At 37.6% G+C, this 60948-nt stretch overlaps 3 protein-coding genes, 1 long non-coding RNA gene and 1 pseudogene across 16 annotated transcripts in view; 2 read left to right on the forward strand and 3 right to left on the reverse strand.

Moving 5' to 3' along the window:
- LOC149048422 (uncharacterized) overlaps window positions 1-3384 on the reverse strand; it is a 4695-nt gene extending 1311 nt beyond the window's left edge. The window contains exons 1-4 of one of the 2 annotated variants that reach the window (XM_089201087.1): window positions 3225-3384; window positions 1949-2356; window positions 1599-1818; window positions 869-978 (exon numbers count right to left, since the gene is read on the reverse strand). In XM_089201087.1, coding sequence (XP_089057213.1) covers window positions 869-978; window positions 1599-1818; window positions 1949-2344 — 726 coding nt within the window. In that variant the 5' untranslated portion in view covers window positions 2345-2356; window positions 3225-3384. Of the gene's footprint in view, window positions 979-1598; window positions 1819-1948; window positions 2357-3224 lie in introns of both variants that reach the window. The other variant, XM_089201086.1, reaches the window with a different exon arrangement.
- A 7895-nt stretch (window positions 3385-11279) lies between these two features.
- On the forward strand, window positions 11280-12754 carry LOC149048423 (uncharacterized; annotated as a pseudogene).
- Window positions 12755-25777: 13023 nt separating this feature from the next.
- LOC149048424 (uncharacterized) lies at window positions 25778-36216 on the reverse strand. Of its 5 annotated transcripts, none has more exons than XM_089201116.1 (4): window positions 35760-36216; window positions 28437-28806; window positions 27443-27653; window positions 25778-26984 (listed from the first exon to the last, which is right to left on the reverse strand). In XM_089201116.1, the coding sequence occupies exons 2-4, from the start codon at window positions 28773-28775 to the stop codon at window positions 26719-26721; spliced, it is 816 nt and encodes a 271-aa protein (XP_089057242.1). In that variant the 5' UTR covers window positions 28776-28806; window positions 35760-36216; the 3' UTR covers window positions 25778-26718. The 5 variants fall into 5 exon arrangements, with proteins under 5 accessions (XP_089057242.1, XP_089057244.1, XP_089057245.1 ...); XM_089201118.1 differs by having other exon boundaries at window positions 28437-28809; XM_089201119.1 differs by lacking the exon at window positions 35760-36216 and adding an exon at window positions 31521-32169 and having other exon boundaries at window positions 28437-28809.
- On the forward strand, window positions 29874-39637 carry LOC149048425 (uncharacterized). Of its 2 annotated transcripts, XR_016185128.1 has the most exons (6): window positions 29880-30000; window positions 30566-30607; window positions 32211-32305; window positions 33048-33117; window positions 34686-34748; window positions 38024-39637. It is a non-coding gene; the product is annotated as an uncharacterized LOC149048425 (long non-coding RNA). The 2 variants fall into 2 exon arrangements; XR_016185127.1 differs by having other exon boundaries at window positions 29874-30000; window positions 32211-33117.
- A 251-nt stretch (window positions 39638-39888) lies between these two features.
- On the reverse strand, window positions 39889-54653 carry LOC113680413 (uncharacterized). 7 transcript variants are annotated; one of them, XM_089201124.1, is made up of 5 exons: window positions 54388-54652; window positions 54210-54272; window positions 46733-47435; window positions 40922-41291; window positions 39889-40394 (listed from the first exon to the last, which is right to left on the reverse strand). In XM_089201124.1, the coding sequence occupies exons 4-5, from the start codon at window positions 41279-41281 to the stop codon at window positions 40059-40061; spliced, it is 696 nt and encodes a 231-aa protein (XP_089057250.1). In that variant the 5' UTR covers window positions 41282-41291; window positions 46733-47435; window positions 54210-54272; window positions 54388-54652; the 3' UTR covers window positions 39889-40058. The 7 variants fall into 7 exon arrangements, with proteins under 7 accessions (XP_089057250.1, XP_089057252.1, XP_089057254.1 ...); XM_089201126.1 differs by having other exon boundaries at window positions 54210-54296; XM_089201128.1 differs by lacking the exon at window positions 46733-47435 and having other exon boundaries at window positions 54388-54653.
- Window positions 54654-60948: the final 6295 nt, after the last annotated feature.

Consider the following 60948-nt stretch of genomic DNA (forward strand, 5'->3'; position numbering starts at 1 on the left):
CATCGCATTATAAAACTTCCATGAAGGAAATACTGTCGAGAATCTTTATACAAAGTTCTCTTGCTGCCACTTTGTAATGTTTCAAAATGGTTCACCAGCCTATACCTGGTAGACAGATTTTCAACAAAGAGAAAAAATATGCAGTATAAACAATTGAAAGCTGGGCCACTGAGCAAATCACGAAAAGACCGAATGCTGCGAAACAGGAAAGCCGTGCGAGCGTTCAACTGAGTAATCGTTACTTTTGCAAAAACTGCTAACATAGAATTCCTAAATATATCTGATATCTAGTAAGGAGTACTCAATTACAAGTCAAACAACCGAAGCCATGGGCTCCAGTTTTTAACTTAACTTTATAGCCGGGCTGAAACATTATTAAAACCCCTTGTAATATGGCTGAAAAGTTAGTTTTCATCGCTTTGAGCTAAGGGATTAGATTTTTGCTGATATTTGAGTAACTTCGGGGAGCAATTGCCTTAATGCTCGAACAAAAGTCTTTTTGGATTTAGATTTACATTTGGGTGCTACACCATAGATGTCAATGAGAGATACTAAAATGTAAATTGTGGAGTTATTTTCCTAAGTCTTAAAGTTTTTATTACTTCTTTTGCTGATTTCCGAATGTCGAAATTGGCCTGGCTATTAAGGACTCATATCACTAAGCTTGACTAAAAATTTAATCCTGTAGTATCTTAGTTTTTTCCGAATACGTTTTACTCTTAATTGACATCTCTTCGAAATCGTGCTTGATTTCTTTAAGGTCAGTTTTGAATTTTTGAAAAATTTCGTGAAGCTTTTTCTCCTCTTTCCCATAGCGGAATGCGTTTTTCACTTTATTGCCAAGAAAAGAGGCAGATAACCCACTTACAGTAACACCACCACTAATTGTAGCCCCAGCAGCACTTGCTTTCAGTCCAATTCCCACTCCAAGTATTCCACCAAGACCATAACCGATTGCTGCAGCTCCACCAGTGACCCCTATGCAGACAGCAATGAAACAAAAAAGTTCAAATTCCAATTAGAATTTCAATTTAGAGCGGTTTTCATTTGCGGCACTTTTGACGGTGAGTCTGGGCGGGAGTTAAGAGCCTAGCTAAAGCAAACTTGAGCAAGCCTAGACGCCTTTAAAGCGCCCAAGATAACATATGTGATAATAAACCGTTAAAACTGCTACACTATTTGAACTGGTTCTGAACTCTCTAACGAATAATCTACGAATACGTCTTGGACCTCACATGGATATGCCTTGTTCTGTTTAATAAAAAGATTCGGTTCCATCACCTAAGAGGTAAGCTTCATACAAGCGCGTTTTGTCGAAAAGGTGAGAAGGTGAAGTTAAGTCAAGCCAAAGTTTGGAAATTATGGTGCGCTTGATTAATTAATTTGCCATGTAATCAATTATAGAGGTATTGTCCTATCCAGTATCTCAACGCAATATGCAAAACAGCGCTGTAAAGAAAAGCGAAACTACGAATAAAGCTTGAATCCGTGTAAATGACCCAAAAGTAATTCTTCTCCAGGATTTTTGTCTTCCATAACAAAAATTGACCGTTTCAATAGCAAACTGAGAAAAATATGGAAGAATGTTTTCCGCTTACCTATGAGGGCGCAAGCACAAGCTAATGTGAATCTAGTTCTTTTGCTTTCCCGTTCCTTGAAAGCTTTGATGTCTTTGTCAAAGTCACAAAGGACGTTTTCTGCCTGGTTTATGAGATTTCCCCATGTCTCCAGGGCTGCATCCAATTCAAGCTTTTTCATTTTGATTGGTTTAAGATCTCTCTCCGAACAAGATGCAAGTGATCCCATGCTTTCATTGATCTATAAGTGGAAAATAAAAAGTGGAAAGCTTGATTAGTTGTTAATGTATGTATGTATCATATATTATATAAAAACTACTTTCCTTCAAACTGGAATGTATCATGCGCATGACTGAAATCTGAAAGCTTACCATTTTATCTATGGCCTCCATTATCATGTGTACCTCTTGCTTCGCAAGACAGGTTCGATTGATGAAAAACTTTAATCGCTGGATTACTGGTTGCATTTCTCCTGGCAACCCTTTTGACAACTGATCAATTTCCAGATTGTCAGTCTGGCTCTTTAAGTGTGTCGTCTCCGCCAAGTTAGTAACATAACCATTTACAATCGCAGACACCATGTCACTGATCATTTCTACGACTCGACCTGTTCCATTTCCTTCTTTAACCAATTTTCTTAGATCATTTAATGTTTCATCTAGTTTGAAAACAGATTGTAGCTCCACGGTTATATCTGTGCCAGTTTTTAAGAACACGAGGTCCTGCACGGCCCTTACACACGTTTGAAATGTAGTTTCATCAAACATTGTGTGGATATCCTGCAATATAATAAAAAAAACTCTTAAATACCGACAAGTATTCGCTGTCATCAAACTTACCTTATACGGGGTAGGAGCGCGGGCTTATTTCCAGAATTACTCAACAAATGTGAAAAATTAACCTTTATTCTTAATCATTAACTGAGATTTATCGACTGCTGACCAAAATCGAAGATTTTTGCTGACTACCGACAAAGTAATGAAATTCTAATGAGGACCCCCCTCCCACCATTCATACCCCTTGGAAAAGCTGTTGGTGATGGATCATGTGATTCGTCAGCAGAGAATCTGATGACCTCATCATGACGGATCAATTCTCACGAATTCCTTGCTCATAAGTAATAAAACGGAAAAGTCGGCTTCTGCACACTGGATCTCGTCTCGTTCGTTTAATCATTTCATAAATGAAGGATCTTTAGAACGACTGCCGAAGCGCTGCGCGGTAAACCGGACATATAGTAAGCCGCTATTAAAAAAAGAGAAAGATCTTACGCTGCTAAATTGCATCCCATTGAGGATTTGCTTACCTTTTCCTAACTTGCATTTGAGCTACGAAAACGAAGTCACAGTTTGATAATACACGATTGTGTTATGCAAGGAATGCATCTTGTTGGGCATTGCGTCCATTTGGATTAAGCTGATCACTTTTTTTAAACTGATACACGGATGTTTAGTCTATGATTAAATAACAGCCGGTAAATTAAATAATTTATCATACGATCGAACACACGGAATTCAAATTCGGCGGAGAAATATCTTTGAAATTGCTATCACGACATTCCTTTCATACCGGCACTGGCCCACGGGCGCTGTCGGAAACCTGAATTACGTTCCAAACTATTCGATCAAATTGTATACGTGAACTCACCTTAACGCCAATCAGAGTTACTTCAAATAAATATGAATCTCTCAGTAATTTGTTGTTCTTCACTGCGATGAAGGCAAAACGATTCCTCGACTCTAGATTCGCGAGTGCGCCCCAACTTCGTTAGCCAACAAATGCGCTATGGACTCTGGAACTGCACCTTAATTATGGATAAACAACCAACCCTTTAGCCAATCAAAACAGAATGATCGGAACCTGTAAGACCGGTTTTTGGGCTATAAATATTTTTATGAAACAAGTGGGTTGGGCATGAGATAGTACCTCTATTATGGTATGCAAACAGCCCCCTCTAATTGATTGAGGCCATGACAACTTCAAAGTGTTCAAAATTGCATTAATAAGTCCCAGGAATTAAAATTAATTTGCGAAACATTGGCTTGTTTAGCTGCATTCCAATCGATGGCATTGTCTCATCCAGAAGATGCGTTTTTAGTTGTTATTAGGGACCTCAAGCGGTCACGACGCTAAAATGTTTTGGAAAAGGCCCGTTATAAGATGAACTTCAGTATTTTTATGAAATTACGCAAAGAGCTCGAAGTTTTCAACGTCTCGAGCTTTACCAAACCCTTTTTTTATTGTAACATGTTAGGCCAGTAGAGTTCCCACAAGAAAATTTACCTGCCCTCGGAGCTTTCTCTCTCTAAATACGCAAAATTTGATAAATCAAAGTAGTTGTTTGGAGAGTTGCAATCACGCTTTGTAAAGCATTGGTTAAATATCGTGGGTGACTGATTCGTTGTTTTGTGTTCGTCGAATTGCTTTATGTTCATGTTTAGACTAAGTCATAAATCTGATGCCGTGCTTTAATTTCCGAAGTAATATTGTTTTCGAATTAAGAGTGACTTATAGAAGCAAATACGACCTTAAATTCAGCTTTCAGTGTTTAATGTTTTTAAGAAATGGTACATAACGCACAACTTACGTTAACAGGGACGTTCCCATTTGATGTCATTTCAGTGACACTTTTGAGCAGCATCGCTGCTTAGCTGGGCTGTTTCGGAAGGCAGTGCGAACTTAGTGTAGCCTAGTATTTCAAAATAAATGATTTCAGTGCCTAAGTGTCTGATTTACGTTAAGTGGCATTTTGAGAAAATGAAAATGAAAATAGAGCGACGTCGGCTTCTGCTTCTTGTCGCTCGGACGCCATCGATTGTCGGCGTGTCTCTTAAGTTCAAGCCTTTTAGTAAGAAGTAAGGTATGGTGAATATTATTTCTCGATTAAACAAGTCAATACCATTGTTAACAAACTAAAGGCAAACGTGAAATGTGTGGATTTCGGATGGATACGATGATAGTTATGGTGAATTGCAAGCCAGCTTGATGGCAGAATCACAACTGTCCTTCCTCTACCAGTCGCAATAATTCATTTATTGCCTCGTAAAGCTCTTTAAAAGATAAAGACTAAACGAAAAAATCAAACTAAAACAAAAACAAAACAAACCATTCGACATCCGACACAAATTTTACGGTCCTTTTCTGTAAACTTATCAAAGAGAAATCTTTATCGCTGGTGTTTATCTCGCATTTTTTCCATTTCTTTAAATTTACTCTGTCTTCAGTACACTGACTAATGAGCCCTCCAAAAGACACTACAGTGATGTTATGCAATCAGAAAAAAGACAGCAATTTTGACTAGGACCTTAGTACTATTTAACTTTTAATTTTACGAAACTTAAACAGGAAAGAATTCTTTGATGCATTTGTTATGTACTATATAGCACAAACAGTTTTCGAAACATATGGTCAATATGCAGCACCATTTGCAACTTTTATGCTATGTACATCTGAGTGAAATTTCTGAGAATCAAGCTCGCGATAGTGCTAAAAAAATAAGCGAAAAGTCTTCTCGGGTTCAGCCATTTCAATGAAAATTCCTAGAAATACGAGGATACGTCAAAAGCTAGAGCACATAACAGAATCAATTTCATGGAATTCACCAAATCATCGTCAAGTTATCACGATTTATGGCTAAATTCCAATCAATGATTTTAAGGACCGAACAAGTTAAACGAAAGGGACTCACTGGTGTTTCCTCTAGCTGAGAACAAAGCTCATGATTAATTTTACAGAGGATTTGAACTGGGCTGTAAACCAACTCAGATGTTATTAGAATAACAATAAGAAATAGCTGTGTCTCCAAATGTGTTGTTGTTCGCTGCGATGCAGAGCTAGCAATTCATTATTTCAGCCAACGGTTTACTAATAAGATTGAAAAGTACAACTCTCGCCGAGAACATAGCTCCTGATTAATTTTTAAGTGGATTTGAACTGGCCATGGGTTGTGAAAGAGCAGAGTTGCGCACATATTAGAATGACAGTAAGAAATAGAAACGTCTGCAAATGATTTGTTGTTCGCTGTGATGCAGAGCAAACAATTCATTATTTAAGCCATTGGTTTACAAATAGGAATGAAAAGGACAACAAGCACCTTAATTTCTTACTTGGAAACTCTCATTATATGCGTGATATTTTTCCTTTAACAAGAAGAATAATGAAACGAAGAGAAAGCACGATCCTCAGAGACTAACGCCTCCTTCAACAAAGCCCAATATATTACAGAAGGTTAAGTTATTTTAAAGGAAAACGAATTGCAAAAATTTGTAAAGTAACAGTTCTATTGTTTTTCAGTTGTCGTGAATAGCGAAAACTCCTCGTGGCAAATGTGTTTATATCATTGAATCTATTAGGACCTTTCATCTCATGGTCAAATTCCAAAAATATAGTCTTCTTCAGATAATTAGGACAGATTTCATAATTATCTTTTGCTCACCTTATCAAATCGGTTCCCAATTTCAAGAAAAAGGTTGACAGACTCAGAAAATTTCACTAGATTAGGAGGAGCAGAGATGTTCTTTGAGGTCCTTCCTGCAACACATCTAGCCAAACCCATCTCGGCAGCTTCACGGCCTTTCCTCGAGGTAGTGTGGATCGGGTTTTTCTTTACCAGTTTAAATTTCCTATGTTCAGGAGAATGGTGGCCCTTTACAAGAAATTATGCTCTAAAGCAAGTTACTGTGCCCAAGGGTTGCGACAATTAAACGATTCAACGGCATAAATGCTAGGATGACTACTTCATTTATCTTCGACGTGAAAACCATCTTATGTCTTCAGACTTGTAAGTGAAAAGCAAGAACCAAGTTGAATTGATTAGAGATTCTCATTTATCCGTCATCTATCAATGGCAATAAATCATTTACACCTAGGTCCTTTAGAGCTCTTCAAAGGTAAAATACAAAAAAAAAACCAAACATATGATAACCGGCGCGTGCTTATTCTCTCCTGTAGACTGATTCTCCTCAATCAAGTCAACCCTGTATCTCTGATGTTTATCAAAGATTTGTTTCACTCCTTTAATCTGCCCTCTTTAAATTTAACAGTGAACTCTTCAAGTGGCATGACTGAGCTATAACACTCAAAAACTGAAGACAACAATAATTTAAACTTGCACATCAGATATACTAACTCTAATTTTGCAAAGCTCCAACAGGAAATAATTCCCACAAGTATTTAGGTATTTTATAACACAAATTTTCGAAACATATCATTAGCACATAACAATATTTGCAACTTTTATGCTGTCTAGATCTGAGTGGAATTTCTAAGAATCAAGCACGCGATGACATGAAAAAGAAATTAACCTTGAATCTCCTCGGTTCAGTCTTTGCAGAAGAAATTCCTAGAAACCCGAAAACATGTCATATGCAAGAGCACATGGGAGAATTAATTTCATGGAATTCAAAATCGTCAAAATTCCGATTCATGGCGAGATTCATGACATTTGACGATCAAGCGAGTGAGCTGAAGGGAAGTGACAATGGATTTAGTTAAGCTGGGTTTAAAATAAACTATGCGTACGAAATCTCTCAACTCGCGTACATTAAGTGTAAACTCGCCTCATTAAGAAGGTCCTTCACAACTAACTACTGCTGCTCACCATGATGTTGAGCAAATACATCGTTACTTAAGTTATCGGTTTATAAGTTCAATTAAGAGAAAAATTCACTTTAATTTACTTACTTGGCGAAGCTCAGAATAGGTGATATTTTTGCCCAAGCAATAACCCGAAATAAAACAGACAATCATCGGGGAGATACAGCAATCCACAGAGACCAAAGCCACCTTCAATAAGGATCAATGAGGCAAAATTATTGCGGACATTTGAGTTCTAACGAAAAGCGAATACAAAACACTTGTGAACTAATAATTCTTTTCCAGTGTAATTGTTGTGAATACTGAATATTCTTCATGGAAATCAACGATCTTTATTACCAGGTGATATATGACCTTTTAATCTCGTGTCTGAGTTCCTAGAAAACAGCCTGCTCCACAAGGTAATTCTTTTATGTATATCGTTTGTTCATTTCGAAGAATCAGTTCCATAGTATCAAGAAAAAGGCTGACAACTATTTCAGAGTATCTCACCGGTCTGAGAGTGGAAATGTACTTTGAATTCATTTCAGTTTCTGACATCAAAACAAAAAAATACATCAATTAGGAGATGCAACTGTGTAGTCTGCTTCATGAGAAGTGCTACTTTATTTGGCTTCGCCGCTTACTCTATCTTACACACTAAACTTTTAAAGCGAAAAGTAATACATTAAATTACATCCTTGGATTTCTGGCTCAGTTTAGGGTTAAAAAAATCCGAAATTGTTTACAATTAATATATTATGGACCAAAGATGACCTAAATCTGTGAGGTGAAGAAGGAGACGTCTTTCTTGACGGAAACGGTAATACTAGATCATTTGACCTCTGAATATTATTTCACTCGTTCGCTTTCCTAGAAAACGACATCCTTGGCAAGAATGGTCTGGTGCTTAGCATTTGTTTCATTAGAACAGCTCTGTGATAATTTAGAAACAAACATAATTTTTGTATGGCCTACAATACAATTTGTTTATTGCGAAATCAGTTCTTACCAGGGTTACAGGTACTGATTTCAGACCGAGACACAAAATTGAAAATTGATAAGTTGTGTAAAGTGTAACAGAGGGGTACGCTTCTTTGTGTCGAGCTTCTTGAAACTATAATTGCGAATTCCAAGACCTAAAAATTGATGAGTATAAATTTAACCTTGGTAAGGACTACATCTCCTAAAGCAATCTTTTGACATCTATTTGTAAAATGACTTGCTTCAGAATTTAATTCTCTCGAATAGGGTGACCCTAACGATAATCACGAGAATGGCTTTCCTTTGTGTAAAGAATGCTGTTTTCCAGGAATACAGACATGAGATTAAAAGGTCATACAGCCTGGTATAAAGATTGTGGATTTCCTTGGGTATTATTAACTATTCACGACTACAGAATGACAAAAGATCTGTAGGTTCGCTTGAATTCGTTACTCGTTACAACTCGACCTTCTCTGGTATATTTGCCTTTACCGAGGGCAGCTTTGGTCTCTGCGCTGGTCACTGTATCTCACGCGATTGTTATTTCGGGTTATATCGCGGTTACATAAAGCTTTGCCAAGTAAGTAAATTAAGGTATATGTATCTTGTACACCGCATGCTCAAGTAACGAAGTATTTGCTCTGTATTCCAGTGAACAACACACATTAGGAGACATTGATATTTCTTAATTGTTCTTCATGTGAAAGATCGCCTGTAGGTATAGAATATGTACACATGGTTCGTTTACAACCCAATTCAACATCCACTAGTTTCTTAAGCTTTATTCTCGGCAAAAAAGGAAACAATACTCAGTCAACTTCGTTTCGCTTTCGTGGTGCTTCAAATCGTTGACTGGAAGCTAAGCTCGCCATGAATGGCAGCAACTTGACGATCACCTTTTGAATTCCCTGAAATTGATTCAGTCACGTGCTTTAGCATTAGAAATATATTTTCGTATTTCAATGAAATCTCGTGAGCTTAATCACTTGCTTGATTCTCAGAAATTCCATCCGCACTTAGAATAGAAAGTTGCAAATGATGTTAGGCAGTAACGATAAATTTCAGTCGAAACTTTGAGTACTAAATAACACCAAAAAATGTTTGCAAGAAAAGAATTCCTTTTGAACAAGATAAAATTAGAAACCAAATCGATAAATCGTTGTCCAACGGATTAGTGCTGAAAAAATGTACTGCACTATCCATTGGATAGATGCTGTTTTGTAAGAAAGCGAACGAGTAAAGAGTATTTAAAGGCCAAAACGTTCAGCATTAATTCTCTCTATTTACTTGAAATATTCAGCTCATATTCGGTCCTGAACTTATTAAGTGTCAAGATTTTCGAATCGTTTGATGTATATTCTTAGACAGTCTTAAGTTTGGGACCGCACTTTAACTGCGCACCTGTGTCTTAACAGGAAGTCTGATGACTAATATGGTTTTCACGTCGAAGACAAATGAATTTATATTCACTACAAATATTTAGCTCGTATTAGATCCTGGAGTTGGTATCAATAAGTGACAAGATTTTCATGAAAAGTTTCATGTCTATGCTTTAGACAAAGTCATAGATATTGAGATTAAGCTTTTATTTCATGCCCTCCACCCATAAAATCTAAGGACACAATAACGTTTTCACAGCGAAGACAAATGACAAAATGACAAAAAATGACAAATGAAATAATCTCTTAGAATTATTCACCTGAAACTACTGAAGGACAAATCTTTGTGCACAATAACTTGCTTTAGAGAATAATTTTCGCGAAGGGGACGACGATGGAATTCTTTCGAGCAGGGAAAAGTTAACCGAGTAAAGAAACGCACTGATATGCAAGCTTTCTCGTGGAACGGCCCCGAAGCTGCGAGATCGGTTTGACGAGTTAATGAAATAAATTGAAAGTGTTCTTATATCCTAGTAAGATGATTTTATTTTGTCGATATTTTGACAATGGAACCGTTTCGCTGAAATGAACAAATAATCAGTCATGAGACGTATTTTGAATCGTATGAAAAAAGCTATTTTCTGTGAATTCGAAAACCCCACGAGCGTTACTTACTCATCCCAGAAGCAATATTACCACAAAAGCGGTAGTGATCGATTAAACAGTGGTATGATTTCAATTCACTTGCGCCAGGTATGAGCGGAGATACACTTTTTACCGCTCCTAAATTGAATTTGTGCTATTTTCCTCACGCTGCACTCGTCTGGAATCGTTAGGAAGGAAAAAAAACAAAAGAAAGCATCGTATAATTATCCCACAGTATATAACCATGGTTTACAACGCGTGACTTCAACTATCCTAACAAAAAGTGAAATATTGTGTATATTGTGTATTCCTGGACGACAAGATGTCATCGATTTGAATGCGGCCAAACTAATGGTTTGCTAATTTTTATTAACGAGGCCTCTCCAGTCAAAGTTTTCTAGATTCAATTTTTGGCGTGTTTCTAATAACCTTTTTGTGCAAAAAAATTTGATGCGATGCGGAGCCACAGCTTCAAGCAATTGGAGGGGGGGTGTCAGCATATCCTGATATGGTGATTACTCCATGCCCCCACCCACTTTTCAACCAAAATAACTCAAGAACCTGTTTGACGAGTTCAAGATTATTCCGTTTTGATTGTTTAGCGAGTTGTTTTTTTATCCGAAATAGAAGTGCATACAGAACATGTTCGCATATCTCGCAGCACAATGCAGGTGTCTTACAAAAGGAGCGTCATGATTGCAATTCCAAGACTGCAACATATCCGCAGAATTTGTATTCCGGCGGTTTGATCGCAAGAAAAAGTTCTACATACGCTACGAGTTTATCATTGACAGTCTTGTGTGAAGCTAAGCTTAATCGATTTTGACCAAATTAATGCAATACTTAACAAGCTGCCGACCTTAGGTATCTCAGCCATGGATCATCAAAGACAGCATTGTTTTCAAAGCCGCTCTCTCCTTGAAGAATTATCCAAGTTGTCAATTACACACTCTTTAAAAGGCAATTTTCTGGGGCAATGTTTTATAAGATGTTATTTGGCTAATAGATAACAGCAGACTACTTGCCCAGCGCATTGCGCAGAGCTTCGGCAGCAGTTTCTGCAGCCGTTTTCCTGAGTTACTGCCATCAAATGACTTTAAATTTATAAAATGATCAGAAGATGCGAAGAGAAAGAAAATTAAAAAGTATTAACTCGACGAGATCCAGAGTACAAGAGGGCTCCGTTATCTCCGAGGAGAAAAAACATCTATCATCTGTTCTGGTTTCTAATGGTTATCCTTTTTCTTTATTGCAGAAACTTACCAAGACCGGAAACCCAAACGACAGTGCCGAACCCGCCACCGAGTTCAAAGCCACTGCGGTTTTACTTTATGTTAAAGGTCTATCGGAACAGCTTCGCCATTGCCTACAACAACAAGGCGTACGCGCTGTTTTCAAGTCGGAGACTACGCTAAGATCTCAGTTAGTACGACCAAAAGACGCTGTCGACCCGGCTAAAAAAGATGGTGTAGTTTACAGGATTCCCTGTGAATGCGGCAAGGTATACATCAGAGAGACTGGAAGACCTATGCAAGACAGAATTAAAGAGCACGATCGAGACATTCGACTCGCCCGTACTGAGACCTCCGCCGTTTCAGAACATGCCCACAACAACGGACACAAGCCACTCTGGAACGAAGTAAAGTTTATTGATCGTGACCCTTATTACTACACGCGCAGGGTCAAAGAGGCTATTCATATAAGACTTCACCCTAACAACATCAACAGGGATAGTGGAATAGAAATTCCAGAAGCGTGGATGCCCAGGATCAAGAAACACAACAACAGGAGAGCCGTGCGACAGCGGACCGCCGAGGGAGCAAATCACTGAGTGAATAGCAAGGATCGAAATGCACCAATCAGAGCTGTTGAAAAAAAAACTAATCACAGCAGAGCATCATACTTTATCATGACCAGTCGACCTCATCGCCTGAAGAAGACTAGCAGTATGCAATCGAAACGTCGCGATCTACATCACACGTGACTACATAGTGAGACAAACGAAAAACTTAGCTTTTTATTGTTATTCGCCACGATGAATAACAACAACCTTTTCCACGAAAAGATATGAAATATTCGATAAACGGACCCGGGCAACATTAGCTGACGAAATTTCCCTGAAAATATCCTAGATGCGTCTTTGAAGTCATTGAGGTTTTCTGGTCAGCTATGGTCTATTGAGTAGAGGTCACTTTTATTCATATGAGAGATCGTGTGATACAGTCCTAAATAAATCTCTGAATGCCTGAAAGAAGGATATTTAGTATGATTTAAGGCAATTACTTGAGGATAACTGTGGCAAGTTTAGTTCGAGGACTAGGATTATACTTTACGATAACAAATGTAATCAGTAGTAGAGAGAAGTGCTTTTGACTTTAAGAACAAGTCTCTGTAAGAATCAAACATCTTGGGAAATGAAAATTTTCAACCCCCCTTTAAATTTTGAATGCAGTTAGGCACTCAGGGGGGATGCACAAAAATGCCCTTTTTAAGGGTCGTAGCACTCTTGTTGCCATGTTAACAACAACTGCTTGTTCGAGGCCTGGGGCCTCATTTTCAAACAAAAACGTCGCAAAAAAAAGAGTGAAATGTTTATTTCTCTATCTCAAGCTAAATACAACATTACAAATTGGCTACCTTACATAGTGACATCATTCGTCTTCACTTTGATCCATTCAATTTTCCCTGAGAGTGAATGTGAACACACCAAGAGATTATTCATCTCGGTATAGTTTCGGTCATTTTTGTTGTCGGGTAAAACAGGGAAAACGTTTATCTGACATGTCTGAATTTCTCCAAAAGTACACCGATCCTGGAACTGAAACTACCCATCTAGCTGGTTATAATATTCTAGTTTTTAAATATGTAAAAATCTCTGCGGGCCTGCCTCGACTTTTTATAGGGGCAATTCGCGAAAAAAGCTCAAAATCAGATATTGCATAATTTGGCGATGTTTACATCTAATGTTCTCAACAACAAATGTTTCAGACAAATGAAACATGCACGGCTTTGGAAGAATGTTATCTTATGAGCAATATCCAGAAGAGAAATCTCGCCTCTCGTTGTCATCTTTTAAAAAAAAATGGATCAAACTTAATGGAGGACTACTCGACGCAACTTTAAACATATACCTCAAATCGTGTGCATATCATCCAGATTCCGAGTGCTGCACCTTCTTTAATGGAATTTGAGCAACCCGAAGTCCTCTGAAGATACACTGATATACCTATATGTCATTTGAAACATGTTGAAGTCGGCTGATCTACACTGAAGTATCCTCACACCGATCAATTGTCATAAACATGTACGTTGTCACGATGGCGTGACGCTGTATTTCTCCATGAAGTTTCCATCGGTCGCTCCAAAGAAGACAGGAAATGGATATTTTTCATATATATTTCAGCAGATTTCCGCTTTCTGAAGTAAAAAAAAACAAAAAAAAAAAAAAAGAGGAAAACCGTGATTGAACGCTCGTAAACACTGAGAATCTAAGAGTATAAATCGTAACTTGTCAGCGGCAGTACTACATGTAAAACCCAGTTGCAACCAAATCAATTTGAACGACATAGGCATCTCCTTACAAAGAGCAGATACGGGCAGTTATCATTTCCTTGTGACAGGGATTAAGATATTTCAAATCATCTGAAAACTGTCAGAAAACTGTTAAAAAATTTGCATAAGATATTACGAGGAGAGACTTATCACCGCCGCAGTGCTATCGAGTCAATCAATGTTTCCTTCCATGTCTTGATAAAGAAAAAATCATAACAAAGTTCGAAATAAAAGATTTAATGAAATCATAATGTCATAATTCCACCTTTCAAACAACTTATTATCCACACGCAAATCGCAACTTGTCACTTGAACGAAACTCCCCATGGTTAATATGTAATCTGGATTGCTTCATGTCCTTCAGGAAAAATAACAGCGATTTCATCACCATTATTTTCCATACTTTTCCCCCGGATATCTTTTACAAGCTTAAAGAAAGATGAATATAACACAATCTCCCAGTGATTTACACGAGAGGAAGTCAAAGGTCTCTTTAATTTTCCCCTGAGGTGGCCGGCTCACCAGGAAGAAAAAGGAGATCCTTCGGTCTAATAACGTTAGTCTGTGGAGACTATCAAGCTAAAAGCTGAGAAGATTATGCCCTTTGGTTCATCAGTGACAGCATTAATTATTTCAAATCTGTATTTCTCGGTTCCTTTGTAATTTTGTAAGCACTTTCTATAGCATTTTATTGTCAAGGGAAATAAATCTCAAGGCTCAAAACCAATATAACGTTCGAGCACGTGAAAGACTCACTGAAAAAAGCTAAATTTTGGAAATTGATTGTGATGAAATCCCTTTTCCGTTTTCTGTACTGCAGGGATACTGAGTAGTTCAAAATCTCCACTTTGTGATGATTTTCGCGCGAGTAGTACAAATTGCTATTATGGCGACTGGGTTTTACATGTAGTACTGCCGCTGACAAGCTGCGATTTCTGCTCTTAAATTCTCAGTGTTTACGACCGTTCAATTGAGGTTTTCTTCTTTTTTTGGGGTTGTTTTTACTAAGAATGCGCGGAAATCTGCTGATATATCCAAAAATGTCCATTTCTCGTCTTCTTTGGGGCGATCGATGGAAACCGCTTCATAGAGAAATACAGCGTCACGCCATCGTGACAACGTACATGTTTATGACAAATGACCGGTGTGAGGATAGTTTCGTGTAGATCAGCCGACTTCAACTTTTTTCAAATGACATACAAGTATATCAGTGTATCTTCAGAGGATTTCGGATCGCTCAAATTCCCATGAAAGAAGGTGCAGCACTCGGAATCTGGATGTTATGCACACGATTTGAGGTATATGTTTGTAGTTATGTCGAGTAGTCCTCCAAGAAGTTTGATCAATTTTTTTTTAAAAGATGACAACCAGAGGCGAGATTTCTCTTCGGGATATTGCTCATAAGATAACATTCTTCCAAAGTCGTGCATGTTTCATTTGTCTGAAACATTTGTTGTTGAGAACATTAGACATCTCCAAATTATGCAATATCTGATTTTGAGCTTTTTTCGCGTAGTGCCCCTATAAAAAGTAGAGGCAGACCCGCGGAGATTTTTACATATTTAAAAACTAGAATATTATAACCAGCTAGGTGGGTAGTTTCAGTTCCAGAATCGGTGTACTTTTGGAGAAATTCAGATAAACGTTTTCCCTGTTTTACTCGACAACAAAAATGACCAAAACTATACCGAGATGAATAATCTATTGGTGTGTTCACATTCACTCCCAGGGAAAATTGAATGGATCAAAGTGAAGACGAATGATGTCACTATGTATGGTAGAAGTGCCAATTTGTAATGTTGTATTTAGCTTGAGATAGAGAAATAAACATTTCACTCTTTTTTTGCGACGTTTTTGTATGAAAATGAGGCTTCAAGCCTCGAACAAGCAGCCGTTGTTACCATGGCAACAAGAGTACTGCAACCTTTAAAAAGGGCATTTTTGTGCATCCCCCCTGAGTGCCTAACTGCATGCAAAATTTGAAGGGGGGTTGAAAATTTTCATTTCCCAAGATGTTTGATTCTTTCAGAGACTTAACTTCTTTCGGCTTTAATGGTTGTGTTTTGTCCCTAGTTTGCTACCCAGTTGGATACCTTGCTATGGGCTTAAATAAATCGTCGGGAGACATATCACCAATTAGAAGTAGTATTTACTGTGCCGCATTTTTCTCCAATATTTGAAAAGCTTTATTTGAAAGCAGAACATTCTCCAACTGCATTTGATCAGGGTAAAGCTTACAGCACATTTTATCACATTTAAAATTCGATGACTAGTACTCTGGAGCGCAAGGAAGTTAATCCTCATTGAGAAAAGACGTGCATTTTGTTTCTTTGGTTGACGGGAGTAAATAAATTCGTAGTGTTAAAGTCATGAACTTACGGATCTGATATCACAACAACTTTTCTGTCCTGGATACCAACTTCTAAATAGCTTGGAACCACAAATGCATGCTCAATTTGATAAAACGAGAAGTTTTACGGATTCTCTTTCAAGAAAAGTACGGCATCAGTTCGATTCCAGACTATGTCTTCGCAAAAATAAAAACACATTAAAGACCTAAGCTTCACAACTTATTTTCAAAACAAAGGGAACCTTGGAAAATCCAGATGTTTCCTTTTTTTCAGTACCTACCGTCAATCATTCTGGCTGCAAATGAAATTTGTTTGCATAGGACTTTGGGGGTAATCAAGAAGTTAATGTCGGAAGCAGGTGGTAAGATCTTGACCGAGGACCTGGAAATCGTTTCTCGGCTGCAAGAGTCGTTTCGTGAAGTGCTAAAGGCAAATTCCAGTAAAGGAAGTAACTTTATTGAGAAAGTATTGTGTCATTTAATCACTGCAACCAACTACATTTTTCTTATGACGAAAAGTGCAATCTTATAAAGCAAGGTCACAAAAATGAAGAAGTCAGAAGTTCTCCAAAAAGTGCCGAGATTACTTGAACCTATTCAAGAAGTGGTGGATCATCTAACTGCCGTTGAGAGAGCGAAGAATAAAGAAACCAAATCATCAGATCACAGATGAGATTCCATACATATGTTTTACTTTCACAGATCTGCAATGGGGCCCATTACGCAAGACATCCTTTTGTTTCTCAAACTGTGGGTGCAAATAGAAGAAATAGGCGCTAAGTCACGTTGGCCAATCATTGTGCGTTCTCTGCAGCTTGTGAACCGAATTATAAATTAAGATTAATTAGCAGTTCTAATTCCGTGCCATCCAGTTAAACTGTACTTCCCCTACTTCAGTCGCTGGAGCTAACCTCGCGTTTCGATCACAGTAACTGTTATGAAACCATTTAAAAATAATACCAACCCTTGAATTTTCAAAATCATACGAGAAAAAATTTAGGAAGTGCAGGTTTTTTTCTTTCTGCAGCCATTTCCAGTTGTGAGGGCATTTCATTTCAGTGATAACAGCAGAGCCTGCAGCGCACCGTTGCACGCGCGTAGACTGATTTGCACAAAAGCCTAGAAAGTTTGGAAACCCATGCCCATAAAATTTGGTCGCAGTGTCATACCGAGGTGGAAGTAATACTCGTAAAACCGACCCATAAGTATGAGTGCTGATTACCTCGCAATAAACTTGAAAGGGTCCCGATTTTGCTAAAATGAAAACTAGTCATAACGACAACGAAAGCTCAATTTCTGAGTAAGGCGCAGATGAATGACAATGACAATGACAATACTTTATTCAAGAGATGGAAAATGAAAAATTGTAAAAGTATCTCTCCAAAGGGGATATTCTAGAAGTTAACCCTATACAAAAGATTCCCCGAATAAAAAGACCAAAACATTATATACAGATAATTAAAAACTGTTTATCATCATCTCAATCAATATTCATTTAAATCTTTAGTCTGTTACGAAATAAAGTCAATGATCCTGCGTGTACAATATCTTTAGGCAAATTTTTCCACATATTAACGATCCGTACAAAAAGAGAAAATTTGTAGCAATTTACGATAGCTATTTTTACGTAGGGCTTATAATCGTGATTGGCTCTAGTGCGATTACATTTAGAAAGTTCGAAAAAGTCCGAAAAAGGAAGACTATCTATTGCCAGAACTATCTTGTAGTACTGGATCAGAGATAAAAACTCTCTTCGTTTCTCCAAAGTTTGCCAATTCAGCAGGCGGCAGCGGTCTTCATAGCTCATTTATCCGCGTTTTTGCTTTAACACCGACCGAGATGCCCATCTTTGGACTTTTTCCAAGGATTCGATATCCTTTTTTTGGTAGGGGCTCCAGACGGGGACAGCGTATTCCAGTATAGGTCGTACTAACGACTTAGAGAGGCAGTAAAACGCATGGCGATTATCGTTTCCAAGTGCTCGCCTAATTATACCTAACACTTTGTTCGCCTTGTTTACTATGTAGGAAACGTGTTTACCCCAAGATAGATCGTAGTTTATTGTGACCCCTAGGTCCTTGGCACGGTCGACAGATTTTAGTTGCTTACCAAGGGAATAACTTGGCTTGGATCTGTCTCTACTGTGCGTTACACGCATAACTTCACATTTTTCAGGATTAAAGCGCAACTGCCACTTGTTAGCCCAATCGCTTAATTTGTTCAAGTCCAGCTGTAAGGCTGGTATATCCTTATCAGGCTCCATGATCTTGCGATTGATTTTAGTATCATCAGCGTAGATTTTCACGGTTGATGTAATGTTTGCCGAAATATCATTTATATAAATAACGAATAGGATTGGGCCGAGTACTGTTCCTTGACGGGTGACTAGTCTGAACAATTGCCCCTTAACACGACACGCTGCCTTCTATTCGTCAAAAAATTTCTAATTCACAGTAGTAGAGAGCCGTCTATCCCATACCGTTGTAGTTTCAGTAGCAAACGCTCGTGTGGCACGCTGTCGAAAGCCTTAGAGAGATCTAAGAAGATGACATCCGTTTGTTGCGAGCAATTCCTAGCCTTTGCCCAGTCATTGTAACATGTAAGTAATTGTGCCAACGTCGATTTACCTCTTAGATACGCAAATTAGTCTGGATTAAAAAGATTGAGGTCTGACCAAAATTCGACCACACGGGACTTTACCACAGCTTCTGCAATCTTGCAAACAATACAAGTCAGTGATATTTGGCGGTAGTTCTCCTTGAGATTTTTGCTCCCTTCACCGCTTATGGACTAGAGTGATGTGGGCCGACTTCCATATACTTGGTAGTTGACCTTGTATTCAAAAATGAAGCCAATGAAGATGACAACATTTGAGCACATTCTCTTAGGATGCGAGGTGATATGTAGTCGGGCCCAGGGGACTTATAAATATTCAAATTTCTTAGCAATTTCTCAACTTACGTGGTAGAACAAAAGATGTTACATAATTTCTCATCGGTAATATATTCGAGGTCGGGAAAATTTTCATGACCCTCAACAGGAAACGCCGATGAGAAATAAGAATTCATACAATTGGCAGTGCTCAGGTCGTCGTTAAGATACGAATCGTTCACCTTTAAGGACGCTAAATCACATTTAACTTTTCTCTTTGATTGAACAAAGTTCCAAAAAGGCTTTGAACTGTTTCCGGTCTTTAGTTCATCTGCCAGATTGTTTACAAATTGCCTACGTGCAGAGTTGCACTCCTTCTTCACATAGTTGTTGAATTTACGATATTTGTTCCAATCAGACAGAGCACAGGTTTTTTTTAGCCCTTTTATAAAGCACTTTCTTTCTTCTTCACAACTTAATTAGATCCCCGCTTATCCATGGTGCATTTGAAGTTCTCTTCACTGTCCGCCTTGGGATACACTCGTTGACAGCAGATAAAAACATATCAGACCATGCAGCCCAAATACAATCAATGTTAGTATCCATAAAGGCACAATGCCATGGAGTGTAATATAAAAGATTCCTGAGGTGATTCCAATCCGCCTTCTTAAATGAATAGCTCATCTTCTGCGATTTCCTTCCAGAGATGATTTTCTCGATAATAACATAGAGATCGAGTTATGGTCAGAGAAGGGCAGGCCAACTTTTAGATCGTAGACTAGGTCAAGAGACGTGACGAATACTAAGTCTAAGATATTTCCGTTGCGAGTTGGGTCGTTGACCAGCTGGAATAGAAAATTGTCGTGTATGATATCCGACAAAAAAGTAGCGTTAGGTGAATTCACAGAGGTGCAGTCGGTGTTCCAGTCAAATTCGGGAATATCAAAGATTTGATATGACGGTCCTACGTTCCGATAGCGCTGAAGGCGGTCATTCCTACATAAATTTAATTATTTTCCTGCTCCTTTCAGTATTTACCGGTAGAGCTGGAGCAATCGCATCTAGCGTTGATGCAATTGCAGCAGCAGGAATTGGTGCTACTCCTTTGATGGGGGCCGGAGCCGCATGTGGGCTTCGTTCCTTCATTAACTGCTGGTGCGTTTTACCGCTACAACAAAGGGAAATCGAGTTACGAGTTGCACCAAATAAATTTCGAATTAAAGACCCGGCTCATGGTGCTTCAGACGGAGTTTGTGGCTAAAGAAAATCACAGCAAAACCTTGGATATTTCTATCAATGTCCTAAGGGAAAACTAAGCAAAAAGCTTTGGCGATATCTAACCAATATATCAAGGATAGTTCCCTTTTTATAGCATTTGCCATTTTTTATTTGCTACGCGACTAGTTATGTTTTGATTTCTTCATAGAGAGCTACAAAGTCATTTTTTTTTCAATTTGAAATTAGGATTAACTAGAATGAAGAGGTTTTCTTTTGGCGCATGTATAAGCATTATTGATTGATTTGGGTAATGACCATAGCGACTAGTACTGTGACTTGTAATTAAGGCTTTGAACGCACAGTACTCAGGATTAAAACGAGATTTTCCCAAGCTCAGCGTTTGTCAAACCATCGTCACCCAAGAGGATGTTGAATCCTTAAATTTAACTTTCAAGGCAATATGCAAGGGTAGTGAAAAGCAAGAATTATTTTTTCCATCGTTGTAACGGTCGGGTTTTGCTAAAACAGTGATCACATGCGACTCTTTAACTCAGTGTTGCTCGGTGCTTTGATTCATGATGAAAAATTGTCTGAATCTTTCATCAGTTGAATTGATTGATCAAAAGGGCACCAAAGGTGCATCGATACTTTACAAATATTTTTGTGCGCGGCTTTAGTAAAGTTTTTGCGAGAATACCGGGAGCATTGAGTTTGGTCGTGTGCTGATTGTACGCTATAATATTAGCAAATTTTAAGTTATCTTCTATCAGTGACAGTTATCATATAAAATTCTTACAGATTTTGGGTAAAATGTATTGTTTTCCAAAGTGTTTGTATTGCTGATAATATATTTATGGATAATGCACCTATAGCGCATGAGCCAAAAAATATTTATTGCTTTGTGTCTTTTCGATGTTATACAATCCATCGTCCACTTTCTACCGTCTGTCGTCTATCGTTGACCATTATTTGTCTCCCTTCTAGTCCATGCCATAAGTAGTTTTAAGCAAGTTTTTACAAATTTAGTAGCCCAAAAAATGTTTCTTTCTTATCCTTTTGTTTTCTTATTCTGTAAAATCAGTATTAAGCCGAGCTTTCTGTCACATTCACGAGATTGCGTGATAATTCGAATCTCGTTAACCTTCTTGCGATCAGGAGCTCTTCATTGACTCTCTGATTGGCCGAAAAACTTTTTGCAATCGGAAGCTCTTATCAGAGCTCATTGACTCCCTGATCCAGCAAAAACGTCTTGCGACCAGGAGCTCTTATGAGAACTCATTGACTCCCTCATCAACCAACAAACTCCTTGCGATCAGGAGCTCTTATTAGAGCTCATTGTCACCCCGATCGACAAACATTGAATCTCTGATTGACTAGCAAACTTCTTGCGATCAGGAGCTCTTATCAGAGCTCATTCAGTCTCTGATAAAGCATTGTCACCCCGATCGACAAACATTGAATCTCTGATTGACCAACAAACGTTTTGCAATCAGGAGCTCTTATCAGAGCTCATTCAGTCTCTGATAAAGCAATGCATGTCTTGCGATCGGAAGCTCTTATCAGAGCTCATTGACTCCCCGATCAATCAAAAACTTCTTGCGATCAGGAGCCCTTATGAGAACTCATTGACTCCCTGATCGACCAACAAACTTGTTGTTATTGAGGGCTCTTATCAGGGCTTATTAACTCCCCGATTGATCAGAATCTCCTTGCGATTACGAGCTCGTATCAGAGCTCAGTGACTCAAGAATTCATCAACAACCTTCTTGCGATCGGGAGCTTTTACCAGAGCTCATTGGCTATTTGAGGAGGTTACAGGAGAAGTTACTGACACCCAAATTGACAGTCAAGCTTCTTGCGATTGGGAGATCCTCTTAGAGCGCATTGTATCTCTGGTTCATCAAAGAATTCTTGCTATCAGGAGGTCATATCAGAGCTTATTGACTCCTTGATCGACCGTTGTGATCCGGAGCTCTTATCAGAGCTCATTGACACCCCGGTCAAAAAACATATCCTCTTGTTATTGGAAGCTCATTTAGTGGACATTTAATCTCTGGTTAATCAACAGACTTCTTGCGATCAGGAGCTCTTTTTTGAGCTTATTGAGTCCCTGATGGAGCAACAAACTTTTTTTGATTGGGAGCTCTTATCTGAGCTCATTGACTCCCTGATTGAACAACGAATTTGTTTGCGATCGTGAACCCTCATCAGAGCTCAGTGACTCAAGTAATGATCAACAACCTTCTTGCGATCGGGAGCTCTTATTGGAGCCCATTGACTCCTGCTTTACTTAATTCTTCTCCTACGTTAAGCATCTGTCTATGTCACATCACTCCTCCAAATATTATTTTATTGGGTTGAGTTGTTCCGGATGTATTGCTGAATGTTTACTGATCATATAAATGTTGGTACTTTCAGAACATGTGGCTATGACTGGCGTAGCGATGACCTTTAGGTACCAGGAGTTCATGATCCGACGTCAAACCTTTTGTGAAGTGGGAGTGACACTAGGTCGACTTTTTCAGGCCCCTCCCTATGGTCTTCCCCTCCATGTTACCTGAGATAACTGAAAAAATGTATTTTTGCTCGGCGGAACTACTGCAAGTATTAGCTGACAGGCACCTAGTGACAAAAGTTAATGATTTCCCGCTAACATAAATAAATTGGGAAATTTATGGCGCTAATTGACCTTATTTTGGCTGGGATACGAGGGTTTAATGACTGCAATATATCTCTTTCAGCTTTCAAACTTTCAACTTTTGTATTTACTGTAACTGTTTACCATGTATATTTCTTTGAACCCTAAGCCCTCAAAGTTGTAGCAGGCGAGTCTCTAAACCGACTACCTTTGTTTAGAATTGTGAGATTATAATTATTATGGTAGTTTTTCTGTAGTTATCATATTGTAATAAAAAATTATGTGCGGAAGACAGAGTGAATATTTTTTAGTAGTTTCCGGAACCGACGAAGTCGAGGTGATTATTCAACAGTGTTCACTGAGACTGAGGCTAGTGATTGTTTAAGTATAATTGCACAGGTTCTTTTGAATTCTGTTGTAAATTCTGTCAAGAAAGAAAGTATGCACATATTTTGTTACAATTCTGTTGATTACTCATATCAAGATAAACAGGCAGTTTGAACAGGTTTATTTATTTCAATCAGCAAAAGCTGACACTTTTTTAATTTCATTATTGGAAGGACGTTCCTTTATCTATATGCAAAAAGCCGACAAGGAAATCAAGCATCACTCAGTTGTATAACTAAAGAGTAAAGAGCACTATGTTAGTTTTATTTTGCTCAATATCAATGCTGTGTTATCCTATTTCCTTTTTTTCTCTAACTATTACGCAGGCATTTCAGGTTGTCCTTTAGTAGCATGTTGCTTTTAAGCAACATGCTATGGAAGGACAACTTAAAATGGACAATTTAAAAGGACAATCTAAAAATGGTCGGTTCGATTTAGGCCTTGAGCTACTGTATTTCTTTTTGAATCCAAGCTTTACCATCTTTATGGAAAGCAACTTTATCGTAAGAATGTTTTTTTTTTTATTTTTAATTGTTATAGTACGGTACTTTAAGTAAATAAAATAAGATGTAGGAAATAACAGTCTTTCTATGGAAATCAGATCTGGGTGGAGGTGGAGGTGGAGGTGGAGGTGGGGGTGGAGGTGGAGGTGGAGGTGGAGGTAAATAATAGTTAGGCCAAAATTCCCTCGGTATGAAATATATGCCTTTATCCATTGATATTAATTCACTCTTCAGTTATCTTTGAAGTCGATATTCCCTGAATATTGCACGATTGTGGGGTAAATTTACATTGGATTTTAAGCGTTCAGGCTGGCAGAACTGAGTTGTCTCACACGAGTAACAAAGAAAAGCCGACCGGTAAGTCACGGTGATTTAGAAGCGTAAAACCTGTTTGGTAAAGCTCGAAACAGAATGGTAAATAAACAGGATACTCGTACTCGAATAAGCATTTAGCTCGAAAAGTTTCGAGTTTTCTTTTTGACTACTTTGTTTCCTTTTACAGATTATTCGCTTGTTTTTGGGACAGCAGTTGCATTGTGGGCGGGAGGTTAGCGCGCGGGAAGTTAAAGCGCGAGCGGCCAAAATTGACCCCCTCGCGCATGCCGTTCATTTGCTGTGTTACCTGTTAAAGGCCAAATAGGTTTTTCAAAAAATGACTGACCATAATTCTTGATGATTAATGGACAATGACCTGTTTTCTACTGTATTTTCTGGAATACATAAAGACCCCAAGTCTCATTTCTCTGTTTGCCATCGTATATTGTGATCGTATTGTGTATCGTATTGTGATCGTTCGTCACTCTTACCGTCAGAGAAAGTAATAAGCTTTTCTCCCAGGTTTTCCTGTGAGACTTGAGATCTTGGGCGGGACACTTTCCACATAGTTCCTCTTTTCCACCAAGGATCATGAATAAGTTGCGGCCAACGTTTGGGGAAGTCTGACGAAATGCCAGAGAGTACCTTTGCTATGGACAAACATCTCATCCAGGGGGAGTGGCAAAACTCCCAGTCACTTCATCTGGACAAGGTCCGGCTGAATGGTCACTTGTCTAGTGCAGATTCTACCTTTTGCACTATTTACAATGTATCTCTGGGAAACCAGATAATTTGTGGTGCATTGAAGGAATTGAATCCTGGAGTAACAATCATTCGTGTCACTGTGATCTTACGGGTGATGATTTGCTTGAACAGTAAATTGTTGGGGTAACTAACGGACTTTTTCGGCATCCTGAGTGGAGGTCATCAGAATCAAGTAAAAGATTGTTTTCCTCTCTTATTTGATGGTGACTTTCGCTCATTTTGTCATAACAGTCGACTGAAAAGTAACACTTAATTTGCCTCTGATCATCTCTTCTGCTGAGGTTGTCAAAACATCAGTCAATTTCTTTGTTGCGTGTTCGTAGATGAAACCGGTCTATATGTGGGGTTAACGGTAAAAAACGAGAACAAGTTCACTTTAGAATGCAAAACTTCATATATCTTCGTTAAACTTAAAAAAAACTATAATGTTTTCCCTCTCACGTCTATGAACATCCCAGTTTTGAAAACATCACCAAACGAACTAGAAACTAATTACAATACAAAAGTGGAAATAAATTAATCACACATAACAATAAGAAGCATGTTCCAAAAATCTAAAAACAATTTTCGAAACAATAATCGACAATAACATTTTAAGAACGAACTTCAGTGCTTTGCAAATAAAATATCTCGGTGTGATATGTCATTTCTGAACACATTTCTAGCCCATTCTATAATCGAACCTTTAAACAGTGTTCGGTCGATGCCCCTTTCCTGCGAATAAATGTTCATTGTGCTTTTGCACCGGCTCGATATCTACACAAGCTGTTCCTAGACCCTTTCCAGCCGTTTATCAGACACGTCTTTTAAAGTCGTCGTCGCTGTCAAAAGGTATCAAACGGAGTATGCCTACGCCCATATGGCATGTACTCCTTCGCAACGTTGGCTCGTCCCAGGGAAAGCTTTTTTTTCTCCGTTTAAAGATTATGAACCGAATTGATAAGATTTCAAGGTCTCTTAGCTATATTAATAATGCACCAACGAAGCAGACTAAAAACTTCAATCAGATCCTTTAAATATACATTTCCCTTTATTTCCCAACACCAATTGAGTAAATTACAAAAAGATACCTAAACGACATACGGTATCCATCGTTAACGATTTTTATCGTTTAAAATTATTTACCTACATTTTAACCTAGAGAGTAATACTTACCTGTTAAACATGATTTAGATTTTACGACAATAAAAGGAACTTTGAAACAAATACATAAATCAATACAAAACTTAAAACAACAATGTTGTAAGCCTTCTGTGCCTCGTGTCTACCCATAAATATTAATATTAATCGAGTCATGTAGAAACAGCTCATCATAATAAAATAAGCTACACCACTGAAGATCAAAATGCTTTGTTTGAGTCTGACTTCAGTTGTTTGATACTCGTAATGGTCACTTCGTATTTTCACTTTGTTGCGCGAACAAAGGTGAGAGAAGGCAACTAACATTTTGTGGCTCTTTCATAAATTTTTTGTTCTTTCATCAAGCTATGTCACGTTCATGAGGCTAGAAACTTAACTCCTTATTAATTTCAAAGTCTGTGAATTAGCTATTTGGCTATAACCATGTGCTTCTACTCACCATCCCCGAATGAGAGTTATCTCAAGCTCTATAAGTTAAGAATTAACTTTATGACTTATGTTCTAGGTTTACTTGATTAAGTGTGATGATTCGAGTCCTTCATTTAGCTTCAAGAGGCCTTTTCGAGGTACTTGGGATAATTCTAATTGTTTTCGTTGACTGTGAACACTAAATTTAAATTGGAAGAACAACTACCTCATTGTTGGCAAAACAATCGTTGCGTATTATATGAGGAAGATTTCAAATCATTTTCTGTGACAAAACTGTAGTAGTCGACCAAGCTATTACTGCCAACAATTATTTCATTGTGCGACCACTTGTTTCGAATGAGGTTACCTATAATTCCCTGAATAAGCCTCTTGGAGCCTTTTGCAAATCTAATCATTCACTCTTAATCTTTGGTGAGAAAGACCCACCATCAAACTTATCAACCATCTCTTTTAAAGAGGGCAAGGTCTCCTCTAAGGTAATTTTGCACTTCATATAACGGCACCTGGACTCTTCCAATTCGCGTTTGACTTGTTTGCCCTCACGGAGCATCTGATTAATTATGTAATACTCTTGAGCCTTGCGCACGAGGAAAATCAGCACCAGGATCAAAGAACCACCTTCCCAAACGCCTGGCATGGAATCCCAATAATAGCAATCTAAAGAACGATCAAAATTGGGCAATGGAAAGAAGAGATGTAGTCACTCGCGGTGTGGATAACGACATTTCGACTTCGCACTCCTTCAGAATTTGATTTGATTGATAAAGCCGACAACGTTACACGTCACCTTATGAAGCATAATGCTTAGCTTTGATTGACTCGTTTTCATCGGCTGTTTTCCACTCGTTGGAGGAGGCTGTATCTTGCCTTTCCGACCTCGAACTCGAGTATTGAGAGGTATTTACGAGCTCACTATATTGCCTTGGGAATTATTTCCTTTTATGAATAAGGTTTGACTTCGTGCAGGGTCTTAAGGGAAAGCAGTCAAGCTAAACACACCCTTTCCCACTCGTATGAAATTTGTATCCTAATGCTGTCATTTTTATTTATTTAGGGGAAATGTCAGATGCAACTAAACAAACACGCTATTGAAAACAAAAGAAAGACCAACTTACGTCCAAACACTGCACTTGCGAGGAGAAGCCCTGTGATTACTCGGGAAATCGTCCACTTGATTGCAGTGTGCGCTTCTGATTCCAGTTTAGTCACCAATCCCTGTAAAATGTGTATGTCGACTCCACGTTTGGCTAAACGATCCCTTAGGATTCTCAAATCCCATTCCCATTTTTCCAAGCCGATGGTTGAATGATAAGGGAAGTTGCCAAACTGCAAAAAGATTTTGACACTTGAGATTTACTGTTAGTACTCGGTAACTTTGCTATTCCTTTAGTTTAATTGTTACAATCTGATTGGCTACGCTACTCGCCATCTATTCCCTGATAGAGAGCGGGTACGGTGATTATCCCAACAGTGTGCCGTTATAAACAAAATTTTATGAAACTCGAGCCTGTCCTGTTCGTAACTTTTTAGGTACTTGTACATTTCCACCAAAACATTCGGATAATCGCTCTCGATTTCTATGCATAATGGTTTTTCGAGCTTCTCCCTTATCAACTATCAAGCAATAGAAATCTCGAGCTCATGATTTCATTGTTGCGCTTTCGATGAGGCAGTTTAGGAGTTAGTTTTGCTGATGTTGGCAATTACTATTATAGTTGGCATTGGTTGCCGTGTAATGGTGCTGATGGTAGATGGGGTGTTGATAGTAGTAATAGTACATGAAGATCGTGGGGTGGGTGGAATCAGTGACATTCATAGCTGTTGTATCTGTTGTGTCACACTTTTGGGGTTTATTATTATGTTGTATATTATTATATTATATATTTATTGTTCTGGCGTTTGAAGTTCGTGATGCCATTTTTTTTCTGGGAATTTCGAAATATTTTTGATAAACAGCTCTACAGGATACATATCCTAGGATCTGCTCTTGATTAAGCATCTTTCTCAGAGAACACACTGAAGCAAATTTGGATAAAATGCAAATACAGCACGGTCGTTATTTAAGTTAAGTAAAATAAGGCTGTGAGTATCTTGAAAGTGGACATTTACCTTTTCCCACAATTTGCTTTCCTCATGGCATATTTCCTTCAGACTAACTTTAATTTGTTCTCCGTCATGTTTCATTTTGTCTCTTCCTTCGATGTCTATTGGTGGTGTTTGCATATATTGAACCACTGTACGCACTGTGGTGGGAACAATGGCTAAGAATCCCCTTGGCAAGTTATACAAAAGTACAAGCAGGGCTGCTATGAACTCAGCCAGCTTTTTTGTCACTGGTGAAATTTCAGCATCAGTTCCACTTGGGTGACGATGAAGGACCAGCTCCGAAACTTGTCTATCACCAGTTTCTTGAACGGACCCCTTTAAAGAATCTCCATTATCCGCCATTTTGGCTCGATTTCTTCAAAACAGGTAGGACCTGCTAGATGGAGCAGAGCTTTGAATAAGACCTACGTTCTAGTACACTGGTTCATGCATATTCTTTATAACTCGCGATTTTCAGCCAGAAATCTTTATTCAAAGTGCCTATAACACTTTATTTATTTATACTAGATCAACATTATTTAAGGTTAATAATAACTTAGGTGTTTTAGCGCCAGATTCCCTAAACTTACTTTTGCATTGCAAAGAAGATTCCAGATAAATAAACCGCGACAAATGGCATGTAAGTTAACAGAATTTTTTTTCTTTCTTTTAAGAATGATTGATAAGTAGAATCGTACGTTCCTGACTCGTGGGTAAGTTATCTAAAAAACACCTAGGACGTTGTTTTCAATTTTACCTCTCAATACTAAGAGAACTCAATTATCCTCGCCGAATGATAGCGTAATTGGATGACATTTCTTTGAAAAACCTGTCGAATGACATCGATCGCGAGCTACACTACTCGTTTAACTGATAACAACAGTCTTGTTAAATGCAATTCGTCAATCTTTCCGAACATTTCCTGAGCTATAGCATTGAGGTTTTTTTTTTCTTTAAGAGTGCCTTAAACTTGGTGAGCTATCTTTGTAATTCTTAGAACCCGACTAGTATCAACAAACTCACATCTGGATATATGCAAATGTGCAATCATATTCGTGATGCACTAGATAATTTACTTCGGGTTCAAGAACCAGGAGAATCAACCAAAAACTTCTCCTAGGGGCAAAAACCATTTGCGGTACCTTTTTGCTCTCAAGTTGGAATATATGGGGAAAGACAGAAACATACCTAGTCTCACTGTGTTTGAATAGCTTTCGTGACCCAACTCCATAGGAAACTTTTCATTCGCGTGACGGGTCCACTTTGAAAGAAATATTCTCGCTTCTCGTCCGACACTTTTTATGAAAATTTATTTGATCATTTCCACATATCCAAAAGAAAGCAAAAGGCAGGAAGAGGGATGAGTAGAAGTCTGACCACTTGACAAGAGAATGAAAAGCTGTGATGTGTGATAAAATTCTCGGAATCCTGAACAATCATGACACACATTTTCTAAGAAACGATGAATGTATTTTCTTGTCCGAGTTTGAAATCTCACGGTACATTTAAACACGAAAATATATACTCCTCCGTTGTTGGAACCAAAATGGCATAGAACTGAGGAATTTGTCGTCGCAAGTCAATGAAGGCGAGTTGTGAAGTCGAAATATCGTAGTTTTTCACTTGAGAGCAAATCGTAATCGAAATTTTCTTCGCTTTCTCGGACGGACGTAGCTACAATGTAAAACAAATTTCTTACCCTTTACAAAGTTGATATATGTTGAAGTTGAACCATATGACGCAGCAACTACATATAAATTTACAATAAAATTTATTTGATCGATCGAATCTGTTTTTAAAATATTCACAATTCTGGCGTATTACATGACTATTTTTTTCGGTTTCCACGAAAACATGCAGATGTATAAACCAAGTAAGCTGCTCTTGGAATGTGCTTGTAAAATTATTTATTTCCGATATTTTGTAATTTTTTTCACTTCAAATATATTAGTTTAAGTCTATGTTTTATCATTTTAAACCCGTTGTAAGATGTGAAAAATTACTTTGAGTCGATCGTAAGTGGAACGATCGATTGAATTTCTATCGAAGTGAATAATTGTCATTTAAGCCAAATTCAGTGTTCATTCCAAGAAAAAGAGATACGTGTTGAAGATCATGACAACCTGTTTTAACTTCCTCTGCAACCTTTACAGTGAACACCGCAAGTTTGAAGATAAAACCATTTAACGAAGAAGGTAAGAAAAGCTAACCGTTAAGGTAAAACCATTAAACTTTGAGTGATGTCGAAAAGGTCAGATTGAAGACTTATAGTTTCCTCGAAACAAGGAAAACCATAACTTGCTCAGAGTCTCTTCTGATCACAGGAATTATGCGAAACATCTTTTAATTTTTATTTCGTACTCAGTCTCACTAGTTTTAAACTCAGCATCCCGACTTATTGCATGCTTCAAGTCTTCGAGAAGGTTTTGTTAAGTACGTGATAATGATGTCAATTTGGCCTATGTTCACATGCTACGGCTTTTGGAAATATTCTCGCAATTTGGTCTCATCAGCTCATAATCAGTTTAACTCGCCCACACAGGTCGACATAGAAGAAAGAAACAACCAATGGGCAATGTTTTCTTGGAAGATTCTTACAGTTTAAAACGAAAATGTGCATGATACTAACGGGAATTCGATGAACAAAATCATAGCCACGATGTCTTGAAATTTTGTCATTTAAATTGCTTTTTAGCCGTTCTGATCTAACTGCATAGCGTCTCCTGACCGTAAAGGAAAGGATTTCTCTCAAATATTTATTTTTCTTGCCCTCTTATTTTTTTTTTATATTCTTATCCGTATATTTGTTTGTCGAGCGAAGAGGTATTACGGAAATCTTTCGGTTTGTTCAATGTTTTGTCCACTACCACTTCTCGATGGACAGCTAACAAAAACATTACGCCCAGGAAATCGATAGATCTTTCCCTCGTTTTCTATAAAGAAATAAGCTAAGTTAGGGAAATTAATCTTGTTTTTCATTTCTATTTGAAAGAATAGGAACTTTGGTAACCATAAGCGGATGATAAATGAGCCGCAGCGAAGCAAATCGGTCGCTTGGAACACTGACTTACAGAATAATGATTAACTAGTTCTCTCAACCTTTCTTACCTTTTTTGGTTGCACAGAATGAACTGTGAAAAACTATTTACCACAATGAGGAAGCTAGGGGTTAATGCCTAACTTTTATGTCTGCTTAAAAATGAAACTGAAAACACTTTGCTGGTTGTTTTGCCGATCGTTTCATGAGCCTGTCACGCGACCTAAACAGCCCACGCTAGTAGCCTTTGCCAGTCTTAGGTCGGTCAACGGCAGCTAAGAGCACTTTTTATCATTTAATAAAATGATCTTTAAATACTTCCAAACAGCTTGTGCTAAGGTACATTTCCTGAAATCAATACTTGTTCCCTTACACCTAAGTAAGTTCTTCTGTAACATGTTCATTCCCTGACCCCTTAAGAAAGAAGGAGTCGAGTTATATCACCGTTCTGACTTTTTTCTTAGAAAGACCGCTAAAAACATTTACATACCTCCACTGCGATATTTTCAGAGCTTTTTGATTGAGTTTATTTCACTGCAAACATATACAGGGATGAAGGAGAGAAAGACGCAAAACTTCTATTCTGGACGTATAACCTCCAATCTAAATCACAACTAAGGATCATGATTGAAAAAGCCGACAGGAACGAAAAAGTCGTTCGTAATTCTTCAAGAAAATTAGCATAAATTTGATGATTGAACCGTATTTATGCGTCTCCAATCCCAGCATTCTATAAATCATTCTATAAAATTATTTTTCAGTTTCCTCCCGAGATTACATGTACGTTCTAGTTCTGAATACGTACTAATTTCAAGTGACGATCCATACCTACGAGTCCCTCTCGGCATAGCATAACGTAAGTTTAACTTTCTTAAACCAACGCTTTTTAACAGAACCATTCATCTCATATTTCCGCACTTTTTAAAGCACTATTTTGATCGGTAGTTCGCAGAAATACAGGGGATTCCATAATTTTTTTCCCTTGAACGGCTGCCGAAAGTATGGGAGGCCGTAACGTGAAATCCAAACACAAGAACCTACTAAACTGGAACTGCTAAACGGAACCTGGCTAATCAAACGGCGGTATGAGGTCTTACAGGACCTTATAGCCGATGGTAGACCGCTAATAATCGGGCCTTTTACTGGAACCTCTGGAAATGCTCAGAAGTTTTAAGCAGCATTCTGATAAATGTTTTTTCGCATTTTAAGAAGTTTCCCGGAAAAACGAAACATAATCACAGTGTGCATGCTTAGCTACCGTGACAAGGAAGTATGGTAATGGTCGAGTACGTTTCGAAGAAAATCTTTGTTGTTATCTTAAAGGTTGCAATTTACATTTATGAATCAATCAAAGTATTTTGCAACTAAACTTTTCACGATATTGATCCAATATGTGCGAAAGGGTAACAACCGAATTCTACTTATAGTAAATATAGTATTTTGGGGTTGGAATTTTTGTTTCCGTATCTGATTACACCGGAAGTGTCGAAATCCTCAAACGATTGCATGAACATTTTCCTAGAAAATCCTGAATAAAGTTAATTCGTTGTCTATCTCAGTGTGATTATTTCAAAATTGTACCTTCTGAAAAAATTAAGGTTAAGGGGAACGAAAAGCGAAATGATTTCAGTCCACTCATTTACAATGCACTGGAAGGCAACAGGAAAGGTAAGAACACTTTAAAGTTTTGCACGTTGTAGTCACATTAATCTATAAAACGAGAGTCGCCATTTCCTTAATTGAGAAATCGAAGTGACTAAAATCTTCGATCGTCTTTGAAGATCGAGAGCTACAAATAAACTACTGTTGACTTGAGGCGATTCTTTTCAGTATTTCTAATTTTTCTCCATGGATGGAACTTTCAAGTCGATGCACTAACCACAATCACGCAGCTTGTTGCCGTGAACTGCGGCCTTTGTAAAGATTAGATTTCCTTCAGATGCATCCGAACTTCCCCTGAGCTAAAGCATTTTTTTTTATAAGAGAGTGTTGGTAATGTTTCGAAATCCCATACTTTAAAAGTGAGTTTTCTGTCTAATTCTTAGAAACTGATCAGTATCAACGAACACAACAAGATATCCAGTGTAACATGTGAATATATGCAAATTTGCAATCATGTTCGTGATACTTTGGGTCATTACTCTGAGATTTGATTCTCAAGGACAAAAAAGAAATATGCGATACCTTTTTTTTTTTTTAAATTGCAATAAATGGGGAAAGACAGAAACATACTTAGTCTCGTTTTGTTTGAATAGCTTTCGTGACCTAACTCTTCAGATAACTTTAACTCGCGTGACACGTCCACTTTGAATGAAATATTGTCACTCATCGGCCAAAGTTGTGTGTGACAATTTTTTTTAATCAATTTTGATAATTTCTACACATCGGAAAGAAAAATGAAATGAGCTAGAAGAATAATTAGTAGAAATCTGACCTCTTGACGAGAGAATGAAAAGTTGTGATGTGTGTTGAAATTCTTGGAAACCTGAATGATCGTGACATCCATTTTCCAAGAACGAAACGGTGAAAGGGTGAATGTATTTTCTTTTCCGTAATTAAAATTAAAGAATTCCATGATATATACAAACACAAAAATACTGCTCTGTTGTTGAAGTCAAAATGGCACTGAACTGAGGACTTTGTGGTTGTAAATGGAGAAGGTGAGTTGTAAAATCGAAATACCGCAGCTTATCATTTGAAAGCATATCATTTCCCCTATAATGCAATCGCAAATTTTTCGCTTTCCGCTTTCTTGGGTGAACGAAGCAACAATGATCACCAAATTGCTCACCTTTTACAAAGTTGGAAACTACAAAGATACTTATCATAACATCTAACTTCTTTGCTCAAGATTCCGCTTTTAAAATGTTTGCAATTCTCGTGTATTATATGATTATGTTTTGGTTTTTGCACGAAAAGATGCAGACGTGCAAACCAACTTAGCTGCCCTTAAATAATGCATTTATATGTTTTTTAATTTTTTTTCTAACATTTGAGAAAAATTTTAACTTCATATATATTAGACTTAGATCTCGGCTTTTGCTGTCTTGTGCGCATTGTTGAATGTGAACGATTATTTTCAGTCGGACGATTCATGGAATTGTTATCAGGATAAATAATAGTCATTTAGAGCTCATTTCCGTTTTCATTCCAGGAAAGAGAGATGCTTGTTGAAGGTCATAGCAATTTCCCTTGACCACTAAAGGCAAATCTGTTCCTTTTTTTGTTTTTTACAGCTAGTGCTGCGAGCTGAAAATGCAACGATTTACTGAGGAAAGGAAGTAAAGCTAACAGTTAAGGTAAAACTATTGGGTTAGTTTAAAATTATTAAAGGTTAGTTTAGAAACTTAGTTTCCCAGAAAAGAAACAGCAACCATCGCTTGTTGGTTTATAATATCTTATGATCACAGAAATGAAATGAAACACTTTTTCGTTTCTGGTTCGTGCTCAGTCACACTAATTTTACGCTCTGCGTTCCGACTCATTGTCAGGCTTCAAGTCTTTAAGCAGGTTTTGTCAAATACGTAAAGCCCCTGTCGATTTTGGACATCCCTACACGCTACGACTTTGAGAAATGTTCTTGTCACTTGGTTTCGCCAGCTCAAACCCAACTGAAGCGAAATGTAAACAACAATTCCTCCCCGAAGGAAAAGATAGCAGTTACCTGAACTCAGGTGAAAACTGTGAACTGAATTGTACCAAGAAGTAAAATAAAACTCCTCGATGTAGAAATTGAGAACAATTAACTGGACGCTGAGTGATTTCTGCGAAAGATTTTTTAAGATGGTGGTTACATTTGAAAACGAGAACGTAATGTTAAAGGAATTCGACGAACGAATGATACGCATAATGTCTTGAAATGTTGTCATTTTTAATTTTTTCCTCAGCCGTTCAGATCCAGCCACAGAGCATTCCCTGAACGTAAAGGAAAAAATTTCGTGTAAAAAGACGTTGCTATTGCCTCTTTTTTTCATATTTTAATCCGTATATTTATTTTTCGAGCTATGATTTTCGGAAAAGTTTCGGTTTGTTCGGTAATGTTATGTCAACTACCACTACTTCTCGAGTAGCAGCTCACGTAAACATTTCGCTCAGGGTATACAGTAGCTCTCTTCGTCATTTTTTATTTAGGTACTAGCTTAGTTCAATAGTAAATTTAATAATGTAATGATGTTTTCTCTTTATCCTCGAGAGAGAAGGAAGTGTAAGCCGTGAGCGAAAAACAAGCAAGTTTTACTTTAGCATACCGAAGCCTATCGGCACAATGACCTACAGAACAACTATCAAATAGTTCTCTCAACCTTACTTACCGTTTCTTGTTCGGCTGAATTAGCTGTGAAGAACTATTTAATAAACCGAGTGAACTAGGATTGAAAACTTAACCTATTTCCGCCTCAACGGACAACTGAAACTGAAAGTGCTTTAATTTGTGGGATGTTTTCTGTTGCTGATCGTCACATGACCACTAGAGCCTGTCTTTGGCCAATGAGAACTAAGGAGATTTGAAGAACATTTCACAGATCTGAAGAACAATAAATTTTTCCCAACAGATGGTACTGGTACATCTTCCCTTTCACCCAACTGACAAAATAGAATAACAGAAAACCAAATGCTAACTCATTAACCCCATAGAGAGAAAGAGTCTATTTACCATTTTCATCTACCTTTGAGTCAGAAGAACATGTTCTCTGATTGGACATATCCAAATCTTCCACCGACGACTATTTTTGTCGATTGCTCTTAACGTTATAGAGCCAGGCTGGAGATTTTATAAATTTCATCGCTAAAGAAAGGGAATAAATCTGAAGTGGCTGGACACTTATAACAAAAAATACTCATGTAGCATTAAAAAAGGAAGCAACGTTGGGCTCTTACTTTGTGTAGAGGAAACAGTATGCGTCACAATAGAATTTGATCACAACTGGGAATAAGAAAACAATGAAAACAATGTAGTGTAATGTAGACTCTGTTTAATACACCAAGTAAGAGCCCAACGTTGCTTTACTTATATTTCATTGAACACTTTAATATATTTCGGTGATAAATCACTTCATTACTTCTATTTCATGAGAAATGACAACTTTAAAAAAGCTAAACCAATTTTATTTTAAACAAGAAAAGTAAAAAATTAATTTACAAGACATGTTATATAAGAGCTTAGTATTTCAGCTTGTCCTATTTCTTAGAAAATTCCCGATAATTAACATACTTTTAAATCATCTAGTTTTTATCTTAATTACTGAGTTTATTTCCATGCTTACTGCGCTGAAAGTAAATACAGACCTTCTGAACCTAAACTTGCAACCCTCCAATCTAATCAAGACTTAATGCTGGGGTAACAAAGTCATCAGAGATGAGAAGATGAGAAAGTCGTTTGTTATGCATAAAAAAGTTGCATCAGTATCTTGTCCACGGTGTCATCAGTTGAATTTGACTGAAATTTCGAGCCCTTTTCTACCCTTAAACAACGTTTTCATTTAAAAGGTACTTTATATTTTCTCACTGTGGATCGAGTGTTGAGTATGAATACGCTAGATCATTTCCTCAGTGTCCCCTTTGGTATGATATGACTATAGATAAATTTTTCTCTTGCTAGCGTTTTACGGAATAGGAAAACGATCGAGTAATTTACAGAAAGGTCTAGAACTTTTAAACAGCATTATTTGAAATGTTTGGGCACATTTTAAAGAGTTTTCGGGAAACAAAAACAACTGCAGAGCATGCTTAGGTACCATAACTAGACAATAGACGTAACAAAACACGTTTTGCAAAAAACCACTGTCCTCATCGAAGAAACTGCGATTCTTTAATTGGTCAAAATGTTTTTCTGCCGAGTTGATTCCCCGACCATTCATTCAAAGTGTATAAAGGATAACTAAAAGTTACTTCATGGAGTAAACACAGTATTTGTATGGGCACGATGCCTTCCCCCTGCCGTATTTAGCGTAAGTCTTCATTGTGACAATGAATTTAGTGTTTGTCTCTTAGTATTTTTTCAAACCATTGCAAATGCCGCAAAATATTTAGTTCTTAATAGCCTCAGGCGAATAAAATGTTGAGGTTTTTTCCACTCGATCGCGATGTACTAAACGGCAACATAATCTTAAAACCTCTTGATAAGGTAAGAACATTTTAAAAAATGGCAGAAGGTTTGCATCGTAAAGATACATCAACTTAGGACGATGATACCCAGGATCTAAAACTTTTAATCCTTTAATGCATCCCTAATTCCCACACACTAGTCACAATAGTGCAGAAACGGAAAATGATAATCTTGGACACAACTGTAACGAAGTGTGCCTGTTGCAGCGAACTGCGACTCTGGTCCGTTAATGTTTTAGGTTCTTAAGACATCGAAAATCTACCTCTGTGATATTCGATCGCCAGTCCTTCAATAAATTGCTCGCTATCGTGATTTGTTGGCTGACGTCTCTGAAGTAGATTAATTTCCATTAGAACCACGCTCTTAAGAAAATTAACTGTCGAGTTCCTCGGTCAGTCCTCTTCGCCATTTCTTATTTAGAAATTAGCGCAGTTCAAGAACATAATTATTCTTGTTTTCTATTTCTTCTAGAGAGACGAAGGACTGTGAACCATGAGCGGAAGACAAGTAAGTTTTACTTTAGCATACCGAATCCTATCGGAACAAAGACCTACAGAACAATTATTAGTTCTACAGAACATCATCAAATGGTTCTCTAAACCTTATCTACCGTTTCTTGTCTCAGTTGTTTAAGCTACAATACAAAGTTTCCAGAATAAATATGAAGAGATTCTGTCCGACAATTGTTGATGCCACAATTGCAATGATATTCCTGTATCGATAAGGAAGAATCTTATGTATTACTTTTCCGAGCTATCCATTTATCTGATGTGATTTCTCTTTTCCTCTCTGAAATTTGTCTTGCTTTGTTGTAACCTTTAAACCGTAAGAGTGCATGACCAGCAACTAGTTTATTCTTAGAGTAATATTGCTGAATCATTCATTAAAATCATGAAAATAAGGGAAACGATTGCAAACCCAAAAGGTTTTATTGCAAAACAAATCCTCCCGGTCAGTACCAAAGGAAATGTTTCGAGGAGAGTGTTGAGAATATTAATACTGATCTTAGAGTGTAAAGAGTTGATATATGGAAAAAATTAATTTAAATTAAAGGGCATCTAATCAGCTAACTATAATTTGCTCCTCTCTAGCTTCTCCCCTCTTTGCAATCATTAGAAAGGTTTGTAATTGTTGAAATGAAGGAAACATAAAAAAAGACCAAAACTGGTTTACTCCTTTGTCTGTACATTATTGCACTGTTATTGTGAGGCTTTGGTCTCAAATCTACGGCTGATCCCTGATAAAACAGGGTCTAGTGCTTAATTAAGATTTATAGAAGTGAATCTGCATTCATGAATCTTACCCACATACCTGTTTAATATACTGTATCTCTAAGTTTATTTGCTCAGGAAAATGGAAAAAATTGGATGATAACACTTATTCTTCTGCAATTTATGAATCGAGGGTAAATTTCCACATCAAAGAGAAATATAAAATTAATACGAATAAACACGTTAAATTGAAAGACCGTCTTTGTCATTGCTTACTGAATGGAGTTTGTGCGACAATCAATTCTTAAGGTTTTGTTGGGGACATTTGATGACAACCACTTACAAGTTATGCGAAAATGTAAACGTGGTAGTTGCAATGATAATAGGAACAAGCAGAGTCCAATTCGCTCTGTAATCATACGAGTAATTAACAAAATGGTACTACCACGAATCGGGAGTCCTAATAGCCAATCATTAAGGACAAACAAAGAGAGACTTTTTAATGTTTAAATGCTTGTTAAATGCCATCTCTGTCTCTACCGCTTGATTTCGTTGCACTGTGAGGGGGTGGCAACTTTATGTTTCTTTGTTGGATGCCTCTCTGGTGTATATCCCCTCTTAATAAAAGTCAAATCAGCCCGCTTTGCTCCTTTTGTTTCAGGATATTTGCCATCCTTTTGTTCCTCTGTTTTCGTTGAATTGGTCATTTCATCATCGATAAAAGTTACTGGCACAAATCTGTTTTGATCATAATTGTTAGATTTTTCCCTCTTGAGAGCCACAGTGTAATTTTCAATGTTACAAAAGCTATTACAGGCGTTGTCGTAGTTTTGTTACAGTGCTGTAGCAGGAAATTTATCGAATCGGCTACGTTCATATTTGCAGGTATAGAGATGTTGCGATGGGGGAGAATTTCTGTGATTTTTTCAAGTTGCTTTGAGAGAAATTAACGTTATTTTTTCCATGTCTAATTTTGATGAAATAAAGAATGAGTATGGAAGTTTGGAAAGCTTGGGAAAGTGCAAGAAACAACCCCTAGTACAGCATGAAAAGACAAGGCAGTCATCTCAGAATGATAAATATAATGCCCTTGTGGACTGAAAAGCCAAGAAGTCAAAAAAGATATCATACAACAACAACAAGCCTGCTACAAAAAATGTACAAAGCATTGTAGTTTTATTAAGCATTATATGCAAGCCAATAAAAGGCAAACAACAGGACATAGCAGAAAAACAGTCAAATAACTTCATCTACTATTACATCATTTCCAAAAGCCAGGCAAGGTGTAAGGCATACTAAATCAAAATGCACCTCATCCATAAGTTCGACTGAATGAATGAAGGATCTCGTCGAATACCTTCCCATATGGCATTTATTCGCTCGTACTCGCGCTTTATTGCTTGAAGTTCATTATTATAGTCATCGTACCTAGCTAACAGCCCTCTCTCTTCATTTCCTATCACATCACTCCTATTGATGATTGCTGAAATCTGGGTAAGGATATCGTTTGCCTTATCAATGAAGGATTTCCACATCTCCAGCGCTTTATTCAATCCCATTGCTTGCTGTCTTATTCGTTCTGTATCCGTATCCAACAAAGATCCAAGCTGTTGCACCCTTGTTTCAGGGATCTACGAGAATAGTAATAAAAAATGAAGATTGCACGAAGATGAGTCTATTAGCTGGATGTATAACAATATGTGAGGATGACTGACAGAGCGAGATAAAGGTCTAAGCATGTTAGTAATTACCACGGGCTTACACTTAAAGCGATATCAACATTAGACCAATATGGACAAGTTTTTGAGAAATTGAAAGGCAGCGCGGTTTTCTCCCTAGGTTAAACTTAACACGTTCGGAAGACTGCCCTTTAATAAGGGGACGAAATCAGCCTTCGCACACCATCCCTTTATCCTTGAAAACTTGCTGAAATTTAGCGGCCTTGCACTTTTGATGTGTTGGACGGTCCTCAACAATAGTCTGTTTAAGTTCCCTAAATAGCGGTTGATGGATGGATAATGAGTGTCGAGGCTTTCAACAAGTGTAAAACTACCGCCGTTGTAATTAATATATACTGTTGCTATGGATTCATGGGAGTATTTGTGACATACTCAGACGTTTTAAGTTCTGTGAGGATAACTAAATGAACTTCCTGTACCTCGCGTCTCATTTGTTGGGCAATATTGATATAGAACTGAAACTGGCGGATAACTGACTCTAATTCCCCAGGCTCCTGTATTGAAGGCGTTACTTCCGCTCCCTCAGCCTCACCGGAAAGGAATGCGTTATGAAGGGAAATCATTTGACTGATTGATTCTATGTCTTCGTCGATTCCTGCTTCTCCTGGTAAACGTTCTCTATCGATTACATTTTCTCCTTCACCCGTGTTCGTACTACGCAAGTATGCCGTCAGTTGGGAAATCACTCGCAGGTCCTCTCTTCTGATGGTTATGCCGAATCTGCTGAGTTGTGCCACAATGCCGCTTATAATTTTTTGTAATAGGGTTTCTTCTGCCATTATATGCGTCCTACAACATATTTTAAAGAAACTTTTAATCAGGGCCATTCTGTTGAAATTAAGACTCATATAATTTGACCCAATAAATTAAATGTAGGCCCTTCGGGACCCTCTGAGGCGTACTTGCCGTGTGTAAAGCCTTAAATACAACTTCATTTTTTTTTCAAAGGGCGGGGGGGGGGGGGGTGGGTTCACACTGTGTCAAATAGAGGGTACTCAACAGATTATTTTTAATACAATTGTGTATCACAGGCGCAGAAACAGAATTAAGGACATTCTATGTCTGCGCAATGCACCGGACATATAGTCAGCTACTATTAAAAAAAAAAGAAAAAGATCTTAAATCGCAGCCGGCGAATAAAATCATTAGTCATGCGATCCACCACAGAATTCAAATTTGGCGGAGAAGTATCTTTGAAATTGCCATCATGACACTCCTTTCACACCAGCACTGGCCCACTGTAGGAAACCTGAACTGCGTTCCGAACTCTGCGATCAAATTGTAAACGCGAACTCACCTTAAGGCCAATCAGAGTTATTGCAAATGAGTATGAACCTCTCAGTAATTTGTTGTTGTTTACTGCAATGAAGGCAAAAGATGCCTCGTTTTTAGATTTTTGAGTGCGCCCCACCTTCGTTAGCCAACAAATGCGCTATGGACTTAATTATGGATAAACAACCAATCCAATGGCCAATCAACACAGAATTATCGGAACCTGTAAAACCGGTTTTTGGGCTATTCTTATGAAACAAGCAGGACAGGCATGAAATAATACCTCTATTATGGTATGCAAACAGCCCCCTCTAATTGATTGAGGCCATGACAAGTTGAAATATTCAAAATTTTGAAACCTGCTGTGGTTTAGCATCGGAAATTGGTTTCTTCTCGTATTAGAAAGGTTATAAGGAACACGCCAAATTTCGATCCCAGATATTTTAGCATGAACGTTAACGAGCCCCAGCAATTAAAAGTAATTGAGCGAAAGATTGGTTTGTTCAGCTGCATTAAATCGATGACTTCGCCTCGTCCAGAAAATGCATTTTAGTTGTTATTAAGGACCTTAAGCGGTCACGACGCTTAAAGAGTTTTGGAAAAGGCCCATTAGAAGATGAACTTCAGTATTTCTTCGAAATTACGCGAAACAAAAACGACTTTGAATTCAGCTTTCAGTGTTTTATGATGTTTTTAAGAAATAATATATGACGTACAACTTACGGGGATGTTCCCATTTGATGTTATCTCAGTGACACTTTTGAGCAGCCTCGCTGCTTAGCAGGGCTGTTTGGGAGGGCAGTGCGAACTTGGTTTTGCTTAGTATTTCAAAATAAAGGATTTCAATGCCTGAGTGTCTGATTCAAGTCAAGTGGCATTTTTAGATAATGAAAATGAAAATAGAGCAGCATTAGCTCTTAGTCGTTTGTACGCCATTGATTGTCGGCGTGTCTCTCATATTAAGGCCTTTCACCAAGAATCTATGCATGATAAATATTATTTTGGCGTTTGAACAAGTCAATACCACTAATAACAAACTAAAGGTAAACGTGAAATGTGTGGATTTCGGATCGATACGGTGATATTTATGGTAAATTGCGAGCCAGCTTGATGGCAGAATCACAATTGTCCCTCCTCTATCAGTCGCGTTATTTAATTTAACACTTGAGCCCTCAAAAGCTCTTCAAAAGTTGAAGACTAAACGAGAAAAGACAAAATGAAACAAAAACAAAAGAAAACATGCGACATCCGGCGCAAGCTTCATGGTCCTTTCCTGTAAACCGAATCTCTCGAATTAGACTAAGAGAAATCTTCATCGCTAATGTTTATCTTGGATTTTTTTCATTTTTTAAAATTTGGTCTGTCCTCACTGCACTGACTAGTGAACCCTCCAAAGGACATTACAGTGATGTTATGCAATGAGAATGAAGACAACAATTTTGACTTGCATCTTAGAATTAATTAACTTATAATTTTACGAAACTTCAACAGGAAAGAATTCTTTCATGCATTTGGTCTGTATTATATAGCAAAAAGTTTTCGAAACATGCAATCAATATGCAGCATCATTTGCAAATTTTATACTATGTACATCTAAGTGGAATTTCTGAGAATGATGCACGCGATAATGCTAAAAAAACTAAACCAAAAAGCTCCTCAGGCTCAGCCATTTCAGTGAGAATTCCTGGAAATACGAGCATACGTGAAATGCTAAAGCACATAAAAGAATCAATTTCAAAGAATTCATCAGATCATCGTCAAGTTGCCATGGTCCACGGCGAAATTCCAATAAAAAGATTTGAAGGACCGAGCGAGTGAAATGAAGGAGACTTGATAATGTTTCCTCTCGCCGAGAACAAAGCTCACGATTAATTTTTCAGAGGATTTGAAAATGGTAACGTCTCCAAATGTGTTGTTGTTGGCTGCGATGCAGAGCAAACAATTCAGGATGAATAATACAACTGTGCTCTAGTTTCTGATTTGGCAATTCTCAGTTTAAGCGTGATATTTTTCATTAACCAATAACCCGAAATAACACAGAAGAACGATGAAGCGAAGAGAAAGAGCGATCCGCAGACTAACTCCTCCTTCAACAAAGACCAATATAATATAGAGGGTTAAGTTCTTCTAAAGAGAAACGAACTGCAAAAATTTGTGAAGTAACAGTTCTATTGTTGTTCAATTGTCGTGAATAGTGAAAACTCATCGTGGAACAATGTGTTTATATCAGTCTATTTGGACCTTTTTATCACATGATTAAATTTCCAGAAAATAGTCTTCTCCAGACAATTAAAAAAGGTTTCATGAATATGTTTTGTTCACTTTATCAAATCGGTTCCCATTTGCAGGAAAAGGTTGACAGACTCAGATTATCCCATCAGACTAGAACGAGTAGAAATGCACTTTGAGGCCTTTTCTGCAACACATTGAACCAAACCCATCTCAGCAACTTCACGGCCGTTCCTCGAGGTAGCATGGATCTAAGTGTTTTCCTTTACTCGATTATAAATTTCCCATGTTCAAAGGAACTGTGGCCTTTTACAAGAGATTATACTCTAAAGCAAGTTATTGTGCCCAAAGGTTGCGACAATTAAACGATTCAACGGCATTAATGCTAAGTGACTACTTAGTTTGTCTTCGACGTGGGAACTATCTCGTCTTCAAACTTACAAGTGAAAAGCAAGAACCAAGTTGGATTGATTTGGGATTCTTATTTATCCTTAATCTACCAATCGCAATGAATCATTTACACTTAGGTCCTTTAGAGCTCTATAAAGGTAAAATACAAAACAAAAACAAACATATAATAACCGGCGCATGCTTATTCTTCCCTGTAGACAGATTCTTCTCAATCAAGTCGATCTCTGATGTTTATCAAAGATTTGTTTCATTCCTTTAGTCTGTCCTCATTTAATTTACTAGTGAACCCTTCAAGTGGCTTAACTAAGGTATAATACCTAAAGAATGAAGACAACAATAATTTCAACTTGTATATCAGATATACTAACTCTAATTTTTGCAAAGCTTCAACATGAACGAATTCCCACACGTATTTCTGTTAAGTATTTAATTAAAACGTAACAGTATTTGATACTTTTATGCTGTCTACATCTGAGTGGAATTTCTAAGAATCTTCTTTTAATCTCGTGTCTGAGTTCCTAGAAAACAGCATGCTCCACATAAACCAAGAAAATTCCTTTATGTTTATCATTTGTTGATTTCGAAGAATCTGTTCCAAAGTAACAAGAAAAAGGTCGACAAACTCAGGGCATCTCGGCAGTGTAAGGGTAGAAAAGCACTCTGAATTTATTCATTGTGACTGACTTCAAAACAAACCCATTTCAGCAGCTTCACGGCCGTTCCACGCGATAGAATGAATATCAGTATTTTCCTTTACTCGAGAGCCAGTACAATTATCAAAGCTACAAGAAATAGTCGGCACTCACGAGAAAATTGTAAAAATGTTAAGGCAATTCAATGTACACAAAAAATGCATCAATTAGGAGATGCAACCGCATAGTTGTTTGTCTTCGCCACTTATTCCATCTTACAATGTAGACTTTTTAAGCGAAAAGCGAGATATTAAAGTTCATCGTTAAGTTAATGGCTTAGAAATTAAGGACCAAGTATGAGCTAAATCCTCGAGGTGAAGAAGGAGAAGTCTTGACGGAAATGCTAATACTAAAGCATTTGACCTCTGAATATAATTTCACTCGTTCGCTTTCCTAAAAAACAACATCCTTGACAAGGATGGTCTGGTGCTTAGCGTTGGTCTTATTGGATTATTACAGACGTGTAATTTTAGAGCTGAACCACAGAGAAATCGGTAATCAACGTACTCCATTTCTTTTGAAGGGTACGACCTTTTACTATCGATTCTATTCAGCCGCAAAAGGAAGTTAATTGAACAATATTTTGCCGACTTTAATTCAAATAGTTATTTGTGATCAATTGATAGCCATTTGCAAACTTACTTGTTGAGTTTTGCGTCTGTTTGGGTGCTATCGTAATTGTAACTTTGTACTGGCATTAAGGTGAACCGACTAGCGACATGGTCTGACATCGACGATATTTGTATTCAGAAAGAAGAGCTTTCTAGCTTAAGAGGTAGCAATTAAAATTCAGTTAATTACAGAATCTCCTGTCATTAAGCTTACCTAGGAGCGCGGGCTCATTTTCAGAATTGCCTCACAAATCCGAATAATACCCTTTCATTTTAAATTAAGGTTTACCGACTGTCGACCAAAATCGAAGATTTTAATTGACTACCCACAAAGCCTGCGATGAAATTCTATCGAAAACCGTCAAAGCTTTAGTAAATGGATCATGCGATTCGTCCGCAGAGAATCTGGTGACCTCTTCATGACGGATCAATTATCACGAATTCTTGCTCATAAATAGTAGCACGGAAAAGTCGGTTTCTGCATAATGGATTTCGTCTCGTTCATGTCTCTTAATTTTCGTATGTTCGTATTCAACATTTCACGAATTGAGGATCTTTATATCGACTGGCGAAGCGTTGCGCGGTGTACCAGACATACAATCAGCCGCTGTTAAAAGAAGGAGAACGATCTTAAGCTGCCAAATTGTATTGTAAGATTTGCGTACCTTTTCCTAACTTGCATTTGATAACTTTGCAAGAAAAGAGCCACGAAAACGAAGTCACAGTTTGATGATCCATGATTGTGTTATGCAAGGAATGCATCTTGTTACGCACTGTGTCCGTTTGGATTAAACTGATCACTTTCGTTAAGGTGATATATGGATGTTTAGTCTGAAATCGCAGCCGGCGAATAAAATCATTTGTCATACGATCGAACATACAGAATTCAAAATCGGCGGAGAAGTATCTTTGACACTGCCATCACGACATCCCTTTGACACCAGCACTCACTAGCGCTGTTGGAAACCTGATTTGTGTTCTGAACTATACGATCAAATTGTACACGTGAACTCACCTGAAGGCCAAGCAGAGTTACTCCAAATGAATATGAATCTCTTAATAACTTGATGTTGTTCCTTGCGATGAAGGAAAAGCGATGCCTCGTCTCCAGATTTTCGAGCGCGCCCCACCTTCGCTAGCCAACAAATGCACTATCGACTCTGGAACCGCATCTTAATTATGGATAAAGAACCATCCCTTTAGCCAATCAAAACAGAATTATCGGAACCTGTAAAACCAGTTTTTGGGCTATTCTTATGAAACAAGTGGGTTGAGCATGAAATAATACCTCTATTATGGTATGCAAACAGCCCCTTCTTATTGATTGAAACTAAAACCGAAGATGTTAATTGACTACCGGCAAAGTAATAAGATTCTTATGAGGACCTTCCCCCTCCCCCACCGTTCAGACTCCTTGGCAAAGGTGTAGTAAATGGATCATGTGATTCGTCAGCAGAGAATCTGGTGACTTCTTCAAGACGAATCAATTATCACGAATTCCTGGCTCATAAATGGTTAAACGGAAAAGTCGACTTTTGCACTCTGGATCTCGTCTCGTTATTCGTTTTAATTATTGCACAAATTAAGTATCTTTCTATTAACTCAGTAGCGAAGCGCTGCGCGGTGTTGTAATTTTTTTGTTGTTCACCGGCAAAACGATTCCCCGTCTCTAGACTTTCGAGTAAGCCCTACGCACCACGGACTTTTTGGAACTGCACCTTAAGTATGGATAAAAAAAAAAACCAACCCATTAGTCAATCAAAACAGAATTATCGGAACCTGTCAAACCGGTTTTTGGGCTATTCTTACAAAGCAAGATGGTTGGGTATAAAATAATACTTCTATCATGGTATGCAATCAGCCCCCTCTAATTGATTGAGGCCATGACAAGTTGAAATATTAAAAATTTTGAAATCTGATGTGGTTTGGCATCGAAAATCGGTTTCTTCTTGTACTAGAAAGGTTATAAGAAACGCGCCAATTTTCGATCCCAGATATATTAGCATGAATGAACCCCAGCAATTAAAAGTAATTGAGCAAAACATTGGCTCGTTTAGCTGCATTCAGATCGACGACACTGTCTCGTCCAGAAAATGCGTTTTCAGTTGTTATTAGGGACCTCAAGCGATCACGACGCTTAAAAGTTTTCGAAAAGGCCCACGAAAAAAAAAACAGAAAAAACATCCGGCGCAAGCTTCAGGGTCCTTTCCTGTAAACTGAATCTTACGGATCAAACAAAGGGAAATCTTCATCGTTGGTGTTTATGTGTTTACTACACTGACTAGTGAACCCTCCAAAGGACATTACAGTGAGGTTATGCAATCAGAATGAAGACAACAATTTTGACTTGCACCTCAGTATTAATAAACTTTTAATTTTCATGAAATTTTGATTGGAAAGAATTCTTTCATGCATTTGTTATGCATTATACAGCACAAAGTTTTCGAGACATATAATCAATATGCAGCATCATTTGCAGCTTTTATGCTATGTACATCTGAGTGGAATTTCTTCTCAAAAACTAAACCAAAAAGCTCCTCGGGCTTAGCCATTTTAGTGAGAATTCCTAGAAATACGAGGATACGCCAAACGCTAAATCACATAACAGAATCAATTTCTTGGAATTCACCTGATCATCGTCTTATTGCCACGATTCATGGCGAAATTGAAGGACCGAGCGAGTGAAACGAAGGGGACTCAATAGTGTTTCCTCTCGCCGAGAACAAAGCTCATGATTAATTTGACAGTGGATTTGAACCAGGTTGCTAACAAAGCCAGATGCACACATATTAGAATAACAGTAAGAAATAGCAACGTCTCCAAATGTGTTGTTGTTTGCTGCGATGCAGAGGAAACAATTCATTACTTACTAGTAAGCTGTCGGTTTACAAATAAAAATGAAAAGTACAACACGTGCTTTAATTTTCTTAGTTGGCAATTCACAGTATAAGAGTAGTATTTGTCCCATAACAATAACCCGAAATTTGATGCACGTCAGGCCACAATGGTGAAATATTGGAGAAGTGTTCGGTTTTAGTTGTTGAGAATGGGTGTTTCACTCTCTACAGGTACGCCTTTGATCGTCAGATTTTTTCTCATCTTCAAGCCATTTACCAAGAAGACATGCAAGGTAGATTTTATTTCTCGATTTAACCAGTATCAGCAAACTAGAGGAAAACTCGAAATGTATTGATTTCTGATATTATTGATATTTGTCGAGAAGCGATTTCTTCCTCATCTACCAGTCGTAATAAATCATTTTACACTCAAGTGACATATACGTCTATGATGTTTTCTACGTTTCTTTTTACGCCTATGGTCTACCTTCGATACACTATTTAGTGAATTTTAAGTAGTATTACAATCCTGTAATACTTAAAGAATGAAGACAACAATAATTTCAACTTGCATGTCAGATGTACATACTTAACGTTTTACAAAACTTCGACAAGAAAGAATTCTTAATTGTATTTGCTAGGTATTTTATGGCTCATTTAGTCTCGAAACATCATTATATCATCGACTTCGAGAAACATTTTTAATTTTACGCTTTCTTGACGTGAGTGGAAGTTCAGGTATCAACTACGCCGGAAAACCAACCGCGAATCTCCCCAGTTCAACCATCATGGCGAGACTTGTTAGAAATTCGAAGACGTGCCAAATGTTAAGGAATGCAGAAAAGTAAATTTCATGGAATACATCGTCGTCATGTCGCCACGATTCATTGCAAAATTCAAGTCGCCGATTGACGAAGACGACAGTATGTATATACCAGTATATGTGTTTTTTTGCCAAGAACGAAGCTCATGCTAGCAATGTATTTGAACTGGGTTGTAACGAACTCAGATGCAAACATATTTTATACCCCATAATGAACTTTTATCAGTATAACAGATACGAAGAAAAGACATCCCCGAAAATAATCAATTCGAAAATCTTTCCTACAGCCAACTTAGGACCAAATGTGAGCTACATATTTGTAATGAGCCGAGAAAATTATTGATAGGATTAAAAATGCCAAAACGTTTGACCTCAAATGTACTTCACTGGTTTACTTTCACCAGAAACAGAAACTATCTGAGGGATAGTACGATACTCTTTAACACTTAGTTGCAGTTTATCTTTTGTGTAGCCTTATCCGGCCGTCAGAAAATTGGGCCCTTTTGTTTATCTTATCTTATTCGACAGCAATTATAACATGTCAGCCATGCATTTTTAGACGTTATTGAGTACAAAAATTTCTAATATATGTCATTTATATATACGCAGCATCATTTGTGACTTCAAGTTTATGCTATTTACATCTAAGTTGAATTTTTAAGAATCAGGTAGGCGATAACACTCGCAAAAATTAACCGTGAATCTCCTCAGCTTAACCTTTCCCGTGAAATTCCTAGAAATTCAAAGATATCTTTCAAATGCTAAAGCACATGGTAGAATCCTTTTCAATGAAATTCACTCGCACAAGATTGACATCGTCAACCTACCATGATTCGTGGCAAACTTCTATCGACCATTTCAAGTATCAAGCGAGTGCAGAGAAAGTAACTGAATGTTGTTTCTTTTCTGTCGACAACAAAGCTCATGAAACCAGAGGATTTGAATTGGATTGTAAACGAACTATGTGTGCATACTCTATACCTGCAGGCGATCTTTCACAAGATAAGCAATTAAGAAATATCAATGCCTCCTAATGTGTGTTGTTCACTGGAATGCAGAGCAAATACTTCATTATTTGAGCAATCGGTTTACAAGTAAGAAGAAGAAAGACACACGAACCTTAACTCACTTAATTGGCAAAGCTTCATATACCGTGATACTAACCCAAAATAACACAGAGGAGCACCGGTGAGATATAGCAATCTCGGAGACCAATACCGCGCCCTAAGTAAAGGCCAATATATTACAGAAGGTCGAGTTCTAACAAGAAACGAATCCATAGTCTTTATAACAGGCTAAATGACCTTTTAATCTTATGTCTGTATTCCTAGAAAACAGCATTCTTTTCACAAAGCAAACCAGTTGCCATGATTATCGTATGTTCATTTCGGCGAATCGCGTCCATAGTTAAAGAAAAAGGTTAAGAAAAACTTAGATTGAAGTCACTTAAACGTCACGTCTAACCAAATCCATTTCCCAGCTCCGCAGCCATTTCACGAGACAATCTTGGATAACAGTTCGATATCAGTTCATTCAATGAAATCGTACATGATCAGAAAAATGGTCACCCTTTTCAAGAGAATGAAATTCTAAGGCAAGTCAACTTTCAAAGAGATGTCCAAAGATTCCCAAACGTTAGGAGATGCAATTACATAATGAGAATTGTTATTTCACTTGTATTCGCCATGTATTCCGTCATTATAGACCGACTTTCAAGAGATAAGTATCCTTTTCAAAAAAAACAAACAAACAAGAAACAATAATTCTCTGGTATTTAGCTTTTGTTTCATACGAACGGCTCTATAACCTCTATTTTAAAGAAACAGACTGCGCGTACGACTTACAGGGAAAACTAGTAGAACGGCACCTACATAACTTCATTTCAGTGTTACTATAAATAACATTGATATCGCTGCGTAGTTTATTGTTTTGGAAGGAAGCGGCATTGGAAAAATATTAGAGACGCGCCGAGTAGTAGTAGGTTTTTTTTTTTATTGTCGGCTTTTTTCTCATGTTCAAACAATTTCCACGAAGGCATGCATGTTGAGCTAAATTTCTGCATTATGTCAGTCCCTCAAAACCTAGCAAATTACGGACACACTTAAAGTGTGTGCATTTAGGATATGATTGATATGTATCCTAAATGGGCAACCCGCGGCAATGAATCATTTAAACTTAGGTCCTTTAGAGCTCTTGAAAGGTAAAATACAAAACAAAACCAAACAACCAAACATATAATAACCGGCGCATGCTTATCATTTCCTATAGAATGATTCTCCTCAATCAAGTCAACTCTTTATCTTTGATGTTTATCAAAGATTTGTTTCATTCCTTTGGTCTGTCCTAATTAAATTCACTAGTGGCATACTGAGCTATGACAGCTACAGAATGAAGACAACAATAATTTCAACCTGCACATCAGATGTCATGCACCAACTCTAATTTTTGCAAAGCTTCAACAGAAAGAATTCCCACATATTTTTATTAGGTATTTTATAACACAGATTTTCGAAACATATCATTAACACGTAACAACATTTGCAACTTTTATGCTGTCTACATCTGAGTGGAATTTCTAAGAATCAAGCATGCGATGACATGAGAAAAAAAATTAATCGTGAATCTCCTCGGTTCAGTCTTTTCAGAGGGAATTCCTGGAAACCCGAAAACATGTCATGTGCAATGTGGGAGAATTAATTTCATGGAATTCATGATCGTCAAGTTGCCGATTCATGGCGAGATTCACAACATTTGACGATAAAGCGAGTGAGGTGAAGGAAAGTTACGACTGTTTCCTTTTTGCTAAGAAAAAAGCTCGTTATGATAACAATGGATGGAATTAAGCTGCGTTTTGAATGAACAATGCGTACGTAATCTCTCAACCCGCATACATAAAAGTCTCAAATCGCCTCACTGAGGAGATATTTTACTAGAAAGACAAAATGCTGCTGTTCACCATGATGCTGAGCAAATATATCGTTACTTAAGCTATCGGTTTACAAGTAAAATTGAGAAAAAAATGTACTTAAATTTACTTACTAGTCAAAGCTCAGGCATAGGTGATATTTGTACCTAAACAATAACCCGAAATAACACAGACGAGCACCGGAGAGATACAACGATCCACAGAGACCAACGCCACCTTCAATAAGGGTCAATAAGGCCACTACATTTGAGTTCTAACGAGAAACGAATTGTAAACACTTGTGAACTAACTATTCTTTTGCTGTGCAATTGTTGTGAATAGTAAATATTCCTCATGGAAATCAACGTTCTTTATACCAGGCGATATATGACCTTTTAATCTCGTGTCTGAGTTCCTAGAAAACAGTATGCTCCACACAAACGAAGAAAGTTGTTTTATCTTTATCGTTTGTTCATTTCGAAGAATTGGTTCCATAATAACAAGAAAAAGGTCGACAAACTCAGAGTATCTGACTGGTGTGAGGGTAGAAAAGCACTTTGAATTCATTTTAGTGACTGACATCAAACTATGCAAACCCATCTCAGCATATTCACGGCTGTTTCACGCGATAGCATGGATATCAGTGTTTTCCGGCTTTACTCGACTGCCAGCACAATCATTAAATTTCCAGGGCAATTCAATGTACAAAAAACTGAATGCATCAGTTAGGAGATGCAACTGCATAGTCTGCATTATGAAAAGTGCCTATTCATTTGTCTTCGCTGCTCATTCCATCTTACACTGAAGACCTTTTAAGCGAAAAGTAAGATATATCCTTAGATTTGTTGTTTAGTCTAGGGTTAAGAAAATCGTAAATATTTTTCGCCTGTAATAAATTAAGGACCATCGATGAGCTTAATATTCGAGGTGAAGAAGGAAAAGTCTTGACGGAAACGGTAATACAAAACCATTTGACCTCTGAGTATAATTTCACTCGTTCGCTTTCCTAGAAAACAACATCCTTGGCATGAATGGTCCCTGGTTGGTGCTTATCGTTTGTTTCATTGGAACGGCTCTGTAACATAAATTTTAAAACAAATATAATTTGTATATGGCGTAAAATGACATCTGGAGTAGAGGAACCTACTTGGCGTCATTTCAGTGAAACCAAACAGTAACATCGATATCGCTGCGTAGTTGGGCTGTTTCGTGAGGTAGTGTGTGAACCAGACATTTTATTTCAAATTGAAAAACTTCAGAACTTAGTGAGTATAATTCACGTCAGGCGGCACATGGCTGGTATGGGTTTTCAGTGTCTTTGAGGACGATATTTCCAGCGAGCGTTCGGCTGAGATATTGTGTTGCCGGGTAGCGAGGGTAAATACCTTAAGAGAGTGTCTCTCTAAGAGCGGTCCGGTCAATTTTGCTTGAGACACGGAATTCACTTCTTTCTTGTGTGTTATAAGACATTCATATACTTAAACTAAAACCACAATCCGTTTGATTGGATCTCTTTATTTTTCAGAGTTTTACGGAAATTAAATTTCACTCGAGCGAAGGCTTGTCGTGACACTTTTCAAGACTTTAATTTCAGACAACTTTGGAGGGCAGTTTACAAAAAACTATGGAACTCAGCAAAAAACAAATACTACAGCCATGTATATTAACTCTATCTTACCTATCGAGGCGACTTTTGTAAACACCACGTTTCAATCAAGGAAACAGGAAGACTTGAATGACACCTTATCGGTTCGCTTAAGTCGCACACGCCAAAACCGATCAAATTCAAAGTAAATTTTCGAAAAAGTGAGGCGTCCTTAACTGATCCAACTAACATAGCTAGGAAGTAGGTGCCATAGAAAAGGTAACTACAGAAAAAACTTTGCGGCCCGACCTTTACGAAAACTTTATAACTCCGTGAACTTACCTAATTTTCGGCAATCTCCAAGTTTGGCCGCCATTTTGAGGGACTTGTCAACATGAAGCGTAACTGATAAAAATCAAGCAGGTAGATCTAAAACCGTCAGAAATACATACGAAAGCAATTCAAATGAACTTTACTTTCAATTCAAGCGGCAAAATTTGAAATTGTTCGTTAAACTTACCATTCGTACATCCCCATGCGACCATTTCTTCCAGCAATTCAAACACTACAACTAGTGTTCGAATTCCCCTCGTCGATTCCACCGTAAGAAATAACCTGTGCCACTCAAGCTTCGACTCGAATGTGAAGTACGAATCAAATAACATCACTGATTCATCTTCGAGGCAATATCACGCTGGTATTTTGATTTTCGGATCGACAAGAACGGTGATCAGGTAGTGATTGCCATGTTTACCTCATAAACGTGACTGCTGACCAGCCGCTGAGTGAAAACAGTATAGTGCGGGGTAGGGTGGGTGGGGGGCTTATCGTCGTAAGAATTCGAATACATTGCTAAAAAGCTTTAGGACTCTCAGTCTAAACAGTGAAGGCATGCTTCGTGGTACCGTCAACTTTTATTTTATTCTCATAACTTTCTCCTTTAAATTAGAACTGTTATTAATTAATAGAGTTATCAATATATTTTTAACCGGGGTACCCATATGACCTTTTCGCTTGTCATCAGTGGTATAAAATAAGGTGTCTTTTCCACCAGAACCTTCTATTTATGTCCCATTGCATAGAATGAACACTATACTTAGAATTTTTGTTCTAAGTCATTTTTGCTGTTCCCAAGAATGTATGTAAAATGATAGAGATTTTATTCATTCAGCTGACACGTTCTTTTATGTTATGGCGCGTGCAGGTGTTTTCTATCAAAAGTCGCGCGCGCAACACACCGCAATTAAAAATTCGTCGTAAAATCGCGCGAACCTTAGAATGGGTGTAGGCAACTTTGACTTTTGGCAAGATGAAGTGGATAGTTCAAAGGACCCCCTGAGATTTTTTTTTCAGGACTATAAATGAGATTTGTTTATAACTATAATAATCGTTATTATTAGCGGACGGTGCTTTTTACCCATTGTTGTCATCATTATCGTTATCATGTCGAAAGAAGTATAAAGCCGGCACGTTGCCTTACCTAACTACACAGAAAATTGTTCCCTCTTTTGTTCCCCATGGATCCTAGAAACTGTTACTACTAAGACGATCAACAAGGAAGCCTTTATAATTACTGAAACTTTTGATTAACGGAATGGAAGAAAAAATCGGGGGAGAGAGTAATTCGCGTATCTTATAATCTGAATGATAGTTTTCAATAAAACAAATACCAATTAATTCAATTGACTTTAGTTGTCCCGTGTTTAAAAGTGGCGTTTCTGGTGACCGTAGATTCTTCTCTGATTCTTCTTGTCTCAGCCAAGACTCACTACCATTAACTTTCTTCTTGTGCTTCTTACGGCATGGGACACACAGAGATGAGGTAAGCGATTGCAAATTTCTCAGTTAAAATAAAGCCCAGTAGCATCCATCAGGAATTGAAAACCGACATGCACTCTTTACTTTTGTTTATTGAAAACTATCATTCAGATTATAAGATACGCAAATTAGGGCAGATAGTCAGCTGAAATATCGACTCTGAACTTTACGTGTCCGATTTTTATGAGGAGGATACTAGCATTTACGAACCGGAAGGTCTGAATCTCACGCCTAGTCGTGCACGATATTTGAGGGACATCATGAGATCGCGGCCTTCGTAATCTTCAATTAAGCCAATACGAGCTAGAATAAACTTCTTCTCGGTCAAAACACATGTTTGAGATACATTGACTTCCTTCAAGTGTTCTTTAATGCTGTTCACCCACGAATTTAGAGTTGTTGCAGTCCTGGCCAGCGCGAGAAAAGTAACATTTGGTTTTACAGTTAGTTGCAAAGGAACAAGATAATTGCACCATCTTGACTCTCTATTCAAGTTGTAGGTTGAATTGGGGGCTTTTTAGACACTCGCAGACTTATATGGCATACATAACATACATATACAACCGATAGACGTACATTACATGGGACCAACAAAGTCTGTTGCGAGAGGGAGGAAAATATTACCAGAAGTGCAAACTCTTTGACAGTTACATGACTTTTCAGAGTTGTCTATCTCCGGCTGTCAAAAAACCTAACCCCCTCTTAAATTTACTTGGAAAATTAAACTTACAACTCCTTGCTGAATAAATTGAAATTACGAATTTAAGAGATTTTATGTTGGGTCCAAATAAACTATCCAAGTGATGAGTAGTGATTTTAGATATATCAAATTCATATATTTGCATTTGGCTCCGAGTTTGCTTGTTAGCCCAGTTGGTAGAGCGCTGCACTGGTATCGCAAAGGTCATGGGTTCAAATCCCGTACGGGCCTGAATTTTTTTTCAGGTCCTATTTTCAACTACTAGTAGTCTTCTTAGCTGCGAGGATCTCTTAAATTCGTTTCTACACCGCAGTGCAAATACATGAATTTCATATATCTAAAATCATTTAGTTGAAAGTAGTTTGACGGATACGCCGGTTCTTTCAATTTTGCTATTTTGACTACACTAGACATTCCATGTGAAAAGTTTATTTAGGATGAGTCAGTCAGTCTACTAGTATACGCATCCTGATACAACCTCAACATGTGCATCCTGAAACTAAGGGTCTACAAAACGAACCTGTGTTACGCCAGATACGAAAAACTACTGAAACCCCCCCCCCCCCTCAGAGTTTCATGGTGCTCAATCAGGAGGTCACCTCGCCGCATCGTCGGCAATTATCGCCGGCCAGAGTCAAGACGCGTTAAGCTAAGTGACCTCGTCCTTGACTAAAATAATTTTGCAAATGTAATAATAAGTGTCGAGGGCGTGAGGAAAGGCATAATTTTCATTGCTACGATCAAAGCGTAATGATGGTCCTTAATTGATACTATTTTTGACGAAACAAACTAGTGAGCATCACTGCACGAACTGAGAAAGTAAAAACTTGTATTTATCTCCCACATGTTTTGTCTGACAATAGCAGACTTCATCAAGGAGTTTTACAAGGGAAATAAGGGGGAGAGGTAGGGGAAATAAGCTTGCTTAAATACAAGTAGTAAATAAGTTGTCTCTTTTCGGTTAAAGCAAGCAGAAAGAATTCAGCAGGTGTGCCTAAGGTGTTGTATATGCGTGACATTTTTCGGACACTACATGTACGAGTATGTGATCTGTTTGAGGGTCACAAATTAAGTGTAAATATCTGATCCCTCAATACATTACATACTCGTTTATGTAACCTCTCCAGTTTTGCATAGGTCTTGGAGTGCTTCATTGCATGGATCTGCCTTCTGCGGCTAGAAGGCTAAAAGCGAATTTCTCGAGCGTAATTCCTTTTGATTATTTTAAACACATTTTTGAGAGTCACGAAACGTAAAACTTATTGGGACCTAGTTTCAAGTTTTAATTGTAATTAATGAAACACATTCTCTTGGGAAATAAAGTTATAAATAACAGGTGTTCTTTGAAACAATTAGTAGCCGAAAGAGTTTTAGTTCTGGTCGATATTGACTTTTCATTATCCTACTTCCAAATCTGAGGGAACGTGCTGATCATGAGGGAATAAAAAAAAACATACCTATATGATATTGCAAGAAAGATAATAAAAATGTGATTAAAGAAAAAGGATTTAATGTTAATTAATTGAGAAGAATTTTTTTACACTCTTCGTTTAAACAGACGATAATACAATGCAAAGACCCAGAGTTTATACCCAGTCTCTTAGTTTAATATTACAAAAATATTCTGATAAACTTTATTAATACCTTCATCACTTATTCAAATACTTCGTTTGAAAAAAACCCAGAATTAAGAGACCTTACATCTTCAAAACTTCCAAAAAAACCAGCTAAACTTGTCAGTTACGAGAATGATTACAGGAAGAATTGGACTCACTCGGTCCCGTTACCATTATTTATAAAACGCTACACCACGTGCTAAAGTAACCCCAGTTTATGAAACGTTCAGCCATTACGCTAACTGATAGGTTTTTTGACCTGGTGAACAGAGAGATGTTATGAAACCCTGTTGAGTTTAGATTGGGCTTGAATATATCCTTAGTTACATATTTACACTCGGCCACGAGTGCTATAAAAGGACTATACTTGTCAAATCAACCTCCCAAACTAACTGAATCATAAGTTTATTTCAGCAAAATAATGCCAGAAATCAAAACGACTCTTTCGCTAATTTTTCTATTCCGAGAAGTACGCGATCCCTTTCTTGCATAAGTTGCGAGTGATTGTGAAAGACCGTCAGTAAATTCCAGTAACTTTTTTCTTTTAGAATAAAATGTAGTTTCGGAAAATATTGTCTTCCAGAAACCGATTTTATCCAGACCAAGAAGGAAGCAGTTCCGGTAACCACTGCAAGACCAAATGGTAGGACTATGAAAACAAATTACACAATTATTAGATAAAAATTGACCTTTTTCCAATTCCAGATTTGAAATTTCTGTTTGCTTGTTCTATGTTATTTAGACTGTGTCATCAAGAAAGAATTTTCAATTTCAGAAAAGTTTATCCTAGTTGTTACCCTATTGTCACAAATAATAAAAAGTCCAAAACGAAACAGTCTCGGGAGATAACTTTAGCGTCTTGAATTAAAGAGCTGAGCACCAGAGAATTCCTCTTCTGGAATGAGGGGAGATGCTCTTTACATTTTAATCCTCTTATGTTCTGTGTAACACTCATGTAAAGGAGATTTATAAGGTTCTCTCTCAATTAAAAACCTGGAACTTTCAATTTGATGATAAAGCATCCTTGTGGGCTCGTTTGTTTTAATGAAATGACAACAAATTTTTCAGTTTCATTTTTTATCTGTACAAAAAAGGAGTCTGCAGGGAAATAAGATCATTTGTGACACAGTGAAGAAAGATCAAAGAAACTGGAGTCTATAATGAGAATTACAAAAATGACCGTTGGTCCTTACATGTAATATCAGTTAACTTGTCGATCCAGTGTTTTATCAAGGAAATATGAGAACGTAACCAAAAAACAGTGAAATTAGTGATATTGCTTTCAACTGGTAAATTGGTAAGAAGTTTCCAACTCACCTAGAGACTCACCTTCACTAAAGTTCTTAACGGCTCCGGTTTGGTTGGCAGTCAGAAAATTCACATTCAACGCAACTAGGATGTATTAAAATGAAGTTAAATCAATCTGAAAATATTCCAGAAATTACGTAGAATGCCAAAAATGAAGGGGAAATCTGAGCAAGGGATACTCAAAATCATTTCTGTGATTAACAAATAGATTCCATGTTGGCGGGGTCTGTTTTGTTGTTTTAGAAGCAAAAAAACAGTTAATGATGACATCATCAATGTGTTTGTCCTCCAATGGATGGTAAGGAAGGGCCAAACAAAATGTGCACCTAATTTAGCCTATTATATAAAGTAATGTTAATGGTTTGCAGCGCGGTGAAGCAGATTCCAAGTTACAACAAAAAGACAGCCGATAAAACCTCTAGAAACGAAACACGAAAAGCGAATAAAATATAAATAAGTAAATAAATAATACATACAGGTGAACTATAAAGCATATTTAATGTCTTCATGAATTACTGTTTTAAAATATTTTTTTAGGCGACCTGTCTATCATGAAACATACACATTTATTATGGAAAATCTTTTGGAGTGACAAGGCTTTGGTTCCTTCTGAAATTTTATTCGCTCGAGCTCTACACAATGAGGCCGAACAGAAGCCATTTTTCTTGAAGGACTTGTGTTTTTCTGGCAAATTCGGGCCCCCAATGTCATTTCACAATTCTAGCTGCCAAGACTAATTTCAAAACGGCCATAAGATCTTGAGAAAACTCTAAACCTTGGTGAGATGAATGGCACCACGTTCAGGTTAAGAAAAACAAAAGATTTTAAGCTCAGTACGTTGGTCACCAGAAATTATGCATGTACTAACCTCCACCAATCGTTAAAATGGCAAGACATCCAGTTGAAATGGCAGCAACACTAACTTGATGGCTCCACCTTTCTGCATCTATATCTGCCTTGAGCTGGTTGAAAGCCTGATAAGCACTGTCCAAGTATTTCTTACTCATCTCCAGGTTGTATCCCATATCTTCAACATCCATTTGCAAAGTACGAATATCTTCATCAGGGATTCCCTTGAAATTTGCGCGTTTTGCCTCACGTACCTGTAGGATAGTTAAAAACTGTCAATATTCACAAGTAATCCCATACCGAAAACGTAGTTTAAATTACCTGAGGATAATTTCAAAGTCCGCTCTACAGGAACCATATGTTATACCCATGAGCGTCAGCCGTGTGGGTGAGAATTTTTTGTGTTCATAGCCATATCATTGAATCACACTCTGCCCTGCCTACAAAAGTTCAAATTATCACAAATTTATAACACAAGTGAGATGATTGCGGTTTTGTTGCTTGACAAGATCGGAAGAATGTAATTGTATATCAGGTGCTATTATCAGCTGTTACCAAGGCAACGTGAACGTTGATTCGTACATTCTGGCCTAAAATAATAGCACATTATGGACTTGCATATGAATATGCGTAAAAAATATTTACACAACTGGTCCTTCAATTCTTCTTTTATGCCTCCAGATGCTATTGATTTCATTTCAACACAGATAATGGATTTCTTAAGATAGGAACCTTCGTGGGTTAAGCTATATATTCCTAGATTTGGAGCTCACAATGTACAAGCGTTCCC

The sequence above is a fragment of the Pocillopora damicornis genome, chromosome 3 (genome assembly GCF_964200805.1).
Source record: "Pocillopora damicornis chromosome 3, jaPocDami1.2, whole genome shotgun sequence".
Taxonomy (NCBI): Eukaryota; Metazoa; Cnidaria; class Anthozoa; order Scleractinia; family Pocilloporidae; genus Pocillopora; species Pocillopora damicornis.

Bases quoted from the DNA above. Each gene is read 5' to 3' on its own strand.
- LOC149048424 (XM_089201116.1), bottom strand. From the start codon at position 28,775: ATGGCGGATAATGGAGATTCTTTAAAGGGGTCCGTTCAAGAAACTGGT. The intron at 27,654-28,436 runs GTAAATGTCCAC...ATCTTTTTGCAG, and splicing joins AAAGCAAATTGTGGGAAAAG to TTTGGCAACTTCCCTTATCA. The intron at 26,985-27,442 runs GTAAGTTGGTCT...ATCGTTCTTTAG, and splicing joins CGCAAGTGCAGTGTTTGGAC to ATTGCTATTATTGGGATTCC.
- LOC113680413 (XM_027197446.2), bottom strand. From the start codon at position 41,350: ATGAGTCTTAATTTCAACAGAATGGCCCTGATTAAAAGTTTCTTTAAA. The intron at 40,395-40,921 runs GTACAGGAAGTT...CTATTCTCGTAG, and splicing joins CCCAACAAATGAGACGCGAG to ATCCCTGAAACAAGGGTGCA.